General features: G+C 35.8%; 4 protein-coding genes across 5 annotated transcripts in view; 2 read left to right on the plus strand and 2 right to left on the minus strand.

The window, feature by feature from the left end:
- Window positions 1-3,174: 3,174 nt before the first annotated feature.
- Window positions 3,175-6,838, plus strand: LOC129277170 (uncharacterized). The gene is made up of 3 exons (XM_054913384.2): window positions 3,175-3,707; window positions 4,292-4,563; window positions 6,138-6,838. Exons 1-3 carry the CDS (start codon window positions 3,651-3,653, stop codon window positions 6,244-6,246), a joined length of 438 nt encoding a protein of 145 aa, XP_054769359.2. The 5' UTR covers window positions 3,175-3,650; the 3' UTR covers window positions 6,247-6,838.
- A 6,994-nt stretch (window positions 6,839-13,832) lies between these two features.
- LOC129277912 (endoplasmic reticulum mannosyl-oligosaccharide 1,2-alpha-mannosidase-like) lies at window positions 13,833-37,091 on the minus strand. Of its 2 annotated transcripts, none has more exons than XM_054914098.2 (12): window positions 36,666-37,091; window positions 30,727-30,845; window positions 28,159-28,410; window positions 27,611-27,796; window positions 26,205-26,289; window positions 24,332-24,517; window positions 23,961-24,106; window positions 23,092-23,295; window positions 19,889-20,061; window positions 19,168-19,288; window positions 17,670-17,864; window positions 13,833-16,773 (listed from the first exon to the last, which is right to left on the minus strand). In XM_054914098.2, the coding sequence occupies exons 2-12, from the start codon at window positions 30,802-30,804 to the stop codon at window positions 16,423-16,425; spliced, it is 1,977 nt and encodes a 658-aa protein (XP_054770073.2). In that variant the 5' UTR covers window positions 30,805-30,845; window positions 36,666-37,091; the 3' UTR covers window positions 13,833-16,422. The 2 variants fall into 2 exon arrangements, with proteins under 2 accessions (XP_054770073.2, XP_063966168.1); XM_064110098.1 differs by having other exon boundaries at window positions 13,836-16,773; window positions 27,491-27,796; window positions 36,666-37,077.
- Window positions 37,092-38,794: 1,703 nt separating this feature from the next.
- On the minus strand, window positions 38,795-47,568 carry LOC129277913 (death domain-associated protein 6-like). Its single transcript, XM_064110294.1, has one exon. It carries the CDS (start codon window positions 45,998-46,000, stop codon window positions 44,270-44,272), a length of 1,731 nt encoding a protein of 576 aa, XP_063966364.1. The 5' UTR covers window positions 46,001-47,568; the 3' UTR covers window positions 38,795-44,269.
- Window positions 47,569-71,746: 24,178 nt separating this feature from the next.
- Window positions 71,747-72,089, plus strand: part of LOC129277432 (uncharacterized) — a 6,305-nt gene continuing 5,962 nt past the window's right edge. The window contains exon 1 of the mRNA XM_054913611.2: window positions 71,747-72,089. This exon is cut by the window's right edge and continues 545 nt beyond it. Coding sequence (XP_054769586.2) covers window positions 71,899-72,089 — 191 coding nt within the window. The 5' untranslated portion in view covers window positions 71,747-71,898.

A 72,089-nucleotide genomic window follows, 5' to 3' on the forward strand; every position in this document is an offset into this window, starting at 1 on the left:
CATCTTTGACTTAATTTATACATTCAGTATTAATTATTTTGCATCTGTTCTATATTGTCTTGCAATTCCTCCTATGTTATTTCAATCTAAATCATTTCTCATGTAATCCATCTTTATTAAAGAATGTGCCAATAGTTCTATGCCAGATGAATTGATTCCTCAAAAATGAATTTTTTGTGTTATCAAATACAATTTAATTCCCAGTTGCACAAAGAAGGAAAATTGGTGTATAAATCCTAATATTTAAAATTAAAACTTGTTTATTGATGATAAATATGGTTAGTCCTTCTTAAAGGGACTGTTATTCCATCTATTGAATTTTAATATGATGAAAAAGTTTAATTTTCATGTAATATTGAAAGACAGTTCTCAGTTGTTTTTTTTTTGTGTTTTTTAAATTTCATTTGTGAAGAATGATGATTTTATTGGATCTTTTCTTTTATAATGCAATGAATGTTGCAATGTGTAAGTAACATCAGTGTAAGAAGTTACCATTTGTATCAAAGGCTATTGTGTGGAAAAAATATTGCATGTAATTGCATGATCATCTCTATTGCCACCTCTCTTTATCTCCCTCTCCCTCCCTTCATCTTTCCCCCTCTCTCTCTGTCCTTCTTTGTCTGTCTGCCTGTCTGTCCCTCTGTCTCTCATTGTCTATCTGATTCTCTGTCTCTTTATCTGTATCTCCCTCTTCTTTCCTCTCCTTAACTGCAATGTTTCTCAATACCAGTCATATTAGCTATCATGTTCGCTGTATAAAGTGTACATACAAATTTTATCATATAAAATGAAGAGGTCAACAAACAATGTAATATTTTGCTGAGCCTTAGATTATGTATCTTATTCATATTAGTTGAAATATTTTTTGCTAGTAACTTGCGCAAGGTATCTGATTATTGCAGACACTTGACTACTCTCAATCTCTTGATTAAAAAAAAATTAATATACAAACTTCTTTTCTGTCTACAAGTTCATTATTTAATGTTTATTTATTCCCAGTGTTCCCAGTTCAATTACATTATTTTTCAGCATTTATAACAAATATCACCTTATCATAATCCTTTAAGGGTCAAGTCCATCCAAATATGTTGATAAGAATAAGTAGAGGAAATCAAACATAGCATATGCAATATGATGTAAATTTTGTGCCATAGATTAATGATTGACAGCTTACTGTAATATAAAATACTAAATTGATTAAGAACCAATACATAACTTGGAATCATATTTACAGTATTTTAAATTTAATCCTTCATTTGTTTGGGCTATTTGCATTGTTCTTGATGGTAGCCTTGTGTTGTCATTCGATATATAAAACAGACCATAATCGTTTAGCAAACCCGAATTTGACCTTCATTTAGTGGTGTTCCAATTACAGTTTCAGTCATTTACCCCTAGCATTTTGCACAAAATCGGTACATTCTAGCTTCTAAAAAGACCAATTTTGTTACAGTACAATTTTTCTCAACCATCCATATTTTCGTAATCTCAAGTACTTTTTTAAGCAAAAAAAAATAGACAATTGCAGTATATAGGAACCTAGAAAAGAAACGCCTATCTTTTATGTATTTTCAAGCTCAAAAAACATTTTTGTTTATGTCAAGTGCAAGCTCATGAAAATAAATTTTTTTTTTCCGAAATCGTGTATATTTGATACAAATTTTGACATGAAATTTCAATCGATTATGGTCATATTTGATAGCCTGACAAAACAGGGAATTCATGCATTTCCCCATAATTGTTTGTCAAACTTTGGGAATTAAATATATGGATAAATTCACGACAGTTAATCTTGAATAAATCAAATCAAGAAGATCATAATGATTTTTATGTATGCCCGTCTGTCAAATTCTGTCAAATTTTCATTCATTTTGGGGAATTTTTGATGAAATTCCGGTATATAAATTAAACGCAATATGGGACCATGATTGTATAAGCAACAATCTCCCGTGCTAAACCCAATTTGGTCGAGAGATGGACTTAGGTTATTCTTATATTCCTATACTTAATTACAATTTTGACATCCATCTCCACATTGGTGGTGGGGGTGGCAGCCCCCCCCCCCTTGACCAAAGCACTCGAATCATTCGATGTCTTAATAAGGTCAACTTTGTTGATACCGTCCTTGTCTCACATCTGTTCTTCATTCGATGCCATTTAATGTAAATTTTTGGGACTTGTTCTTGAGCCTTGACCACCAATAGTGCTTGAAATGGGTCTACCGGTTTATGTTTTGGCTGGATTTCAAATTATATAGACTTTTAATTATAAAACAATGATCAGCTTTATCAGATCACATGCATGCTTTGGGATAAGGCCAAGGCAAATATTATCTCCGGTTCAAACGCTCCATGGTCCAAACTTGATTTAACAATCAGTAGAACAATTAATATTTATTCCCGCACACATCGTTCCTTCGAAAGAAATACTTTAAAAAGTAACACTCAAAACGTAAACAACATAATTTTATCGCCTTCAACTTTAAAAGTTTAACGTCGACGGTCACTGACTTAATTATTCACGGAATACCAATTAATCAATTTAGGTATATAAAACGGTAATCAATATATACTTCAATAAAAAATAGCAAACCTACTATACCTTTGACTTTGTCATGCTCTTCGCCTACAGGTTTCGAATATTTGTTTTTCTGAGCAAACAAGATCAGAAAATAAGACAAGCATAATACAAAAAATTAAGAATTAATATTCAAACATTTGTCTTACTGGAAAAGTGTATTGGAGTAACTTCTCAAGCGGGGGGGGGGGGGTAACTTTGTAATTATCTACAAATTCATAACAGCCTCTGTTTCATATTTGTTAATTGTTATATATTTCATCCACACTTTGGGAATCAAATGAGATAAAACATCATGGCAAAACGGGGCAGCGGCAGTTCATGAATTCCGAGGGGCGGGGGCTCAATAAAAGCATCACTGGGAAAAGATTATTTTATTGCCTACAAAATATTTGATGATCTTGAAATCGGTGGCAATGAAAACATTTGTACGACTGTGTTGAAATATATACCAATGAGAGTATTATGTTCATATCAGATGACGAATAGTAGAGAAGGTGACTTTGTGAGGGCTGAAGATATAATTCGAGGATTGCACAACATCGTAAAAACGTACTATGCCTACCAGATACTACAAAGATTTGCATACAATGCTCTGTCATTTAGCATAGAATGGCCTCAAGTGTAAACACAAGTTCGGTTTTTTCACTGTTTCTGAACTCACGATGGTTCTTTGAATGCATATGTAGCCTTTTGTAACCCCCCTTCTGTGTTTCATTCTACTCTCGGTTTGCAAGAACTTACTTATCCATTGGAGCAAAGAAATTAGATGGATTTTAAGAGAAGACAATTTACTGTCAAAGTCAAAACGTTTTGTTAAAACATGCCCTCAACACTCCCAGCTGATCTTACGCTCGAGTGCAAACCACAAGAAAACAAAGAATATTAGTGCGTTGACCGTATATACAGGGCCATCCAATCGGAAGCGCGTTTCGCCTTGATAGCGACACATTCGACCAATCAGAAGGTACGATACGTAATCGCCTTTGCTATCGATAAAAGTCCTCAGCAGACGACAGAGTGAAGTCAATCCATTTTCTCGCAAATAATCAGTTAGACTCCATCCTGCCATCATGAAGGTTTCTATGATCATCGCTTGCTTGGCCATTGTGCCTTTCATCGTAGCCCAGGTAATTATAATCTCTTTCACCCTTCTATTTCCTTTCTCGTATTAATGAAATTAATTCAGGTTTAAATACACATTCAGAACGATTTATTATATCAATTTTACCACGACAAATTATTAAAAAATTAAGTAATATTGGAATTGCGGCATTGTCTTCAACTGTAGTTTTTGTTTGTCAATATCGGACCACGTGAACAAATATCTCACGTAACCATACAAAAATGACTCCATTGTGTTCCTTATACAATGTTCTATGTATTTTGTTTCGTTTTGCTTGTAAACATTGTAATAAGATTTTTATCATTATCCATTGCATTTTTTACATTGTATTTGTATGAATATTATCAGATTATTTTCCATATTTTATCATATCAATTTATGAATTCATCTATGGGAATCCTTCACACTGTTTATCATTAAGAATCATTTTATTTCAGCGAATGTTCTGCATTATGATTAATAAATGCACCTACCTGCATGTGAAGGGACTCTCTTTAAATGCAGACCGGGTTGGCTTGGATGGGGCGGTCTTAACTTTAGAAACAAAACAACAACAACAACATCTCTAATTTCACTTTCTTGATTAAGGCTGCTCCTGTAGTCGAGGAGGAGGAGGCATACGATCCCTTTGCATATATCGCCAACTTATTCAAGGAAAAGACCCAGCAGGCCTTGGACTTAGTGCAGGAGGGCCATGCTAAAGTGAACGAATTGTTTACCAGCTTAGAGATACCAGCCATCCCGGGCGAGGACCAGTACCCATCTGCTGAACAACTCAATGCAGAGTTGGTTGCCCTAACTGAGAATATTGATGCCCTGTCTGAGCAAATCAAAGAACGCATTCAGACTGCCATTGATGGGTATGTTTTACAGCGTAAAAACGTTGTTTAAGATTTTAAGAACGTTGTTTAAACCAGTCACTGCAACAACTATTGTGTAAAGCTTTAAACAAGTTGTTTAAAGTTTGTTTAAACAATTTGTTAAGCTTTAAAAAAGTTGTTTAAAAGGTTTAAACAATTAAACAAAAGTTTAAACAATTGTTCAACAGTTTTAATTACTTTTTGTTAGAGTGACTGGTTTAAACAACGTGCTATTTCTTTTACCGTTTACAATGTATACATGTTTCAATCCGGAAAAAAAAGTTAGGCGAGCCAATGAGGGCGTGTCCCAAGTAAATGATGATTTCTTGACTATTCGAAGAAAATGAAGTGATATATTTCATAGAATGTGTTTGGATTTACAAAATAAATCCTAATAATTGATTGTTCTTGAAATTTTTTTTTCTCTCTCTCTCGCTACGATCACGCATGAATTATAAATTTGAGGAGGTTTCAGATCACAGTCACCCTTATTCTAGCAGCTAGATGTCGTTGATATTTTTGGGTATCGATATGTCCGTTTTTGCATGAGAGTTTATATTATAATTTATTTATTTTTGTTTTAGAGACAATTATATTCCGAGGAAAATAATCACTTTGTCGCTCGTTAATAGAGTTTTAAACGGTGATGTGACAAAGTGCTACCATGCAAAGAGTATAACATTCGGAAGATAATGAGCGAAAATGTATCGCTTATTAGATATCTTTGGCTTATTATATATTTTTTTTACGTATGTTTATTCCACAAAGTTCCATATTTTTATCGGTAAGATGTTTTGGGAAGCATATGAGAGGGGCAAACATGCACTAGTAGGGCATATATAACAGTGAACAAAATGTTTGATTAGACAACGGTTTGGCTCTCGTCTGTTTTGGTGACAAATTCTCACTTCCTGTACAACTCTATATCGAACAGATATATCATGATAAATCTACAATATTATCTACTTATACATTTTAAATGATATATATTTCATCACATCAGTTCATTAATCCCATTACATTTAAATTAACTTACATCATAATATACGAGCCAGCACAGCGAGTGAGAAAAATAAGCATTTCTTAATTATGGAATGGATTTTTAAATCTATTATCGAGATTAAGTTTACACTACGATAAGCATTTGTCATCAAATTAATAAAAAAGAAAAAGCTTCGTGGTCCATAGTTGAATCTTAAAGACCCAATAGAGAAATGAGACCATGACATTGGGTTACAGCGTACACTCGTTAGGTCTCTAGGGGAGAATGGGGTAGAATCAAGGTCATAAAACACACATGAAATGACAGAATGGGTTTTATTTGTCAAATTCGTTCTGCGTCTGTTTAGATTTTCTGTTAATCAATGTTGAACATTCGTTCTTAAATTTTTTTTGCTGATTCTGAATTTTTAAGATTATATATATGAGATAAGAAAGAATGAAAGAAAGAAACATTTTGAAGAAAAAACTGTAGATCTAACGTATAATCGCGACAGAAGATAATATTTGCAACAAATCCCGTAAATATAATCAATGATATTTGTTAATCTTAATTTCTTTTTCATTTTATTTAGACTCAACTTTGACCAATTTGACTTAGACGGTGAACCCGAACCCGATAGTGAGCCAGAACCAGACAGCGAGCCAGAACCAGAACAACCTAGATGGTCTTGGCCTTGGTGATTCCATCTTTAGGGATTAGGTCCTTAGATGCCACCTCTAATAATTTAATTGAATAGCATGCGCCTCATTGACAGTTTGGTCCAGATTCTCGCGGAGATAACTACAACAAACATGTTCATCGCGATCGACCCTCATGAATCACATTTTGTTGTCTGCTTGTTACAAAGAGGGAATTATACAATCACCATGCCTTATTTTGACATATTTCACAGTAAAAACGCTGTTTAAGATTTTATACAACGCTGTTTACTATATGAACCTTACAGTATTTGTTTAACCGTTTAAACAATTATGTTTAATTTATTGAAGATTAGATACTGAAAATTAAACTTTCTTGCTTAAGATTTAAACACTTGTTTAAACTGTTTAAACAATTACTGTAAGGTTCATATAGTAAACAGCGTTGTATAATTTTTTTTTACTGTGTACGTATAAAACATAAATTTGTGACGCCACAGGGTAAATGTCTTTTAATGATGATAAAAGTTTGATCGCCATGTTAGCTATTTTGGAAGAAGATTATTTATTACGGATAGTGAAATTTGATAAAATATGATAATGTATTTGGTAATAAATTTTGTTTAAATTTCCACACCCCTGTCTGAATTTGTCTGAAACTTTTAAGAGTCGGCAGTCAAACATTAAGATTCGACTTGATTCTGAGAATGAGTATAATGCTGATACAGATTTGCCGGTGGATTTGTCTTTGATTGAAATGTGGATTTCGGGTTCTTTTGCTGATACCAATACGAGAGAGCTTTAGCACCGCGACGCACAGCGCTTTCAAGAACATAGAAAATGTATTCAATGCCCTTCATTTCAAATGGCAACAAAGAAGTCTTTGTCGATAATTGGTGAATCAAATCAGCAGTTTCGTCCTGGACCCTTGACAAACGATGCAATTATTTGTCAGCTCCGAAACTCAGGATGAAACTGCTGTTCCGGTTCACCATTTTTTGACAAAGACCTACCAGCTGTCCATTGTAATTTGACAGGCATTTTCATTACATTTACTTTGTTCTTGAATGTGTCGTGTGTCGTGGAAGCAAAACCTCCCTATTCATTTGTATTAATCATCCAGGGCCCTGTCTTACAAAGAGTTACGATTGATCCGATCAATCGTGACTCCGCTATGGAAATCCATCAATGTCATAATTTTTTCTGTAGGAAATATGCACAATGTCCTTTGTAAACAAAAAGAAGCACATGTGAATTTTCAAGAAAACAATGAATGCATGAATATACATCATACTTAGGAAATATTATGAACAAACATGAATAATACATGTTGACGTTGCTGGCCGTCCATAGTTGCGATTGATCGGATCAATCGTAACTCTTTGCAAGATGAGGCCCTGATTGACTATTATGATCATGAGTGAATGTGTGGATGCATGGTGAGTGGTTATGTTGGTGGATGGAAAGTGGTGGGTGATTGGGTGTTGATAGGTGCCGGATGGTTTGGCCGAGTTGATGTTGGGTGAGGTTGGGTGGGGTCATGGGCGGAAATCCCAGGGGACAGGGGGGACGCGTCCCCCTACCATTTTGGAAAGGGGGGGGGGGACATAATATCAAATATCCCCCTACTATTTGTGGTCTTTTATTATGGAAAAAATACATAACTCAAAATCGAAATTATACACATGTATTCTAAAATTTCGAAATATATTTAAACAGATAGTTTTTGTTAAGAACTTGGATAGGAAAAGAAAAGGCATACCGGCCCGACTATTCTCGAACTCGCATCTAGCCCTATATGCCAGCCAAAGACTGATGGCATTGATGACATCGATGGCCATTGTCAATGTCATAACTAATAAAAATGAAAAAAAGAAAATCACCTCTGGATACTTATAAGTAAATTTAGTGCATAGATGGTAGACGAGAATGTTCCATACCAGTAAAAAAATACCTTTCTTTGTTAAACCAATTCATTTTCCCTTTATTCCAAATTTATTTAGAATATATCTTCATTGTTCGCATACTCAGTAAAAAGAATAGCTTTCATGAGTTATGGTTAATCCTTCACAGTGAATTTTAACTATGTTTAATCCCCCAAAATTTGTTTTTAAATACTCTATTATTGAGACTTTTATATTCCATTTTTACACAAAATTCCTACCGTGGGAGGGGTCATCATAGTTAGATCAAGGGGGCGAAGCGGCGGCCCGCCCCCTATTGGCGGCGCAAAATTAGAAGGTGAGGAGAAAAATAAAAAGAAAGATAGGACGAGGAAGAAAATTAAATGATGGAAAGGAGGGGAATAATTGGAAAAAAGAAAACTTTCAGGTCATAGTACAAAAATAAAAAAAATTCGCTCGCGCTTTGCATTAATACGCAGCCATATCTTTATTTCAAAACGTGCTTAGAAATTTTTTCACTTTTTAGATCGAAATATATAAAATCAAATAATTTATTTAGGAAGATATCCATCTTTTTCATAAGTTGTAGGTTTAAATCTTTAAAAAAATTTGCTTGCGCTTTACGCTCACATTGCTTATTGAGATAAACTGCTTTTTCTTTATTTCAAAAGTGCTTAAAAGATCCAGTTTTCAGATCTGAATATAAAAAAATAATTTCGCGCTCGCATCAGTAATATCGTTGAGTCAGATACTACCCTGTTTATTGCTATAAGGTAAAAAGAAAATGACTTTTTTGGTCGGAAAAAAAAAAAATCAGGATATATTATACGCTTCGCGCTCACATTAATTAAAATTTAGTTAAATAGCTAACCTGTCCTTCATTTTAAAATATACTAATAACACCAATCATTTAGGCCGGAAATGACATATCTTCAGCACACACTTAGCGCTTGAATCTAATATTGTTTAGTAAAATTCCTATCCTGTTCATGATTTGAAAAAGTGTTCAGATTTTCCACAGCAGTTTTAGGTTGGAAAATACAAACTTTCATATATATATATATATGTTTGAGTTATTAATTCTGTAGAACATAAACACGGAAAACTCAATTGTGTCCCCCTACCTTCAAGGAGAGATTTCCGCCCATTGGGGGTGGGGGTTGGGTATGTGAGTTGTTGATCAGTGTGTGAATGAAAGTTGAGTGGGTGGGTTAGTGTGAGTCTTGATATGATAATGGACACAGCCAATGATCTTACTCTTGCAGTCTCGCAAAATGTTTTCAAAATGCATCCCCATAATAAAAACACATAAATACCTGTCCTAAATAAAAGTTTAACTTTTATTAGAATGTATACAATGTTATAATGTAAGCAATATACACATATGTAAATGTACATAAAGTATCAATAAATTCCCCATCAACAGTACAACATAGCATTACACCAATCACCATACACATCCAAAACCACTGATAATGTTTCAGGCAGTCAAGTGTCAAATTTTCACCGAAAAATTGGACACATAAAATTTTGCTATTTCATATCCTAACTTAATTTAGGAAAAAAATCATCCAATATCAAATTGAACAATAACTAATGATCAGAAGTCTATGGCATAAAAAAAATACTTTCTGTATCTGATTAATATTTGTGTATTGAGAGGTTCAGTATTGTGTCTGTTTGGTATGAATTTAATTTACGATTTGTAAAACCGGCTTTGATTTTGAGTACTAAAATAATTTTTATACATCATTCAATATTCCATTCCAGAGTCTTGTTTTGAAACCTCAAACTGAACACAACACAATATTCAGTGACAGAATATAAACTTTGCAATAGCTTTTACAGTGTTAAAACTAATAAGATAATCCATTAATTTTGGTTAAAAAGTGATCTTTAGCACATAGGAATTCCATGTTAAATACTTTACACATATTTTAGAACCCAAAAAATGAAATAAAAAGGTGATGTTAACAAAAATGGGATAAAAAAATCTTAAGTAGATGCCTGAAGATGGTAATTACCATCAAACATCCTTCAAATGTTTTGGGTTGTTTTTTACCCCATAACATTAAGATAGCCTCTGGAATATCCAAACACACTGTTGCTAGCAAAATATGGTGTTCCAGTTGGCTTTCCATAAATCCATATTCTTTGTATAGTCATTTGTAACATATGGAAAGCTGTATACAAATAATGCATGCAGCCGAGTGCGTAAGTGGAAATGCAGAGCACGCGAGGTTTCTTTGGATAGGTGCCGCACCGTGCACGAGCCGCTGGCGGCGAGTGCCCAGTGTGCACCATCTGAAGAAACCGAGCTTTCTCTGCATTTACTTTTACGCACGACAGAGCAAGTGCATTATTTGTTTTATAAAATAGCAACACAGAAACAAATTCTTAAAAAGTTACAGTACAGTTTTGTTGGACTAATTCTCCCAGGACTTCTACCGCACTGGTTTGCTTGAGCGTGCAATGTCAATTTTCGTTGCGCACCTTTTGCACTGCCGTGCAGTGCACCAAAAAAGTTGGATGTCATTTGATGTGTATTGGCCAATCGCGATGCTTGACATAATACACCTATTTTATAATATTGAATAACTGCCATGCTTGCTATTGTGTTTGAGTCTCTTCTCAGTCATTATGTAGGTTTATTTTGATAATATATGCATTAAAGAAATACTATCATCATAATCCACAATCAGGGTAATGTAACAAAAGACCAAGTATATGGATAAGATATATGACATATCATAGTCCATGAAGTTACTTGACACACAACAAAACATCATTTTGCTGTTGGTGCTGATTATATCTATACTAGCTCAAAACTTAATCACAAAACCATTTAAAAAAAAACTTAATATTATCCAGAATCCCATCTTAACAGATAAATACAGTCAAAAGACAAAATGATGAAATTTTGGGTATGAAAAAATATAAGAAATAATTTTCATTAAAAAATCTTGCAATGTAAACCCCCAAACGTACCGATAAACTAAGTCCACATGCTATAAAAAATAACCAATTACAATTCTCAAAGAAATGATTTCCTGCTCACCCTTTTCTTCAACATGTATAGCACCTACAACTCCTGTATAATCAAGGCACATCAAAGTAAAATGGTTTCTGCTCACACAAACACTTATTTGGCAAGGATAGCTTTGAAGATCAGAGATTATCAAGTAATTGAAACTTATTCAACAATGACTAAAATCTCCTTCAGTTCATATCCAACTATGGAAATATACAGTGCGTCCCACAAAAAATGAAACCGAGAATTATCGACAATTTGTCATAACTTAATCGCAATTACAATAGACAAATGACCTACCATTTTAAAGCTTAGAATCTCCTCTTTCATCTGAAATTACTTAAATTATTTCTCATTCACGCATGAGTGGGCAAAAACAATTTGAAAAGGGGATACCAAAAAGCCACTTGGCGGGCCGTATCTGGGTTTCAAAAAGAAAACCACATTTTTAAAAAGTTCAATATCTGCTCTTTAATTTGATACCTAAATTACAGAAAATGGTCAAGAAATAACAAAGTTCTGGTTATTTGAAATAAGGCTTGAATTTCAATAATTTCATAAAATGAAGAGGTTTTACAGGCTAGCGTTCAAACTCACTCGACACTCCGTTTTATTGACGATCAGCCATGCATTAAGTCTTTTGTTACCGTGCGATAAGCTTCAGTGGGAAACCGGTGAAAACATGTTTATTTAATAAAATTATGGAAATACAAGCATTGTTTCAAGGGATCGTAACTTTTTTACTACTTGACCATTTTCTATGATTTAGGTATCAAAGAAAAGAGAAGATATTGAACTTTTTAGTCATGTGATTTTCTTTTTGAAATTCAGATACCCCCCGCCAAATGAGTATTTGGCATCCTTTCTTCGAATTGTCTTTGCTCAATCATGCGTGAATGAGGAATAATCTAAGTAATACCAGATGAAAGAGGAGATTCTAAGCTTTACATTGGTAGGTCATTTGTCTATTTTATTTATGATTAAGTTATGATAAATCATCGCTAAATCTCGGTTTTGTTTTTTCTGGGACGCACTGTATATATATTTAAAACAGTGAACAAAATAGCCAGGGAAACTTGCGTAAGTTGACTTCCTGTAAGTCCAAATTTTGCCCATGTCAAAGCAATGTTTTAGACCCAAGGCCCATTTCATAAATCTTGTAATGATAACAAATTCACAATAACAGTTTTAAGCTACTGAAATCATTCGATTTGATTGGCTGATAGTAAAATTGTTATAGAAATTGTGCATTTGTTATTATAAAAAATCTTTATGAAATGGGACCCAAATTAGAAAAAAAAGGTGATATATACCTCGTTTAAGTTGAATTTCTCCTATTCAACTAAAGCAAAGTTACCTGTTTTAAATACATACATCCAAACTAGGGTGTAGAGGGGGTCTGAATGAATATACTCCTTTAAAGATGTTCCGCTAAATCTAAAATCTAAATAAAAATGCAAATATACATATTTCAGTAATGAAAATGAACAAATATATGTGTTTTGATACCCTCAATAATGACTACCGGTACTATAACTAATTTTGTGCTACAGTTGGAGTTTAAAAGAGTAAATATCTTGCAACTAGCAGAAAGACCTGAAATTTGAAGGAAAAACAAAAGGTTTTCTTCAATAAACAAAATACATGAACTATTACTTGATGATGATGAGAGTGAGCAATATTGATATGAAATTAAATACTGAATATTAACCTAGTACAGAGCATATGTAGACATCTACCAACTCAAGTTACTTAACCACAACATAAATAGCAACAATAACTTGTTCTTTTTGAAAAATAAATTTGTTGATTATACATTATATGTAGCACAATCAATGATTATTTTCGTAAAATAAGAATCTGAAATCGTCCATTCTTTTTAAAAACAGAACAAGAAAATTTAAATCAGATGCAAGGTTATTACACAGGTGAATTAATGTCAACATCACTATTCTTGATACAACAACCCAGGAATACATAAAATGACTTACTTCAGACAGGTGTCATTGAATAATGCCTATCATTAATGGATGCTTTGTAAATCCTTAAGATGAACATATACAATGTATGTATGTTACCATAGTTTCCATCGATAACAAAGTTGAAATAAATATGATATGTATCTTCTGTGCAAAGGGGATGTTTAAAGTTATTGAATAGGGTCAGTTAACAATTATGTCAGTGAATGAAGAGCTTGGATAAAAATAATTCCATAATCATCAGTTACAAATAAATGTATGAATACAGAAAATATCAAAATGTTGGACAAATCATGCAACGAAGGGCCCAACAACATGTGATATTCATACCTTGCAACAACAACAAAAAACGTAGTCCAAATTACATGTATAGTTATGGATGATTGTTTCTATGAAGTATATAAAATATGACATAATAATGGTGGGTCATTCAGAGATACATGTATAAGATCATAAGCAATAAGCAAACCCTGAGTAATATATTTTATTACCAAAGGAACATCTAGAGAATGTGAACATATCACACACCTTGATAGCTTACGCAACACTGAAGCATTAGTTATGTCATTGGTTAAGCATGTAGTATGTAAATGGCCTTGTTCACACTTTGTCACTATGAGTTGTGTAGCATGTGAAGTTTGTCATCACTTGTGAATAGGGGCACCGCTAGGGAATTTTGATGTGGGGGGGGGGGCAATCTTTCTTTTTTTCTTTCTTCCTTATCATCCCTCTTCTTTTTCCTCCTCTTTCTTTACTAATCGAAAACTAATAAGGGTGGGTAGTTTGTGAAATAACCCCATCCCCCCATATCACTGCACTGCTTACGAATGACTCTTACATTTCATGTTTGTTGTATTTTTAAAAGTACATTGCAAACATATATTCCTAATAAGAACTGAAACATACAAAACAGTTCCAAACGTTTTTTAAACCAACAATCTTCTTTCTTTGCTTCCTATCCATCCCGCTTTTTTCCTCCTTTTTTTACTCATTGAAAAACCATAGGGGGATGGTGGTCAACACCCCTTCCCCCACCCCATGGCCCTGCCCTGCTTGCTAACGACTGAAACATTTCATGTACAAATATTGTCATATGTTTTATTTAAAGTACATTACATATATAGTTTGCTGATAAGAATTGAAACATACAACACGGTTCCAAATGTTTTTTTTCTTTGCTATTCATAAATATCTCGCTAATTGCATGATGTCAGTACATGTAGATACCCATGAACATGACCAAGCACTGTTAATTTCATCTGTTTCATGTCTCTCTAAACTGCATCGACATCTGATAACTGACAATAAGTAAATAAAACACAACTTACTATAATGGAAGCACTGCAGTAAAACAGATAAAAATTCATCTTGATATTTGTGTAATCATCATAATGTCAACCAGTTGACTAAAATATTCCCAAAATTTCATAGTCATGATATAGGGATCACCAGTGCCCCATTTCATAATGCTTATTTATCAATATTGAATCATCAGCCTGTCAACAGAACCTAGCTATTCATTGTCTGATGGCTAATTCAGCCATTGAAATTGTGTATTATGATACCAATTTATATGAAAAAGATATGGATCCCTTTAATCAACAGTTCCAATGATGTTCACACTAAAATCCTTGTTAATTGTGTATGACACATGAACACCACATCAAAAAGTATTGTATTTCAGGACTGAGCAATACAATTTCTCATATACATATTACTATTCAATATCATGTTGGCACGATTTGAAGCCTATCTATTTCCCTTTAAATTTACATTGATGCTCCATTCCCAACAATTAAATAATCATGGAACACGCATATGATCGTGAGCCAAAATCTAAAGCAATATGCAAAGTTCATGAAACAAACGAATGTTCCCCCAATCGGCAAAAACCAATGCATTTTTAGCAACAATGATCTTTTCATTAGTCCCACATACAGATCCAACATGCATTTTACAATAAAGCAATCTTTACAAATCATCAATGTAAAGGGGAATAAAAAGAAATTTCAATCATACAGAAAGCAAGTGTGATGATAGAGTAATAAGAGAAATATAATTTCTTAACCTGAATTGCAAACCTTTGGAGGGGTATAATAACTAACAATATAACAAATTAACCTTGAGCCAGATTGCAATTCTAATATAGCTCATTCATGATTTACAACATATAATTCATTCAACAAATCAAATATTCTTCATAAATAATTCGTACAAAATAATTTATACATCTGGAAACAAAATTCATCACCTTTAATACAAACATGTCTGAATCAGCAGGAAGAAGCAATAGTAAATTTGCATCAATTTGTCAAATTGTTCTCTAATTACTTTGGTGGAACCTCATTCACATTTGACTGCACTAGTGCAAGAATGCACTGAACAACAAGTTTTGTGCATAGCATAGCACAGTCAGGTACCATATGCACTAAGAGCCTCATATCCTTTCATAAATTTGGTAAGTTTGACAGAAACTATGGCTTGTGCATTGCTGAAATGATTGCACCAATTTGCTGATGTCGACCAGCGAGCAGAATAATTGGGCAAAAATCACCATTTATGTGGCAAAACATCTGTCAGCCAATCAGCTTTCATGATTTCAGTAGATTATCACCATAGTTGTGATGTGATATAAATTGGGTTCCAGAAGAAACTGATGAAACTTTACAAGGGCACTGTATAAATTCCTCTCAGTCAAAATGAACAATATTTCTTCACAGGCTAGCTTCAATAATCGTTACCAAGCACATGTTAACAATTAAGAGATAGATAGCCCTCACATGAATTGGTTTCAAAATCCAAAGGAAAAAAAAAGCAAAAGAAAGGCCAATGAAAATGAGATGAGATTAAACAAACTTCCAAGTTTATTACACATGTCCTTCACAGGCATGTGTAGTAGCTACAGGAAATTAACATCAAAATTTTAAATTTGTGCAATGCCCTTGCAAACTTTAAGCAGTTTCTTTTGGAACCCAGTTTATATTAAAACAATTTACGAAAGATTGCCTGGATGCACTTTGCCGGCGGTGGAGCTCATAATGGAAATCATCACATGTCCGATTCCCTGTCATGGCATTTGATAGGCTTATTGCACAGAGTTTGATCTTGACTAAAACAAAACCAAACGCAACTCCCAAATGCATGATTTTGATTGGTTGAAAATCAAGTACACTTGGAATTCTGGAGTTGCGTTTGTGATACTCTTTGTGATACCAGCCCTTGATTAGACATCACCATCATACCATGACATGAGCAAATAAGGCTTCAAAATCTTCTTACCAACATAATTTCATTCATACTACAATTATTGCACTTGATTACCTCGACCATCTCTCACCGGTAGCGGATGAGCCTCAGTGTTGAATACATATTTATCTAGCGGTATTAAGTTCGGGTCATCGCTGAATATAAGGAATAAATACTTTAACGTTTCACCTAAAAAGAAGCTCTCCATTTTATCCCTCATGTTGACGTTATCAGGGTTTTTGACATTACCGATGGACGAGTAGCCACCGCCTGGTATCTTGGTGTACTTCTCAAAGGCTTGGAAGATTTTCCAGGCCCACTCCCTGTAGAAGTTTTGTCCCGTGATGCGGTAGAGGTAGAAGAAGCTCTCGATGGTCTCTGGTCTGAGCAGGTTGTGTGTGTCTGCAGGCTGTTAAGGTGAAGACAAAAAGAAAGAGTAAGGATAATGAAGGGATTCTTAATCCTACATACAATGGGTGATTTCAAGTTCAGTGTTGGTGTTAAAAGCATACTTACAATTGCCTTCCATAGCTCAAACACCTAATCAAAGTTTTTAAAAATGGTCCAAAATCACATACTTGATAGTTGAATTCCACATGAGACTTGGCTGAAGACCAGTCTTCTTTTATTTTTTGTTATGTGCTGATGTAAAATCTGTCCAAAACTAACACCCAAAACGTCAACACCGCTCTTGATATCACCCATTGATGAGTATCATTAGATCTTGATAAAACATATGAATAATACTATCAACTTCAACTTTACCTTGGGGAACAATAAAATTTAATATTATCATTACTGTAGGCGATAGTTTAAACCACTGCCCTGTAAATCAGTCAATTTTGATATACTCTACTTTGGCATATAGTGTTGTAGGTATATGTCATCTATATGCCTGCCAAATTACCCAATTAAAACTACTTGATTTCAGCATGTAAAGTGCTAGCCATATCTACAGACAGAATTCACACCATTTTATTACTAGATGAGCAATAATTAATTTCCCACTACCATCATTTGGCATATTTTTCTTAGCAATAAAAAATATACATGCTTTTCACTTTTTGGGATTAATAAAAAGCACTTCAGATAACTTTTGATAAAGTTCAAAACTGGAGTTATCTTTAAACTGCACATGCATGAATCCCCCCTCTCCCTGAAGTAAAGGCATTCACTAAGAGCACTGCATTAAAGAGTTTTGTCAGTTATTCGATTTCATTGGCTGACACTAAACTTGCTGAAGTAATTGCGCATTTGTTATCATAATTAGTTTTCATGAAACAGGACCCTGATGACAGGACCTACCTTGATGATAAGATCCTCTTTGACCCCAGGCAAAGTATTAAAGTAGGTGATCTCGGGTGCCAGGAAGGTGGGCATCTGAGCATACATCTGGAAGCAGGTATGGGCAACCTCTTGGGCTAGCTCCAGGTGAGACTCTGGTAGCCCGTTGAAATGACCAAGGGCTAGTGTACCAGGAAAGAAGCAGGCCAGCTCGTCCTAAAAAGAGGAATAAAAGTGTAATGAGAGTAAAGGTAGTGAGAATTCCCTACAAAACGATCAGGGCTACATTTATTTAAGGCCATAAAAGGCCATGCGGTAGAATCCCTTATGATAAGTCTCCATGCCCCTCTCACTGGCCTCATTTTTTGCCTTTTTGAATTTTCTATCTGTGTTTTGTCATAATAATGTGCTCCATAGAAAAGTATCCTTCCCTCAAAAAAAATTACAGGCCTAAAAATCGGTAGAACATTATAAAACCTGATAAATATTCTTGCCTTGGAGCAGATAGGCGGAACAACCTATGATGTGGAATATATAACTTCAAATGAAATTAATGATAGAGCTCAATAAAAACAAAATTAAATATTACATATTCAAGGTGCTTTACATATGCTAGGACATGTCTTGTCCCGAGTCTAATTTCTGTAATGGGTAACTCCCGTAGAAACTCAGCAGGCCAAGCTGGTATTAGACCAATTACATAGAAAATATTTTAGTCTAAGTTGATCAGGCATAGTGGCTGACCTTACAGACGACAAAAATAACTCTAGGGTCTGTTTATCAATGTGGAGACAATGGCAGAGCAGGGGTTCAAACTCACAACCTTACAATCATGAGTCCAATAACCAATAGACCACACAACAAAAGTGTGTCAATTCTATAACACCTATTCTATGGGTTGTCAACTTGAGAAAATGCTCTTAAAGGGGAATGAAACCCTTGGAACACGTAGGCTTGTGTTGAAACAGAAAAATCAAAGAATAAGAACAAAGAAAGTTTGAGAAAAATCGGACTGATAATGAGAAAGTTATGAGCATTTGAATATTGCAATCGCTAATGCTATGGAGATCCTCCCATTGGCAATGCGACAAGGATGTGTGATGTCACATGTGAACAACTTTCCTTTGATGGACTATAAAATACCCCCAAAATGTCTCTTTTTGCTTTTTCTTATGGTGATACAAACTCTTAATCCATGATGTATTCTTTAAAAATCTGTATTACATGCCCTCCTATAGAAAGAACACATGATCTACTGATAGATGTGATAAAAGAGGCAGTTTAAGTGAAATATATACTAAAGTAATGGGAGAGTTGTTCACAAGTGACATCACACATCTTTGTCGCATTGCCAATGTGAGGATCTCCATAGCTTTAGTGATCGCAATATTCAAATGCTCATAACTTTCTCATTATTTGTCCGATTTTTCTCAAACTTTTGTTGTTCTGTTTCTTTGATTTTTCTGTTTTCACACAAGCCTACGTGTTCCAAGGGTTTCATTCTCCTTTAATAACTCACCATCTTAGGAGTAAATGAATCTCTATGAAGCTCTCCGATGAATGTCAGTTTGTTGGGTTCTGATTGTCCCAAGAGTTTCTTCTTGATACCTTCTACTGCTGCCGAGTACTCATCAAGGAATCTGAAATCAACACATTCATAATATACCTACTCGTCACCGAATTCAAAAAAAAAAAAAAATTACTTGAAAACCCCATATTTGTCAATATGATGTTTGAAATACAGTGTACTCAATGAAAAAGCTGTTACAACAGCCAGTTTGCTTGCAATGGACCATTATCATCATCATCTTGATAGATTGGTTGATAACCATGTACTCAAAATGATTACAAATCTCATTTAGATACAATACAGTACATTATGTTTTGATCACTTTCTTTGAAATGATATTGCAATTCACATATTCGTAAATTGACCTCTTCAGCCTGTGCTGAAGGCCAATATTTATATCAATACATAAAATAAACAAATAAAAAATATACAAATAAACACTAGCTTTCCTTGGATCTCACTTGTAGATTTAATAATTTAATCCTAATTGTTGCCTGTGCTTGGGATTAACTAATCCTTCAAATTTTCAAGTTACTATCACTCGCGGTGTGTGCTCTTCAGGAAAAAGCTGTAAACCACCTTAGGAAAAGTAGGCATCTCGTAGTAATGAGAATTGTTGGTGAATATGAAACATACAAATTATTCATATACTCTCCTCAAACGAACTTACATTTTTTCTGATTTGCTCGTCTGTAACCACTGTTTGAGTAAATATTCATAGTAGCTATCAGCTCGTGCACCCAGGGTCAAGATAGAGTTGGGCCGGAATTGACCAGAGTTGGCATTTATAAAGATTGGTACCAGACCTTCTTTCTTTGGCAAATTGTGTAGGTGCATCATTACCTGTTTAAGAAAAGGATATAGAACTGAAATACATGTATTTATCTAAGTGCTCTAATCTCATCAATGCGTATTCTGAACTCAGGTTCAATTCAAACTCTGGGCCCCGTCTTTCAAAGAGATTGTAACTCTATGTTTATCCATCAGTGTCATAAATTATTCAACAGGAAACTTGCAAAATGTCCTATGTAATCAAAGGAGAACACACCAGATTGTCCAGAAATCAATGAATTTATGGATATACATTCATATCTGACTTTGAGACAGAGGGTCGTGGGTTCGAATTCCAGCCATGGCGTAATTTCCTTCAGCAAGAAATTTATCCACACTGTGCTGCACTCAACCCAGGTGAGGTGAATGGGTACCCGGTAGCAGGGTGCAACATAAGCGCTTGCCCGATTGCCCGGGGCAAGTAAAAGTTAGAGTCGGGCAAGTGTTTTGAAGCAAAGACAAAAACTGCTTGCCCGAATCAGGCAAGCAAAATTCTCCTATGGAAATTATATTTTAGAAAGATTCCCCATATTTCACCATCAAAATATAGAAAAGAAAAAGAGACAAAAAAAGCAATATCATTAATTTCTTCTTTCGAATTGCAAAACACACAGCTCAGAGACGTACACACACACACAGAATCAATGGCAGTCTAGCATACCTAGCTAGCGCCTAGTCCACGCAGCCGATGCATGCAGTTAAGTTTATGGTTTCTACAGAGTACGGTGCTGCAAGAACGAAGTTTGCTCTGGAAGAAATCTCCCACAGAACTGTCAAAATTCACATTTCTTACCAATGAAAATTCTTGTAGTGTCCATATTTGATATTGGTGAATTTTCTTCTTTATTTATGACTGGATAGTTTGAGCTTTCTTCCTCTCTATTTTCTTTCTTTCTGCCTATCTTTCCTTCTTTTGAATCTCTCTTTATTTCTTTAAATTTCCTTCCTTCTTCTGTTAATTTTTCTGTTACTATAGCTGTCTTTCTTTTTGTCATTCTTTTCTTTCTATCTTTTTTTCTTTCTTCCTTCCATCCAACCTTTGTTTACCTATTTCTTTAATCCTTCCTTCTTTTTCCCCTTCCTTTCATTCTTTCTTACTGTCTTCCTTCCTTCCGTCCATCCATTCTTTACCTTTTCTTCCTGTCTTTTTTTCTTCCTTACTTTCTTCATCCCTTTCATTCTTTCCTTTCTTTATTTCTTTCCTTCATTCCTTCCTTTCTTTTTGTCTTTCATTCTTTCTTTCTCCTTCCTTCCTTTCTTTCCTTCTTTCTTTATTTCTGTCTTTCGTTCTTTTGATCTTTCTTTTTTCCATCCATCCTTTCTTTTCTTCCTTATTTTTTCTTTCTGCCTTCCTTCATTCTTTCTGTCTTGTATCTATCTTTTCTTTTTTTCTTTTTTTCCCTTCCTTCCATCTATCCTTATACCTTTTCTTTCTTCCTTCTTTCCTTTCTCTCATTTTCTTTCTTTCCCTTTTTTCTTTCTTTTTTTCCTTTTATTCATTCCTTTCTTTCCTTCCTTTCTCTTCCTCTCAGTTTTTTTCTATTTTTTTTTTCTCTCTTTTTTCTTTCCATCCTCCTTTCCCTTCTTTCTTCCTTTCTTTCCATCTTTCTCTTTCCCGCAGCCATTCTCTCTCTTTCTTTATTTATTCATTTTTTCTTTCTTCCTTCCTTTATTTCTTCGTCCTTTCTGTCTTTCTTCTTACTTTTTTCTTTCATTCTCTCCCCCTCTCTTATTTTTTTTCTCTGGTTATTTTCAGTGATTTCCCCTTTTTTATTGTGTGTCCTAGTCCCCTCCAAAATATATGGAAAATATATGAGATTAGGAAATTAACTAAAGAGCATATTTACCATATATGTTGTCATGATGTTCAAGATAAATGAAAATCATTAAAAAAAAGATATACAACTACAAGGTACATCAGTAGTCATGTTGAAAAATGTTTTTTTTAAGCCGTCAATGGTATGGTATGTAAAACTACAGTATAAGGCTATAACTTGTTTTGAAGCAATAAAACTTTGTTTTGAAGGATTTTTTCGGGCAAGTGAAATCTATATTCGGGCAAGTATTTTCCAACTTTTTGAAAATTTACTTGCCCGACTGGGCAAGTGCTTCAAAAAAGTTATGTAGCACCCTGCCCGGTAGGAAGAAATTCTTTGAATGCTTTGAGCACCTAGGCAGCCCAGCTAAAGCCGGGGTAATAATAATAGCAGGGCCCGCTGGGAGAACAGTTTTCAGAACTGATGTGGCTTCCCTGGGTAAATATACCTATATTATTATTATTATCTAGAAATAGTTTTGAACAAACATGCATTTTATATGTTGACTTTGCTGGCTTTCCATAGTTGTGATTGATCGGATCAATCGCAACTCTGGTCTGAAGTTGTGGTTTCACTATGGATAGCCAAGTGTGACACAAATATCTAACAGTAGAGGTTCAACATCTCAGCTCATTCGACAGTCAAATCATTAATAATTTCTGGCATTGATAGTAAAATAATTTTCTTCAACTATCAAAGTATAAGAAAGGGGCAAAGTTAAACTGAGAAACATACAATATACTTTTAACATTTTTGTCCCAAGTTAAATGAGACTTCAGAATACAGGATATTTAATTCAGATTTGTGAATTATCATTACATTTCCAGTTGGGTAGAATCAAAGTGTTTGTACAGCGTTTAAACCATTAAAAGGCATAAACGCTTTCCAATATCGACATCATTTGACTGTATAGGGGGGGGGAACCTTCACCAAAAGATGCCAAAAATTCACATTTCACATCCTTACATTCATGAAAAAGTCATTTATTTTCCATATTTCATTGAAATTCTTTTGATTCGGGAACTGACAAAATAAAAGATATTCCCCTCTTTCTTGACTGTGAAAGATCAACGTCTCTAAGCACTTTACAGACATTTTATTAACCTGGTCATCGGATCCTGGTATGCCCGACACACACTTTATGCAATTTTGCTCACTCCCTGGGGAGCATTCCAGCAAGACTTTTCAAACTCAATTTCATTTCGTTAGTGTCAAATCATCTGACCTTATCAACAGCTTGCTTGTACTTTGGATCACCAGTAGTAAATGAGAGATCACGGAACTCAAGTTGAATAGTACTGACTTCAGAGACGGAGCTGTCAGGTCCCCATCGCGGTGCGTGTGCATTACCTGTATGCAAGTTGACATCTGAGAAGGGTACAGCTGATTTACTCTGGAAACAACGCAGCAGGCTGTCGCCTAGTCCTACCTGTTAGACAACGACACAATATATTTAAGTCTTAGCAAAATAAAATTACAACTCTTTTTTTTTAGTTTTGTGTTACATTGTGCCAATTGGCAACTTTGGCATATAAAGAATTAAATGCAAAAGACATTGAAAGATTTCTTCTTCTACGACGACATTCAACCATTAAAAGAGTTCAAAATATTTAGGATACATAACTATAAAACATAATTCATCATTTGAACCAAGCCTGTTTGGGGGTTCGACTAAACCCCCTAAAATTTTCAAAAGCTAGAAAAAAAACTAGGGGTGGGAAAGGACAAGAGAAGGGAAGAGAAAGGATAAAGCCCCTAATTGAAAACCCTGACTATGGGGCTGTGAACTGATATGATTTGATTTATCATGGTGGTAAAATTAGTTATATTATCTTAGAGAAGTAGACCCTTCACAAAAACACAAATTTTTCAGTGAAACTTTTTACTGAAAGATTTCTTTTACTAAAGAATAATCATAGAATAGAGAAGACATGACATAATAATTCAATTCTTCTGACCTTCAAACAATTGATCATAAATTAATAAATGATATAATCAACACCAATTGTAAGTATATTGTACAAGTGTTAACAAGAATTACAATTGATTGCAGCGATTGACTGTATCTTTGATGTAACATGATCCTATACTTACAGCTTTTTGAAGAAACATATCATCACCAGTGAGATGGTAGGTACTGAGAAAGCTCCCTAAAACTCGGATTGTTGTCTCAAATAAATTAACATCTTTGTTAGGAGTTACGCTCATCTGTGCTATATGATCCCTAGCCTCTTGAAACTCTGGAAACAAAAATAAATGTACACCTTGATTAGAAATCTGGACTGGACTATTGCACTCATTGTTTCCCAACTGTCAGCCATGGTCAAGAAACATTAAGTTCTAAGAGAGTGGGTTACAGGTTGTACTCACCATCGGTCAAACCCATGATGACCATTGTATCCAAACCAACAACCATGGTCAAGAAACATTAATTTCTAAGAGAGTGGGTTACAGGTTGTACTCACCATCGGTCAAACCCATGATGACCATTGTATCCAGACTGTCCACCATGGTCAAGCTAAGAGTGAACCATTCACTCCATTTTTTGCTGATTGGTTTGAGTTCATCATGCCCCCAAGCATGAGCCTTGTAAGCTTTCCAGGCATGTTTGAAGGCATCCACCACGGCACGCTGACGATCATTCTTTGCACCTACAAGGAAAGACAAGCTTCAAATCTTTATCTTGTACTGATTTATAATTTCTCCAGGGATAATATGTGTGGCAATTCTGTAAAATGTTTTTTTTTGTGTGTTCAACTCCCATTTCTGTCCATACTTCCTTTATCTCATGTACCTCTTCTACAGGGTTCCCAGCTTTTCCAGAAAATAAAATTCCCTGATGAAGTTTAGAAATTCCCTGACGATAATAATGATTTAAACCCATTCTCAGTTTTGCATGTTTCCTAAGTTGTTGCAGTGAATTACAAGAAAAAAACCCACTAAAATAACACCATATTCATTCAATGGATGCTGTTTTGATATGCAACAAAATACAACAGAGTCTGACTGACTAACGTGCTTTCGACTTTTGGGCCGATCAAAATTCCCTGATTTTTCCGTCATTTGAGGCATTTTCCCCTGATTTGAGGTATTTTAAAAATCAAATTCCCTGATTTTTCCTTGACTGGAAAAAAGTATAATAATTTTTCCTGATTTCCCTGATTGGCTGGGAACCCTGTTCTACCTTTTTTACAATAATGATGATAACATATGCAATTGGTAAGGCGCCATATCCATCTTGCTATCCCAGATCTCTCATGGGAGGGAATTCCAGAAAAACATGACACCTTTCCAAATGAATTGTAGAACAGGGACAAATCATTTTAAGAAGCTCCCTCACATTAAATTTTTCTTGCATTGCCTCTGAGTGCACAGCTAATGAGAACAAAGATCATGAATCAATAAGATGGTTCCATTAGAGGAAAATAGCAAAATAAAAAATAACAAAGATCATGATTCAATAAGATGGCTCCCTAAGAGGAAAATAGCAATTAAACCAACATATTCATAAGTTTTCATAGGAAGAAATTCAACACAATTTGGATGCTTCTGTAACAGCTGGGCCCGTCTTACAAAGAGTTGCGATTGATCCAATCAACCACAACTACGGAAAGCCAGCAACTTCAACATTTAAAATACATGTTTGTTTAAAAATATTTTCTAGATATGATGTATATTCATACATTCACATTTTTGATTAAAATTCAGTGTGCTTCTCTTTGTTTACAAATTACATTTTGCCACTTTCCTGAAGAAAAAATTGATGGATTTCCATATACTTGAGGTTGATTGGATCAATCATAACTCTTTGTAAGACGGGGCCCTGGTGTCAGTCACACAGAGTAGAACAAGATTTATGACACCTCCCTCCTCCCAAAAAAAAATAATTAAAATGAAATCCTGAATAAAACGAGGTTATCAAATAACTAGCAAATATAAATTACGATGGAAAATGGAACAAAAATAGAGTAGAAGATTTATGACCAGCAGAAGTTATGTAATGCCACTGGAAATTCCACATATTGCCTAACATCTCACTTTCCCCCACCAGACAAGTTGCTTGGGTTAAGCAGGCATGGCTGCAGAATTGCTTGCTGGTACATCAAGTTTACTTTCCCCAAAAGAAGTCTCTATTGCTGGTAATTCCAATGCTTTTTACAAAGTATGGGGTCCCCAAGAATGCCGACACATATGAATTTAATTGCAAATGTGCAATTGCAAATTTCCTGTTGCATGTCACATTTGCTCAAAGCAACCTGTATTAACCAATCAGAATTTATGTTTCAATAATATCACTGTATTACATGACGGTGGAGAGATTTAAAAGCATCTACTTACCATACATTGAATGAGGATCATTATTGCCAAGGTTTCTTTCCTCATTGTCTGGAAAAGGTATCACTACTTCTTTCTCATCATTCTCCTACACAGGTAAAACACAACAGTAAACAAATACATAATGAATATCAGTTTACTATCATGCAAATACTTTTACATTTTTTGAATAAAAAAAAGGTTATGAATTATTTGTTAATACATATGTTCATGTTTGTTGGTGTCAAAATATTAACTAATGGTTTCAAATCTACTATTGCAACCTTATTGCATCTAATTTACTTTTAAAACATTAATTCCACCTCTTTGTTGTTTTTTAAAATAGTCTTGGGGTGAAAATATGATATTATGTTGGTTTTAAAAGAAACAGAATTAAAAACTGTTTGAACAGTTTCTGCAAAAACCCACAAGAATTTCAATAGTACTGAAATGTAAGCCTTTAAAATCACTAGAAACTGAAATATTTGCTGTCAAACTTATACTCCCAATAATTCATCCTTATGGTTAAATCATTTTGAAAAGAAATGTGAAATACAAGATAAGAGAAAGTCTGGTCGATATGATTTTAAAAATTTTGTTTGATAAAAATGTCTGAGATTTAACCTTAAAGAAATCACACTATTGTTCTGTTTGTTAATCTTATTTTGAAAATTGTATGGTGCCATAATTTAATAAATATCAATAATACTGTTAATGAGTTACCACACAACACCAAATAAAGGAAACAATAACAATGATTATATCAACTAACTTGCCTTGCAAAAGCTACAAAATCAAATAAGATTTTGGCTAGGAAAGCTCAAATCATTTGTACCTGTCATTTATGACCTAATTCATAACTAATTAAAAAAGCAAATAAGATCCAAATGTGATAGCTTCAGAAACATATTCCATGCACAAATGAAGAAAAATATATGCCAGGTACCACTACGGAAGTACTTCCTCCAAATAAAATCAAAATCTTGAATAATTTAAACTAAACACATGCTACCAAATCGAAGAAAGGCCCGTCCTTTAGTTAATGGGAGAGCAATCAATGAAGTGATTTGTGAGTGACTTTCACCATTAACTGCCATGAGCTATTGGAATTCTCATATTTGATTGGCTAAGAGCAAATCAGTGAAAATCAGTGACAAATCTGTTCATGAAACCCATCCCTGAATGCATGCACTACTTTACCTACACCGCCCCCATCATGCTAAAATAAGCAGATTCAGCCAAACGATAAAAGATGGACAAAGAGCCACAGATGGACACCAATTTTTTTTTATCCAACAATTTTGTGTTACCCCTAGGGCACCCTCGGCGGCGCCCACGTCCGAACGATCTATATCATATTCTTCTCCATCATCATTGTTGTCATCGCTGATGTTGTCTGCTATGTACACATCATCCTCATTATTCCTCACCCCTTCCTTGACTACGTCCGGTGGGACTTGGATACCGAGATGGGGCAAGACCCTCTCTCCGTCTGCAATATCTGTGTCCTCGTCTCTGATTGGTTGGTTCATCTCTGCGGGGTCTCCATCATCTGTATCCCGATCTCTGATTGGCTGGCCTCCCAATTTGGGTGGACCCCTCTTCCCTGGCCTACCCTGTAATGTTAACCATAGTAATATAATTAAATAGGTAATCAATTATTTAATTAATTCAAGAATTGATCAATTAATTCAATGATTTATTCTTTTTAATTCAATTGTATTGTATTATTTCCCACTCTCAATCTTTTATATTTACAATAATGATACAGTAGCACGAATGCACGATATAATCACTTTTCAAGTAACATGTAAAAAGATACACAATACAATAAACAATAATAAAAACAAAATAAGAATTATGTACATGTATGTACAAATGAATGAATGAACGAACAAACGAATGAATGATTTGACCCAAAAAGGATAACAGAACACTATTACCTTCGAGATACAACTGACCAAAAAGTAATACTCACCTTGAAACCTTTGTCCTTCTCCAGCTCATCTCCTACTCCTGGGTTGAAATCATCATTGACAGGATCATGCCCCTCCTGCCCCCCTCCTCCGATTCCTAGCCAATCTTTCCTTGCAAGGGTATTGTTGTCTAATCCTCTGTCCTTGGTTTCATCAAGCACAAAATGTCTGAAAACAACAAAGCTGGCAAGAACACCGATAAGAAGTATCACCATGACAACCTTCCTCTGGAGACGAGATAACCTCCTCCATATCTACAGAGAAAAATATGAAGATGCAGGAATCAATAGATTTTACAACAAAAAGATTTATAAATCAATCATTAAAGTTGAATTAAGAAGGGGGTGAGTTTCCATAAATATAGGTTCTACATACAATATATAGTATATATAAGTTGTTCAAACACATAGCATGTCACAATAATCCTCTGCCATCTCGATATTTTGCTTTGAAAGTCTATGAAATTAGCCACCTGTCAGAGCCCGAGAGACGAGTGTACAGAAAAGTCACTCGGAGTGTGACGTCACCGGGGGGAATTTAGTATAAGAGGTGCCTGAATGTCATACAGAAATGCTATGCAGAGAGAGAAATATATTTTACAATTTTTTTTCAAAGCAACTCAAATCAAACAAATAGGACTGATATGTACAAATCTTTACTTTCCCTGTATAAAAAACAGTATGAATAACCACCATGAACTCTTCAATCATGATGTAAGATAGCAAACAGTGAGTTATTGAATGATATTTTCACTATTTCTCATTTATTTTTATCACGATGTTCAATCAAGTGAGTAGCTGGAAAGTAATTCCGGCGGCTAGCTCAGCGCGCGCTGAACGCATAATACTAGTACACACAACACCCGTACCCAGGCATTGAGTGTACTGTTATGGTCTGGTATGTCGACTTTAATAGTTCATGGCCGTGCAGCGATCCCCTGGCGTTTTTTCTTCTTTTCTTTTGTCTTTGACTCCACTTTTATATCCTCTGGATCATTTCCACTCATAGCTCATTCCACATAACAATCTTGAACCAAACGTATAGTATTCTTTCTCGGCCTTCTGAGTTGTTTTCTATATTTAATTACGCTAGGGGTCACCGTCACACATACAAACGCAATTCGGAAGTGAGTTGAAGACAGAAAGATATATAGTAATTAGTATACATCTCTATGGTTGAAGACAACAAGAACGGTACGGTAGCTCGACAGCTAGCTGCGCCGGAGCGGGCGGCCGGTCGGCACAAAGCAATTCCGCAACCAACTGTGTTTTTTTGCAAGAGCCGCGTCACACGCGGATAAATATGTCATAATAACACGTCTGCTACGTTATCGACTGGTGAGAAGATCTCGATCAAATTTCATATTATTCACCTTGAAATTATTCCTCTAGGGTCTATGGTATCATTCTGAGGGAATTCACATATTTGGAATAATAGTACGGCCACAAATATTTTAATCATTTCCTCTTTGCAAGTTCTATGGCTCGCAGATACAACTTCAACTGCAGTTATTCCATATGAAGGAGTACGTGCATAGTACACAAAACGGCACTGCCTTGATTACTACACCGGGACCGAATACCCCCCGGTGACGTCACACTCAAAGAACACCCGTCTCGGTAGGCATTGCAGGAGCGAACTCAGGGAAAATGGGTAGGGATAAATCGTTCAAATTCACTATTTTGAAAAAAGAAAATGGGGGGTCGAATCACCTATTAGTGTTTGGGGGGTTGTAAGGTTGCTATTAATGTAAATATCTCAATATTTGGAATCGTCTTCTTAATTCAACTTTAACTGTTCAATAAAAAATTAACACTGTCAACATCATTGCTTTGATAGGTTACAGCATCCATCTCTATTAAAACTGTTTATCTTTTCTCCAAATTATTGATTAAAAAAAGATAAAGTATTAATAACCCAGCATTCAGAATTGTGATCTTGATTACAAAAAAAACACCACATGTCTATTTTTATAGAGAAAACACTGTTCAAATGACATTTTGAAGACTATACTTTTTGTCTGTTTAATCAAAATTCAACCAAAGAAGAATGTATGATATAATCATGACATCTCTTCTTGGAGAATGAATGGTGGCATGTAATAACATATTTGTACAATGTCATATCGCTCTTCATGCCTCATACTCGATGTACTGTAGGCAATGCTTTAATGTATTTTCACATGATTTATAAAATGCAACACAAAACCAGCAGAATTTGATAATTCAATACAAACAATATTACCTTTTACTTTACAAATATCATGGTAGTTTTTCATAAGACTAAATCACCTACATATCAATGTTCAACATTTATTCAGTCTCTCTGTTTTCTTTTATCAAATGACAGGGTACATATCCTGGCAATCGAGTTTTATTTGGTGGCACAGCCGCAAAGACTCCCTTTTTCAAGTCCTAACTGTATGAGATATCCAGGTTACTGCGCAGTGCGCACTGCAATAAAATTCAATGGCTTCTTTAATTGCATTTAATTTATGACTGACATGCTGCTGGTACTATGTTCAGTATTTTTAGTTTTATTTTAATTTAAGAGACAAAATGAAAACTTACCCTCCAGCAAGACTGTGTTCTCCTGGCTTTGTTGTTATCATAATCTCCTATCGTTGCTTTGTTTGTGAATGGCAGCATGATGATGCCTTCTATTGGTCAAGCCTATTCTAATAGTGAAACTGTACAAACATGAATTAAGAACAAAGAGATTGAAAGTTTGGAACTCACTGAACAGACAGATTTCCATCTTAAAACTCTTATCTTGATCTGTCTGTAATTACTTTGTCTATTTCATTAGATTTGAAATAACGAAACAGATAGAAAATGTTGGTCTATAACAAAATAATGACTGCTGGAATCCACAGCACTCTTTCATAGCCATCATGCACCAGAAGATACTCCTTTCACAGTAGAGGCACAAGGATGGTATGGGAGACCATCTCTTATACAGGCGATAACTCCAATAATAAGACTTGAAGGACCAATTTTCTTTGTTTACATTTGCTAAAAAATGATTACCTAGCTTGACAGCATATAAAAAGTGATTATGGCCATGTGTCATGAGGTCGCCTACTTTTGCGTTACATGGTGATTTTTGCTTTGCGTCACGTTTTTAAAGGTCAAGTCCACCCCAGCAAAATGTTGATTTGAATAAATAGAGACAAATCAAACTAGCATAACACTGAAAATTTCATCAAAATTGGATGTAAAATAAGAAAGTTATGACATTTTAAAGTTTTGCTTATTTTTCACAAAACAGTGATATGCACAACTCAGTAACATGCAAATGAGTCAGTCGATGATGTCCATCACTCACTATTTCTTTTGTTTTTTATTGTTTGAATTATACAATATTTCATCATTTACAGATTTGACCATATGGACCAACTTTACTGAATCATATAGTATTAAACAATGCTAATTCCACATGTTCAGGGAGGAATTAAGCACTGTTTCACTTGACAATGAGGAGATAATAAGAATATTTCATATTTCGTATAATAAAATACAAAAGAAAAAGTGAGTGGATGACGTCATCACTCTCCTCATTTGCATACCAACCAGGATGTGCTTATAACTGTTTTGTGAAATTAAGCAAACTTTAAAATGTCATAACTTTCTTATTTTACATCCGATTTTGATGAAATTTTCAGTGCTGTGCTTGTTGGATTTTTCTCTTTTTATTCAAATCAAATTTTTGTTGGGGTGGACTTGTCCTTCAACTTCAAAAGTCTCTATCTCAATAACTTTACACCCCATGATAGTAAAAGTATATATTTTCTGAAAGGACATTTCTCAATGAACCTAAATATGCACTCAACTAACATTGGGTGTTAGGCATTAGTGTTATATGGCGTTGAATAGAAGAATATCAATAATTTGTTAAATCTAAAATTTGTGATTATAATAATTTGTATAGTCCCCCATGACCAAAATAATCATATTTCTGTACAGTACAGTCGGATCTAACAATGTACATGTATAATTTTATTGGGTTTATGGTCAAGAAATTATTTTATAATCAACCAGAACATATATGCAATTTTTTTCAAAAAAATTAAAGAAATGTATATATCGTGTGTGCTATTTTTGCCTGCAATAACATTACATGGTGGCCTGGTGGGTATATACTGTATTCATCTTATTTAAGGTATAAAACAATTTAAAATAAATTATCATAATATTATACGAAATAATACCTCTAAGATTCTTCACATATTGTAAGTCTGAATATCTCTGACCTGTGTCATTTGACCTTTAAGATCTGTAACAAAACCAAGTATGTGTAACTCAAGTTCTATTTATCCCAGAGCAATAAAACTTTCTAGATAATTAGCCAATGAATTCAGCTTTAAAATGATACCAAACTTGTTGGCATAGCTACTTTGCTTTTGAAAATATTAATGAATAACTCAACAAATTAACCAAAATATATACCTGCACCACCCTTTTTGGTGGGCGACCTCAAGACACATGGCATTATAGATTTATTATAATTTATCCTTTTCATTATCTACTCAAAATCATAGATCTACATTTTTTTCACATAATTTTTGTCACCATTTAAACAAAACAGATGAGCTTCTAACCTCAGTAAGACAAACAAATTTATTGGGAAAAAAATTGACTTGTTGTTCATGTTGTTTCTTTCATGCATGGTCATAACATGAAGTTAAGATACTTGTTTACTCTAGCTTTTCAAGGATAGAATGTTTAGGTGCAGGTCAAGCTACATTTTAATACACTAAACTTTAATTGAAATGAATTTTTTTTTTTTAGTTTGGGCATGTAGTCTAAGTAATACTGCCATGTTAGACAATCTACCCCAGAAATCTTGGGCAAATACATAGGTAAAGATGTACTCCAGTCTAGCCTAGAGGACTCTGTGATGATATTTTTTAATGATTTAGATATTGTCACATCATAGAGCCTAGACACGCTTATGGGACTGTGCCTAGCAAACTATCTACACAAGAAGGAAATTGTTCTTCAAAACGGCGCTTCGTAACATCGCTCATTGAAGCTATGTCATAACGAAGCGGTTCAAAGTTCAAACCTATTGTATTTGCAGTGTTTACGAATATACACAAGATCGGTCTGGTAAGAAACCTCTAATTTTTCTGATTTTTATTTGCGAAATGGTCATACCTATACACATTAGGTGTATAAAGGTACCGGTATGTAATTTAATAAAATTTTAGTTAAAAATGTGATAGGTAGTTCCAATGTTAAATATGAAGGGAATTCCCTTCTTGTGTAGATAGTTCGCTAGGCACAGTCCCATATGCGTGTCTAGGCTTCATGATGAAATGACATTATCAAAATCATAAAAAATATCATCACAGAGTCTTCTACGAGTCTATCTAACGTTAGGCTACTCCAGTCAGTGTTTCCACAGATCCAAAGCAAATTTCCTGAAAATGAATCACAAATTTCTCGATATTCATAGACATTTCCTAGATATTTTCAAGTTTGATTTTTAACAAAAATCGGGCAATGGTGGTGTGACCTTAATTCCTGCGTTACCTAATTTTGCGCACGGTCGAATATCTCTTATCTAATGAATATCTAGAATAACACCAACAGAAAAAGCGACCCTAAATTACTCAGTATGGTAATTTTCTTGAAGGCAAGGTCTCAAATTGTGAAAATATTGGCAAAACATCAGCAAATTTTGTTACCATAAATTGCGACCGCTCCGAGAAAATCTGATCTTCTCGATAAGCATCAAGAAATCGCCAGTTTGCAAGCAAAGGTCTCCCAATAAGTAAGTCAAACGCGCACTAGTTGATCGCCATGGAATTTTGAGATCGATATACGAGCGAAACCTGTGACCTACTTAATAATTCTGTCAAGCGAATTTGACTTTGGGATCTTGCCTTCCGTCTGTACGTGTGAACTGAGAAATTTTTTATTGAAAATCAACTTCATGATAATTTTTAAAATGTGCGCAAATTATTGTCACCCCATCATACAGCAAGCCTATATTTGGTCAAACTGTGACCAAAATCAAGGAATTAACATTTTTTTGTTCATGCCCTCTTTAGAAATAGAAACAAAATAATGAAATGCGAGTGCAAGCAGACAATTTTGAGCTACATATCGAGGTAAACAATTCTTTAAATGTAACATTAATATTAAAAGTTGCTACGTGTAATTGTTTTTAATTGTAATTTTCTGAATTCCCAGAATTTCCTAGATTATTTTTTCATTCTTCTTCTTCTTCCTGTAAAGTAGGACTGCCGTTGGCATATTATCGTACTAGTTGTGCTTGTCAAGTGCCCAGATGAGTAGTGAGAGTAAAAATCTCTACAAAACTATGTGCGGCTAAAAACAGAAGAGGACTTAACAAAGCCTCCTTTGCTACACCTCCTGCTTGAAAGACGCGAGGGAGGTGCTGTGGACTATCTTTGCTGGGAGTGAGTTCCATATTCTGATAGCATCAGGAAAGAATGTCTTTTAATATATTTGCAAGGCTCGACATTAGCGGTGGCCCGGTGCCAACAGAAATTCACCTCGGGCAACCATTATTGAAAACATGCTAAGTTTTGGTGGCCCGAATCGGGCAACCAAAAATTGTCAAAGTAGCGCAATTTTTCTGCCGATTTTGCACGCATTTATCAACTTTCTACAGTTCAAATTGCAAGCCAGATCGTTATGCAACATTTTTTCTGATCTACACACACACAAAGTTTGCATAGTCATGACAGTACTACCGCTATAGCATACAGTAGCTATTATCCAGCCGGCCACACCGGCCGGCTGGCATGCATGAGCATAGTACAGCAGCCTATACAGACTCAGGGAGCTGCGATACGAATCTACATGTAAATGTTGCTGCTAAGAAATCTTCCACAGAACTTTGAAAATCAAACTCAAAGTCACATTTTACACCAATGTAATGCCCTTCTACAGTCCATTTTGCTAAAATCTGGTGTACCCTGATTATTTGAAAGCATTAAAAAGAGGAATTATGACCTCTCTTTTGACTCAAAAAGACCGATTTTCAAATGAATTAATATGAATAAAACACATAGGTGAGTACATTGGTTTCTTTCGAAGCTGTGTCTTTTCTAGCCGCATAAAACAGACAGTTTCTTTCTTTCTTTTTATAAATGACTTCTTAAACCACTCTTGAGAAAGAAAATACTTTGAGAAGGCATTTCATTGATATAAAATGCGAATTTTTCCAACATTTTGGCGAATAAAGGGAAGGACTTTTCTCACACTGTTTTTTAGAGGTATAACTTTTGCTGTTTTTTTTTTTTTTTTTTGAGTGGTTAAAGTTTGTGTTCTGATTTCCCAAATCTTTCCTGGACAAAAATCCTCAAAATTTCCTGAAATTCTGGAAACTTTGGGAAGAGTGGCCATTGCAGATCTACTCATAGACCAAAAGCTTCGGTCTCTATTTAATTGGTTGTTCCGCTGAACTCCATTGGCTCCACTCACCAATTACAGAGACCGAAGTTCTATCTCGATCTGTACAGGGACTCAATGGCCATATGTTTACCGGTATGTATTAAAGGTAAATGAAACCTTTGGAACAAGATAGCTTGTGTGAAAACAGAAAAATCAAAGAAACAGATCGACGAAAGTTTGAGAAAAATCGGACAAATAATGAGAAAGTTATGAGCATTTGAATATTGCGATCACTAATGCTATGGTGATCCTCAAATTGGCAATGCGACAAAGATGTGTGATGTCTTTCTCCATAGCATTAGTGATTGCAATATTCAAATGCTCATAACTTTCTCATTATTTGTCCGATTTTTCCTTAACTTTCTTTCTTAATCTTATTCTTTGATTTTTCAGTTTCGACACAAGTCTATTCAAAGGTTTCATTCCCCTTTAAGTTCAGATAAAACAGGGACGTGGGAGTTGCGCGACAGCCGAAGTAAGTCAGTTTTTTCCCCTTTTAAGTTTATTTTTACAGTTAAATTTGGTGCATTTCAGGCTACAATGGAATAATATAATAATCGTTATTTTGGCCTAGTTATTTTTTATATATTTTTATGAAATAAAGACAAAAATCGATGAGCCCCGTCGGGGGATTTTGTATTGTTTACCCCCTAATGGAGAAGAAAGAAGAAGAATGGCGGCTGCATGATAGCGAGCCGTATACCCAGTGGTTGGGTGTCCGGACACATGACTTTTACTCTCAATTTTGAAAAAATGAAAGGTTTACAAGCAGTCTTTAATTCTTTTTAGCACAGAATATAAGAAAATATTATAAAGAACAAATATTGATGGTGAAAAAAAAACTATTCAACCTATATTTTTGGTTTATTCCTGAGATAAAAACAAGGCTTCATTTCTGTTACGTGTCCGGACACCCAATCCCCCCATGGTGCCCATCCTTTTGTGACTCGACTGTGACCTGGTGACTGTGAGTCTGTGTACGAAAATTACAAATGACAATGTTAAAAAACTCGAAACAGACGGAGCATGCATGGCTGCCAGCTGTCTAATTTACTCAAAACAAAACCAAATACCCTTACCCAGAAAAATAATATAACTTTCCACACACTGAGAAGTAGAGTTCATGAGTCGGACTCAGTCAGGGACATTTAATGCGAGTGCCCTGGAGCTGGCTGGCGGCCTTCGACAGCGGAATGAGCAGCGTACCTCTCCCGCCTTCTAGGCCGAGCTCTCCGGGTAGGTTTCCGTTAGAAATCTGATCACGCTTGAGTCTGTAGCGAGTCGATGATGATAATCGAGTGAGGTCCAAAATAAATACTCCAACCTCGCTTCAGCTTTTCAACGACCTCTAGAATCTTAATCAGCTATCGGACAAATATACAGATATCCTTCATCGTTGCAATGTCAATAATCTAATTATGTCTCTGGCTCTGTTGGTTTCAAGCTCATCGATCCGACGTGTAATTTTCTGTCTTACAAAATTGGAACCTCAAGGGGGCGCTCATACAGTCAGAAAACTGCAGCTCTTGCATGGCCAATAAAAAAATTATGATTTGGAAATATAAATTATCAAACAAGAAAGTAAACAAAACAGGGGGCCGCTTCATAAAGCTGTTCGTAACTTTAAGAACGACTGGTGATTCTTTCTTACGCGCTAAACCATCCCCACTGAATCTACCGTTTACAAGAAAGGATCACCAGTCGCTCTTAACTTATGAACAGCTTTATGAAACATCCACCAGATTTGTTAGACTGAATTGCCAAACAGTTCCAGGCAACAGCTTAATGGTCATCATCACCACTGATTTGTGCAATAGGTGAAAATGAACCTCCATTAGGCCTATCTCTCTTTATTTTAAACCTCCATGAAGAATTTCACATCCATCCTCGGGGGAAAAGCGAGGAAGTTATTTGAACCAGATGGGGTGAAAGAAGAAGAAAGTGTGAAGCAGGAGCTGCAGAGGAGGAACAAAAAGGAAGAAGACTAAAAGGGAAAAAATAAAATTAAAGATGATAAAGAGGCCCGTAAAGAGGACAGGGAGAAGACAAAGGGAAACAATTGCATTCTTTTTATTTGCTTCATTTCTTTCAGTGTTCCTCAAATTAAGGTAAAAAGGAGAAAAGGACATTAAAAAAAAATTCCGGTAATTGAGTTGGGCACCGTATTTGTCATTTGCCTTCACCACCTTAGATGGGTTAATGCAAGCCTGAAGCATGGCAAGTTCATCCTCCTCTTTCCCTTTCTTTCTCCTCCCATCACTCCTACTTATTCTTCTCTCCTTCCTTCTTCGGCCTCTCCATATCCCCTCCCTTTTCTACTATTTCTTTTAATCCCCATACAGTTTCAATATGAAAGTACTTTCACCCATCAAATATTATTCTTCTTTCTAATTCTCTTCCCTTACTCCCCCTCCTTCGCCTTCTCACTTCAAGTGCTATCAACTGCTATCAAGTCATCATTTGAGGGTCATTCTCAGGTAAAAAAGGTCTCAATTCATGAAAATCACTACTAAACCACCTTTCAACCCATGGTCCCACACCCTCACAAAATCAAAAAATCTGAACACTGCATCCATTTTCAGTGACCAGCAACTCCCAGATCTGAAAAAAAAATGTAGATTTATGTTACGGGTGTTAATGTTATTGATGTTACCAAATTGGTTCAGATTTTCAAGCCAAAGCAACTCTATCCACAAAGCACATCAGTGTTTTAATGGCTACCTGTAACTTCATATCAATATTCAAATATTGATGAAAATTACAAAAGATGTTGTAATCGCTTGTATTTTCAATTATTATCATATTAGTATTTATCACTGGCCATCAATCATCTATGTGGAGCAATGACTATTAATCCATGTTTTGTTTTAATCAACAGAAACAATGCAACAAATATCAGAATATGAATGAAAATCAAATCATTTTGTTCCGAATGTGGATAGTTATTTGTTTATATTTCCAAGCTAAAGCATCACTGATTCACTGGCCATCAGAAATCAAGTAAGATTGCCAATACAGGCCAATACATGGTTGGGACATTGAATTGTGACTTTTTTTTATTCTTAGAATGACCCTTGAATGGAGAGACTAAATTATTTATCTAAACATCACCCCCCCCCCCCCATAAAAGGCATGTTTAAGTTTCTTATGTATTAAAAAATTGATAATACTGAATAAACAGAAAAGCACACAATATATTATTCATAAGTGTAAAAGTGTATTTTTCAATATTTTGTATTTGAGATGTTTTAAATTTATATAATGTACAAATATTTACAGAGTTGAAAAAAGAGAAATAGAGAGAAAAGACAGGCCAAATAGAGTACTCCATACATACAAATATGCAAATAATAAAACTATGCTCACACATATAGTAATATTCTGATAGAAAATTCACATGTGCAATCATATGAAATCGTAAGTCTAAAACTAAAATCAATTACCCTCAGAAAACGAAATACTCACTTCTATTTGCTTAATCTAAAACTTAAAGTATGCAGTAACCACCTTATAAAATTACACAAGAGAATAAAAAATATTTAATTTTTTTTGTTATAGAATAACATTATACATATAAATTAATCATAAAACTTTCAAACTGAATCTTGAACCCCTCTTTGACTTTCTCTGGCAGCATGAGAATAAACTATAATCCACATTCAGTAATTCCGAGTACAGTGTTAAAAACTGAGGTTGGTGTTATCATGATACTAACACAAGCTATAACATTGTCCCTGGAATCACCCATTGAGTGGTACAATATATAATAATCTTCTTCAAAGAATACAAGATGATGATAATGCACTGCATTTGCTAGCAGGGAGATGAAACATTAGATTATCAATGCGAAGTTTTTTTGTTCTCAAACCATAAATATGTCAGCCATAATACTGGATGAATTGGGGTAGTCTTCTTTCTGACCAAGGGTAGTGGCGTAATTTAGAGCTGAAATTTGGAAAGAATATCATGTTATCATCTCTATCCATAATATTGAAATCAAAACTTAAAAGTGATCCCCCCCCAAAAAAAAAAAAAAATTAGTTACAGGGCAAATTCACCACAGGGCCACTATTACTCTTTTATTTCATACTGAATTTGTTACTACCAGGGCCCTGTCTTACAAAGAGTTATGATTAATCCAATTAATCGTAACTATATAGAAATCCATCACTGTCATAATTTTCATACAGGAAATTTGCAAAATGTCCTTTGTAAACAATGGAGAATGCACCAAATTATCAAGAAATCAATGAATTTATGGATATACATTCATATCTCTATTTTTTTTAACAAACATACATTTTATATGTAGACTTTGCTGGCTTTCCATAGTTGTATTTGATCAGATCAATCGCAACTCTTTGTTAGACAGGGCCCTGGAAACATAATCATACAATCTAACACAAATATTGCTAAATAACTCATGATGTGCTATGGTACAGAGTAAGATGATAGGAGTTGGTACAGAGTAAGATGATAGGAGTTGGGCCAAGATTTTAAAATGATCTCTTTGTTCGCATACATCATCACTGGGAAGCATTCCACGAAAGGACTTGTCAGACGTTTCCTCCGACAAGTCCCGTTTTATCTGCCAATTACCATAGTAACAGTGCCTCTCGGCCAATCAAAATCAAGGAAAGTTGTCAGATCTGACAACTTGTGGGAAGAAAAAGTTGATGAAACGATCTTATATAGGCAACTTCATATATCTGTTTTAAATGTACAAATTTAAAAAAAGCAAATAACTGATAGGCAATGCTGATTAATATACATATTAGAGTATATAGGCATGATCACTTTCCTTCTAAAATAACTTATTTCATATGCCATCAAAGTGATGGTCATGTTGTGAGGAAGTGAACATAATTATTTGTTAGCTTTATCATGTATTTTACAAACGGAAGATTTCATTAGTAAAGAAGACCAACAAAATTGATTGTCCTTATGAGCCCCCACAAAGTCTCACAATCAAAGTTATGACTCTACAAAATTACATTGATATACAGGCTACTGTGCCCTATTCAAATCCTTTGGGTTCACATAAATCGGTTAGGAGCAATTTGACTTTAAGAGGTAATGAACACGCTATGCATCTGGTATAAAAGCGTTTCTAATTGGGTGTATATTCGGCTTGTGGAAGGTTGACTATTGCAAATTTACAGTACTCTGATAAAATTCATAAAACATTAAACTTTGTTAGTTTGTTTGCCTAATTAATACCCACCAATCAAAGAACAGTTTGCAACAAAAAGTAAATTGCACCCTCAAAGCAGATTACATGTAGCACTATTGGAGTATTGCATTGTAGTTTACTTTTAATATAAAAAAATTTCTATGGACTCTCAATAAGTTAGACTTTACAAGAACTTCTTGTTTAATGTCTTTCTAAAAAAAAAACAATACACTTGAATTAACATGTTTCAATAAGTGGGGTCATAGTAAAGTTTGCTCTGATTATTGTAATGCTGCATCAATAATATTAATAAAAAAATTCCAGCAAACATGCTGCTATTTGCATATTGCAATGACACAAAGGCAATACTAATTACTAATGCTGTTTCGTTTGACCAAAATATAACTCTCACCATTATTATGATGCATAAGATACCCAGACGTCAAGTTACAAGAACTTACATAATACAGACCTTGCAAAGATAAAGTACTCAAAGCTTTATAAGTTATGCCAAATGTTTCAGTAGATGTGTTTTTACTGTTTCTATTTGTGCACATGTAAGACTCATTTCAATCGAACAGACATTTGGAAAATCCCATAGAATCTGAGCACAAAATAACACAAACCCCACTATACAGTGCGTCCCAGAAAAAACGAAACAGAGATTAAGCGATGATTTATCATAACTTAATCACAAATACAATAGACAAATGACCTACCAATGTAAAGTTTAGAATCTCTTCTTTCATCTGATATTACTTAGATTATTTCTCATTCACGCATGAATGAGCAAAAAAAAATTAAAGAAAGGATACCAAAAACTCATTTCAAAAAGAAAATCACATGCCTAAAAAGTTCAATATCTGCCTTTTTATTTGATACCTTAATCACAAAAAATGGTCAAGAAGTAACAAAATTATGTTCCCTCGAAACAATGCTTGTACTTCCATAATTTCATTAAATAAACGTGTTTTCACCGGTTTCCCACAGAAGCTATCGCATGGTTAACAAAAGACTTAATGCATGGCTGATCGTCAACAAAACGGAGTGTCAAGTGAGTTCGTACGCTCGCCTGTAGAACCTCTTCGTTTTATGAAATTATTGAAATTCAAGCCTTATTTCAAATAACCAGAACTTTATTTCTTGACCATTTTCTGTAATTGAGGTATCAAATTAAAGAGCAGATTTTTAAATTTTTTTTAAATGTGGTTTTCTTTTTGAAACCCAGATACAGCCCGCCAAATAACTTTTTGGTATCCCCTCTTCAAATTGTTTTTGCTCACTCATGCGTGAATGAGAAATATTCAAAGTAATTTCAGATGAAAGAAGAGATTCTAAGCTTTACAATGGTAGGTCATTTGTCTATTGTATTTGTGATTAAGTTATGATATATCATCGATAAATCTCGGTTTCGTTTTTTGTGGGACGCACTGTATAATGCTTCTTATTTCTTTACACCTCAATACATACTCATTCTAGAACTTAATGGAACTTGGGAGTGTCTGTGTTACATAATGCTCTTGTTGATGTGTTAAGTTATACATGACTTTATGAACAACTAGAATATACATGCAAATTCTCCAAATGTTAGCTTATGAACTTTACATGCCATAATATCATAGTTTGAGTGATATTTCATTTAATGTAATGATAATAGTAATCATAGGACAATTCCATAAAATGATCAACCTTTTTGTACGTCCGACCCCCATTTTTCTAAGTCTTATTTCACTTCATAAATTGACCAGGGGGGTGTTTCACAAAGATTTAAGTATGACTTAAGTCGTACTTAAATGCCTACACGTACATGATATGGAACGCGCGATCTTATTGATAGACACACAGTAGTGCGCGTCCTCATGACACGATCTGACCAATGCGGTCAAGCCTTTCATACCGTACGCAACTTGGTATTTAAGTGCGACTCTAAGTCATACTTAAATCTTTGTGAAACACCCCCCTGGTCATGGTCCTTTGAGAATATTACACACTGTCAAAAGAACAATCAGAGAAAGAAAATTTCATGAAGGCCACACATATAGGGGGTTGGACGTATGTATTTCATTGAATTGCCCAATAATCATATATATATATATATATTGCTTACTACATATTTTCTCAGTGCATTATTACCATTTTAACAACAATATGTGATCAGGCGTTTGTTAATTCAAGGAATTTTCACCTAGCAAATGTGTGGAGAGTGGTCACGGAGAAAAAGAACGCAAGAGCTAGGTTGGATTTGAACCCAAGACCTCAAATCAACTCAAAGTATATATCACAAGATCAGTTAGAAGATGATCGCATTAATCATTTAGTCAAAGATCCCATTTCATAAAGACTTATTATAGATAACAAATGCAGCATTTCTGTATCAAGTATATTTAAGCCGGTCAAATTGATGGATTTCAGTAGCCTTAAACTGTTATTGCAAATTTGTTATCAAACAAGTTTATAAAATGGGCCCAAGGTCTTCTTTGATCCCTGGTGTATTCACCTTAAAGTTACAAGTCAGTCAGATCACTGAAATTAAATGGTGGTACAAAATCATTTGTTAGATTGACCAACTAATATAATAATTAAACACTCTTTGTACTTATAAAAAGGGTTATTTATTCTGCTGCATAAAATGTAAAAATATAACACATAAATTAAGTTCTCCCTGTATCAAAAAGGCATATTTATTGAAAGTTTTTGATAAAAATTCAGTTGGTAGTTGTTCCTTTACTTTGAACTCTCGAGTGGAAATGGGTTTGAGCCTTGTATTTGCTGTTATGCTAAACATACATGTAAGCAACACGCCTGATGTGAAAAGGCTACTATCAGTGGCTGTAAAGCAACCATTGCCTTTACAGTCCCCAACTGAACTCACACCTTGGTTCAGTAATTGTTTTATTTTTATTGACCAGGATTCAGTATGGGTTTTTCATGCGAAAAGCTGCCACCAGACATTAGCCGATAAACCCCCCCCCCCCCCACTAAACCAAGACGGGAGTGTAGGCGGTGCCTTCTTTGCAGCCACTGTTTGTAGTCTTCCTCATATACTGCTTAATACGTTTTGTGTAAGCAGAATCAGACTCATTAAAGCAGACAATAGCTGCAGTCGCCGCTGAGATTATACGCATGATTAGACGTGAATGGGTCTTATAATTAATGACGAACAAACAATCATACTGATTCAAATGTAACCCCCCCCAAAAAAAAAAAAATGATGAATCAAATTCTGAAAATGCCTCTACATGTATGTGACAATTTTGCCTTTTACTCATGCATGTAGTTTTGCTCATAAGTCAAATCATTTTAGCTGAAAAGTTAAATTTATGGGGAACTTAGTTTTTAGAGTTATAATTTTTTTTCATTATTGTTAAGGAAACAGACATTAAAAGTAACAATCTCCAATATTGCTTTGTTCACATTAATATATCTCCATTATCCCCTATAGCCTTTAATACACGCTTTATAATATCATGATGGCCTTCTAAAATGCTTGGACTGCCATTACGGTAGTCACTACTCTATAACAATACAGCCATCCTCATCTTCCTTGTAAATTGCTTTAGGTCCATTTAATTGCTTATTTTGAGTCTTTCCTGAAATTGAACGACTGAAGGAAGGACCAACTTTTTGAGTGGCACTAATAGCAGCATTTGTTTTACGCATTGGTAAGTCAATTCGAGCGGGTGTCACTACAGTGCCATTAGTATGCACCTTACTAGGAGGCAGTGATCTGGAAAGTGAAATCGGCTGTGATCTTGAGTCTAGCGAGGTCAGCTGAATTCTACGGGGTGGACCATTGTTGGACAAACTTGCACTTCTTGAAGAACCCACACCTACTGGTGTCCTTTTGATCATTGCTATTTCTTGTTTCACTTCAGCTACTGGAATCGCAATCTTTCTTACTTGTGTTCTTACAATGTTGTTTGAGCTCCATGCCAGAGTCTTTGAGCCACTTGCAAAGGATACTGGTTGTGGTTGGTTGGGAGCAGGTTTACTCCTGGAAGTACAAAGTTGCACTGGCTGTGTCTTCACAGGCTTAAAAAGGCTTGAGCCAGTTGGTGGGATACTGCTATTTGCGCTTTCAGGCTTGGAGGGAGAATTCTGAAAGGCTTGAAGAGTGTTTATTTTTGGGTTGCAAAGTTGCACAGGATTTTTCTTCACTAGCCTAACCCGACAAGTGCTAATCGATGGGATACCGTTCTTGGTGGGATCAAAACGAGGCTTTGAAGGACTAGGTTTCACTGCTTCTGCTTTCACATTTCCCTGAGGATGCATGGTTTCTGGAGCCTTAGATACATGGGCCACTTTTACCTCTGTATTGCTTTGAGGTGTTCTATTTGAAATTACATCTGTCTTTCCTGTTACGTGAGCGTCATTGCTGGAAAGTTTTACCTTTTTTGAATTATTGTCATCTGAGAGCGATTCCCCTTCAATGGGACGTTTCTTAGAATCTTCAATTTGGTTTTCATCTGCTTTGTTCCTGTCTGGACACGTTTCCATCCCTTTTGATTCCATCTCTGGACTTTTAACTGCTCCGGATTCAGATTGGCTTTCATCTGAATCAGAAACATACTCAACCCAATCACCATCTTCAAAGTCATCTTCACTTTCATCTGGAGCAACCTCTGGTTCACTTGTTCTATCAAACTCTGGTTCAACACCTGGTTTGTGCACCTCTCTTGCCTTAATTGTATACTTCTCCAGGACGCTGTCCATCATCTTCCTCCCCTTGATGGCATTATCTTCCAACCTTGTCCTCAATTCTGGATTCTCATTTGCAGGATCATCGGGCGCATCAATGAACGATGCATACCCAGCATTGCACATGTAGTCATTGATCCTACGTTTACTCAGCATTTCACCAACATCTTTGAAGACTTCAGTAGCCAATGGGCGCAGATCAAATTCATGGATCCCTAATTTCTCCCTTGTATTTGTCTTCCTGATAACATGGTATACATCGTGGAAATCTGGAAACTTATTACCCTTTACTAATTTACAGATTCTCTTGTTGATTTCTGGGTACCTTGTACCCAGAAATTTTACTTTCTTTTCTACACCACGCCCAGTTTTTGCCTCATAGCCCTTCAGCTTACAACACTTCTGCCATGCTTCTACAAATCTCTTTCTAAGTTTATGCTCGATCATATGAGATGAATCGTCTCTGCCCATTTCCTCGAGGCTCAATTCTTTCTCACTGTACCTCTGGATCTCTCTATTTAGCCGTCCCATCAGTTTTTCCATTCTCCTGATTTTGCGTTTCTTTCCTTTATCCACATCACCTTTTTCCTCCTCTTCACTTCTATCTTTGCTGCATGATGGTTGCTCCAGGTTAGAAGTGTTTGATGCTTTATTAGCATCATTAGATTTTGCTACCTCACTTGAACCCCCAGCTATGCTGCCAGGGTCAACATCTCCGCTGGTAGAAGCTACTTCTTTCTTGATATCTCCTGATAGAATGCCAGAATTCACATCTTTTGTCCCCTGTGGATCAGATTCATCTGGGCCATTAGTCCTTGGATCTGTCCCAGCCGTCTTTGCATCACCCGCATCCGTCTCAATGCCCCCATTACTCAAAAGTTTATATTCATGTTTCCCTGAATCCCCCACTCCCGTTTTGCTCTCTTTTGACTTTTTAGGCTTATTGGAAGCATTTTTTAAATGGATCACTACATCATGCACAACAGAGAAGATGGCCTGGTCTTTTATGTCTGGATTCTGAAGTTCTGCAAGATGCTGTCTAACTGCATTTGTGAACTCCTCCGATGAGAGGTAGTCTTCTCTGGCAGCCTTGAACCCTTTTATCAGATGTTTCCTGATCTTCTCTGTTGTAGCTTTGTCTCTGATCTTCGTCAGAAGGTTGTTTGAGCAGGTTACAAACTGGAAAGAAAAGAAAATCAGTGTTTAAAGATCTGGTAAAGTGGATGCTGGATCTTATTTAGTCAGGATAATTTAAATAAAGAAATTTCTCTTGACGTTTCCCATATTACCCAGGACAATTGAGGCACAGAGCAAATCATTGCCATCATTAACCCTTTGAACCCGAAAAGCCGGAATTCCGGCTTGAAGTCATGTGATTCGAAAAGCAATGGTTTTAGATATTAGGTGACCTTTAAAAGTGACATCATTTTAGAGATATTCAGTCGATAACTTCAGTTTATAAATTCATTGGCATAAAAAAATGACCAAAATATACTACACTACCAAAGAGGCTTGTGTGATAATAAATGGCGAGGCATATACGGACCATGCCGTAAGCTATTTTGAATTTTACTCCCGTCAAAGCAGTGACTTTGAGACAAAATTTGAGATGATCGTTAGTATGGCTCAGCTGGGCCAGGCTAGGTACCAGTGGAGTGAGGTGCCGCTGACATGGCTGGGCTTGGATCATCTATTTTGAATGTTGTATGTTCTTTCACTTTGCAGATAATGCCCAAATAATTCAGGGTGAGAGTCACGACCGTCCCAATTAATTCAGGGTTTAAACGATTAATATAAAAAAGTTTTGAGTAAGATTTGTAGCTTGACTTTGGAGGCAGTCTCCCATTTGCAGAAGCACAAAATTTTGGAAAGGAGATGCAAAATAGAGATATGACAAGCAGGTTCCTCATGAAATAACCTCTACCTTCAATAACTTCAGTCAACTCTATGATCTTATCACTCAAGTCTGCGGGCATCCTTGACCCTTGTCAGTGCAATATTTTTAGCAGAACATGAGATCTATGATTTTAAGTCAGAAACATGAATTAACCTCAATCAGAGTCAGAGGATATTCAAAATGAAAATCTGAGTAAAAACAAGGACATTTTTAATTTGGGCATTTCAATCAGTCTCCCTCATCAAAATTCCTGATGTGCGTACAAAACATCATTGGCAATTTTTTTTTTTTAATTGAAAAAAAAAATCGGATTTATTTGATTTAAATCAGATTTTCCCCATAAAATCATATCTATTAGTAATTTTTTTTAAACAAAGTGCACACACTGAAAATATAGTCCTTTACATAAATTTCAAAATCATACATTTCACTACTAAAATACTTATTATCTTTTCATAATTAAATCAAGTCAAAATAGAATTTATAAAAAATATTAATGTCATGAAGATGCGGACATTTTCTGCTGTGTCTTCATCCTCTGATGTAGACTGTAGATAGCTCCTACTGACCGGTTCAAACCAAGTTTAACTATTTTGGTACAGCTAATGCTGCATAGTTCGTGTTCCTATTCAAAGCTTTTATAAAATGAGGATCAGTTACTTTGGAAGAATTCCATGACTTTGAGTCTCACAGTCACCAGATCAGCTCCACCATACAGGCATACCATGCATTTGTTTGTCCTGTACTGGAATATGCCTCCTGTGTATGGGATCCCTTCACCCAAAAGCATATTGACAGGATAGTGTCTATACAGACACAGCCTGCTCATTTTGTGCTAAACAAGTAACATAAGACATCAAGTGTAAGCCGAATGATTAAGAACTTAGTTTAGCAGTCCCTGGAGCAACAAAGGAAAATATCTAATCTATCAAGTGTCAATGCTGTAGTATTAGTTTGACAAAAGCCTAGCTCACTGTCCCGCTAAAACGTCAAAACTCATCCCATTACCATCTCGCCCAAGACGTTCTCACTGCAGGCAACTCCAGCTCATGACAACTGCAGAACAAATTACAGGGAGTCATTGTTTCTGCCACACACCATAAAGAAGCGACTCCCAGAGGATGCTGTGATGGCAACAACTCTTGACACATTTGTGTTAGCAAGTAGTGGCAAGTCCTTACTATTTGCTATCTTACTATTCTTTTTAAAAGACAAGGAGACATTTTCTTGGCCCGTTTCTTGACATGAGTGATGAGGGAGGTCCTTACTATTTACCAGTAAAAAATGTTTTAGGTTAATTTTTAATCAAATGATTGTTGGGTCATGTCAGGCTCGATTTATGTGATTGATGCATTCTAAATATTAATAATAAATGAGTAGAAACATATACATGTATATTCAATTAATTGGAAATCTATGGAAAATGTATTATGAAATAAAATCTATTGATGTATTACTGATGTATACCATTACCACTCCCAGAGCTGTATTATTGTAAAACAAAATGTTCATGTCAAGTGAATGATTTAAACATTTTTCTACAAATACATGTCATTTTTATTACCATGGAGCCATGTTCAGTTTTCCAGAGCCAATCTCTTTTTCAGCTCTGGCAGTCTGGGCATGGTGTCGCATTGCAGTTTGTCTAGTTGCCTGTATATTATTCGTTTACATAATGTTTAATACTGTTAGAAGGAATGCCACTCCCGGGCCAAGAAATTCCTGCCAATGCGCACTGCCGATGGTTATCCTCACAAATTCTTGGCAGGAATGATGAAAGTTCTTCAAAAAATGCAAAAAAAGTACACATATAACAACAAAAACAATGATACTCACATTAACCTGAAGAAAAACTCTTTCAAGTTCTTAAATTTTTAACACCCATTGCTGACACACATTTCAACTACGACTTCGATGAAATCCTAGCATAATCAACCCATTCATGCGTAAGATCAGCTGATTCCTATTGATCAAGATTTCCGGACCGAAGAATTTTATCTTAAGCGGGGGGGGGGGGGGGGGGGGGGGGGATTGGGATGTGAAGGGTATTGCGACATTATCATATTGCCCAATTTCATTTTTTATACCCCCATGTCAAAGTGGAAGATTCCGAGTTCACTTCCTTGACAACTGGAATATCCCCAGGGCAGGCAATTTGAGTATGGAAGACCAGAACAACGTCTAACGTTGGTAAGTTGATTACAAGAAGTAAGATTTCTGAACGTCTAAAGAAACTTTCGTCGAACTAGCTTGTAATTGAACAATCCTTATTTCTCACACTTTATATCTAGCCATTTTCATGATGATCTGATAACGTTATCACTCCGTGATTGGAGATAGAAACCAGGTATGCCGATTTCACTTTCTCAGTAACCGAGTCGGCACATTCTCTAGTATGAGCCCGTGTGTTATAGTGAATGACTTCCGGGAAAAAATGGCGACCCGCATTGGCTCGCGGAAGTGTCAATTTTTTTGCGACGACATGTTTCCAAAATTCATTAACATCGCAAAATCGCTGAAAAATCCACTTTTTTAGACCCCGTTTTTCTTAATCATGATGTTAAGGAAATGCGATTGTGACATTTTTAGTGCGAGATGCGGTCATTTAGATAAGAAAATTTCACTTCTGTTCGAGATTTTGCCCATGTCATTGGATGATTTTGTTGTGTTAGGGAGCTTGTGAATGCATGGGGTGCATGTATTGTATTGAGTTTGTGGCTGTGTTCAGCGGTATTTTGCGAAGTATGCTGAACGTTTTATTTTGTATACGACAATTACGAGTGTTGAGCTGTGTTTTCTTGAGTTAATTTATCGATTTTATTTTATTCTTATTTGAGGAAAAGTAGTTAACGTTCCAAGTCCAACTTCCAAGGCAAACGGCAAGGGTGACGCCAGGGGCATGTGTGAAGTACATTGCACTGTATATACCACGTATCCCGGCTCAATGATTTTTCTACTGCGCGTGCACACTTACGTTAATCTGCCGATCCATTTATTGTATTTACACCCAAGTAGTGTGAAATGTTATTGAATTTTTTTTAATGAAGTATTCAATAATGAGTGATATAAAAAAGTTTTAGTATGGATTGGAAGTTACATCAATATGAGATTAATATTAAATTTCCTAGTCTTAAGGACCTCTTAATAAATATTATTTTGTATTAAACATTGGCTTTTGCCATTTTAATCAGTTATAACTTTAATTAGGCAATTTTTCCATTCGTTATGTACAAATGAATAATTCATTTATTACCTCATTTGCATATTATTGTATATATGCTCAAAAGAACAACATATATGAATCAAAATTACAAACACTACATCTCTGTGAAATTTTGTGATTAATTGCCCATCCACTTTCAAATTAAGCCATTTTTGCATATTAATTAGCTGGACTTTTTCCTCTGGTGCCATAGGCGGAAATTTGTGTTTTCACCATTTTTTTAACTCCGTTAATATGAAAAACATGCTAGGTGTCCTAAGTAAAAGCAACCTCTGTACTTCATCAAGTTTTAAAATACCGGGTAGGTAGCTTTAAAAATGGCAAAAAACACAATTTTGCCATTTTGGCCACTTTTTGGCAGGAAATCTGCCTTTTTTCAAAATTTGAATTGGCCGTATCTCGGCAACCCCTGATCCAATTTTGATGATCTTGGTGTCATTTTACTCGTGCTTCAAAGCTTATTCCATTTAAACTATTTAAAACTAGATTTACACCATTTCAATTTTTGATGTGGCATCCTTTAGTGAATTGTTAAAGCCTAAGTCCACCCCAACAAAAAGTTGATTTGAATAAAAAGAGAAAAATCCAACAAGCATAGCACTGAAAATTTCATCAAAATCAGATGTAAAATGAGAAAGTTTTGACATTTTAACACAGTGACAGATACGACAGTGTCGTAATCTCGAAGTCGAACCGGCTGTGATAGCTACTGAATAGGCGTGTTGTTTTTTCACTGGACGTAGGTCCTGACGTGACTCCCGATCGGATCAATTTTTTGAGAAAATTTCATCTTTTTGACAGAAAATTTTTACTTTTCTTCTGGAAGTTGATTTCATGTGCATATACTCTTGTAATTGAGATTCAGAGACTGCATGGGTGAGTTGGATTTTACGAGATAAGGTAGCATTTAAGATTTGGGCTTTAACTGCACTCTACTAGTACTAATACACGCACACACGTAGCGGAATTTATAATTCCCGCCTCTCCCACCGCACCCAATAATGGCGTCGACTTCCGCTCCGGAAGTCGACTTTTTTGACATGGACGAGGATGTCCGGACTGTCACATATAAAAAAACGCCAAAACAAATGCAAACGTGAAGGAAGTCTGGCGGTAGAATCTATCTCGCTCAGAGCGGACTCCTCTTCCAGCGATTCTGAATCACGAAATACTGATTATAAACCCCCTCTCCTAACCGCAGCACTTTCATTCATAGCACCAATCATCTGAAAACTAATTGTCCCAATCGACAAGAAAAAATCATTGAAGAATGTAAACCCAAAAGATATTGCGAAGTCAATTAAAGAATGTGCTGGTTTGTCTCCTATTGAGCGGATCAACCATGTGTACGCTGGAATTCTAGTCCAATGTAAAAACGAAAAACAACATCGAAGCCTACAGCAAATCCAGTCAATTGGTAACATTCCGGTAAAAGTCCAAGAGAAAGCTGTTGGCACTAGAGGAATAATCTCAGGAATCCCTATAGATATGACAGATAAAGAAATAGAAGAAGAATTGAAACACCAAAATGTTATAGCAGCAAAAAGAAAGATGTCAAAAAGAACTGGAAATACTGAAAACGATTACCAACCTGTTTTCGTCCCAACTAGGAGTGTTACTTTAACATTCAATAAGCAACTTCCAGAAAATATTACAATGTATTTTCAATCATTTAAAGTTGCACTTTATATTCCGCCAGTATCTAGGTGTTACAGATGCCAAATGTTTGGGCACAGTTGTTCAATGTAGATCTAAATTGAGATGTGTAAGATGTGGAGAACCACACTCTTTCAATAAATGTCCCAGAAAAGACAATCCGGGCTGCCCAAACTGTGGAGAGGCACACCCCGCATGCCTACAACGGATGTAAAGAAGCAAAACAGGCGAAACAAGTTCAGAGAATTAAATATGAAAGTAAATTAACATACGCCCAAGCTACGAAAGTTTGGGGCGAAAGGCAAAACCAATCTGTTCCTAACTCAAATCCAATCCCAGAACAGGTTCACCAAGATCCCCCACAACAGGGCTCTCATCGGCCTCATCAACCCATTGGCATTAGGCCTTCCGAACTCCCATCCAATAGAGCTCCCCCACCCAACAGCGCTCCCCCAACCCAAACTTCAAGAAGATCTATCCCATCTAGCACATACTTGAACCCCCAGAGTCTAAATATTGAAGATGATGTGAACAAAAAGTCAACCCCCCAACAGAGATGTTACCAACAACAGAAGCATGTCACGTGAGAGATTGATAATTTCCATAGTTGAATTATTGAAATTTTTTACAAAGATATAAGTGAAAAGAATATCATTCACCTAATCAAGAAAGACTTTTACTCAGGGGCTCATGCCCAGTTCAGCCTGACGACCAGAGCTAGTTCTATTACATCATTGTTAGCTGTGCTTTCCATTATTCAGTGGAACGCACAAGGTCTGTCAGCTCATGGAGCTGAGCTCATTAAATTTATCAATAGCAAAAATAAAGCAAATGAAATAGTCCATCTTATTTGTGTACAAGAAACGTGGTTTAATGACAATATTAATTTATACTTTCCAGGAATATACCTGTATCCCCAAAAATAGACAATCCCAACATCGAGGTGGATGTGCAATATACATTCATGATTCAATTCAATATGCCTACCCCTCAATAGAAACGGATCTAGAACTACACATTTTAGATATACATATTGAAGGTCTCACTTGTAGAATTTTTAATTGTTATAATCCATGTAAACAACTAAACGATGATACAGTTAAAGAAATCAAAGTGAGTATACTAGACCACCGCAATTATATAATAGTAGGAGATTTTAATTCTCACAACACCCTGTGGGGAGGTGAAAGAACAGACCATAATATATAATATTGAAAATCTTATTAATGACACACATATGGTTCTTTTGAATGATGGATCTGCCACAAAAATGGACCCGAATAACGCCGAAACATCGGCTTCAGACCTCTCAATAACTTCACCTTCTTTAGCTGGCAAATGCGAGTGGTTTACATCGCCAACCCAGTTCGGTAGCGATCATTATCCAATTTTTATTGATATAACTCTCAACAAATTATTGAATAATACATTTATGCAAAAAGAGAAAGAGGATATCAGATGGCCTTTTCGAACTATGAACTGGGCACTTTTTTCAGTTGAATGTGAAAAGGTTTTTAAGCAAAACAATGCAGAAAACACTGAAGAAAATCCAACTGAATTATATGGTAAGTTTGTAGACAAAATCACTGGGGTGTTAAATAATATTTCCCCCCAAAAGAAAAAACAACAGCGTAAGCCGATCCCTTGGTGGAATAAAGAATGTTTGGATAAAATTAAGGAGAGAAATAAAGCCATAAGGAAATTAAACCGAACAATATCTATTGAAAATTTGAATAGTTTTTTTTAAAAGAAGGCGGAAGCGCAGAAAATTCTCCGTCGAAGTGAACAGCAATACTGGAATAATTTTTGTAAGAACCTTAATCGATTTGTCCCAGAATCCACTGTTTGGATGTGCATTAAAAGACTTAACGGTATACAATCCCATCCCAAGAGAATCCCAATATTGAAAAACAAAGACACAATTGTCCAATCTGACCAAGACAAGGCAGATTTGTTTGGGAGATTCTTTCACACGATTTTTACCAAAAAAGCAACGGATTTCATTGAAAACAAGCAGAAATTTATTTTTGAACACCATAAACAGAGGGAAAATACTAGACCAGAGGAAATAAACTTGCATGTCCTGAATGAGGAATTAAGTATTACCGAACTTAATAGAGCTATCGAAAAGAAAGGAAATTCTGCTCCGGGAAAGGACAAATACCTTACATTGTATACCAAAACCTTCCCCTCGTAGCAAAAGAGTACTTACTTTTGCTCTTCAATTCGATTTTGGAATCTCAACAAATCCCATCCCAGCTTAAGCACTCAATAATGATCCCAATTTTAAAACATAATGGAAACGCAAGTGATACCTCATCATATCGGCCCATAGCCTTATCATCATGCTTGTTAAAATTATGGAAACCATGATCAAGTCAAGGCTCGATTGGTTCCTCGAAAAACATGAAATATTACCATCCTTCATGAACGGTTTCAGAAGAAACCGGAGTGTCATAGATAGTATAGTGAACCTTGAGAACGACGTTCAAGAGAGTATAAATAACAAGGAACATACATTAGCTATCTTTTTGGACATAAATAAAGCATATGATACGATATGGATACAAGGTCTAATTCGTAAATTGAATGAAATAGGTACCGTAAGTAACGGTGTATTAACCGCACCTTTTTCTCGGCGGGACAGAATCAAAAGTCGGGGGTGCGGTTTATACACGGTGACAGGTCCGAGCCAAGCCAATCTCAGCCCGATACCACTACCAGTTTTCAACTCGCGTCGGGTGGCCGAGCGTAGCCGCTTGGGGCAATCCCGTTTAGAGGGGTATGAGCCGCGGGTATAAAAGGGAAGCAACTATGACTACCGGTATCTGCCGTAAATGTCCCTCAAAGTTATATCACGGTAACAAACGCACCTACCTTCATGAAACTGACTTTTTTTAATGGTGTGCCTCTGTCTTTGTTGTCATTTTTTAGTCATCGCGGCAAAGTTCAGACGCCAATCGATCGCACAGCGCGGTGCAGCTAGCCGAATAAGACATGCATGTGTAATGTTTATCGCAACGTCAACGTAAGCTGGCGCTTTACCTTTCCGTTATTTTGTTTTGTTTGACAAATTATTGGTATTATTTGACAATTAATTTCTTTCATTTGCCTTTCCTTCATTTCTCTCTATCATCCATCATCTCAAAATCAATCTTCAATCCCCATCTTCACTCCTTCCGACTTTTTATTTTTAATTATTATTCACTTTATTCCCGCCCAGAGCTCCCATTGAAAATACGGTATACCGGTACTAGCATTTTTTTTCCTATTTTGCTGTCTGTAAGATACCGCCACACACGTACTGAGAACTACCAGTGGTGGTTCAAAGCAGACAAGAAAAACACCTGAACAAAATCGCAAATTTCTCGTATCTTGAACCTTCCCGTATTCCCTTGTCTAAAATTCATGTCAAGACATTGAATGCTAGACAGAATTCTGAAAGCAAAAGTGGGGCTGTGATGCAGGAAATATGATATGAACGATCTTCTCGTATGGGTGAGCCCCCATGTTGATGCTGGTATCGGTACTTGCAATGAACACCGGTACCATATGTGTGTGTGTGAGGTGACTCGGAGTGTGGAAGTGGCCAATAATATCGGCAACTTGCAGATAAGTGACGAAGCGCTGATTTCCCATCATTTTTTACCAGTAATTCTTCGATATTTTTTGGTTCTTGACTCTTTCTTAAATACGCATATTAGAGATAGAAAGTAAGTTTGATTAAAATTTTTTTAATGATTTTTTTTTTTTTCTTTTCCATCCGAAAATGGGGGGTGCGGTTAATACACGGGTGCGGTTAATACACCGTTACTTACGGTATACAAGGTAACCTGCTTAGTTTTCTCCACAACTTTTGAAAGGCCGCACTTATGAAGTACGAGTTGATAAGCAATTTTCAAAAGAATTCATGATGGATAGATGTCTCCCCCAAGGTAGTATCCTCAGTCCCACACTTTTTAACATTATGTTACATGATATCCCTACAGATCCCTCAATTAAAATTTCACTGTATGCCGATGACTGTGCAATATGGATCTCTGGCAGAGACATCCCTTTCATTACCAAGAAAATACAAAATTATCTGAATGTTCTATTTGATTGATTCTCCTCATGGGGCCTCCAGCTTTCCCAAAAGAAGACTGTCCCCATACTTTTTACTAAGAGCAGAAAATTATCTGAGATAAATGTAACTTTAAACAGCATACCTCTAAAATGTGAAGATTCGCATCGCTTTTTAGGAATAATTTTTGATAAACTTACCTGGACTCAACATATAGAGAACATTGTACCAGATGTAAGAAAAAAATGAATATCCTCAGATGTTTAACTGGTACGTCATGGGGAAGCTCTTCTAAGTCTCTAATGATATATAGATCCTATATCCGATCCCTCCTGGACTACGGATGTGAGGCATATGATAGTGCTTCAGAAAGTGTTAAGAAAACTTTAGACTCAATACAACACCAATCTTTAAGGATATGTGCAGGTGCACTTCCACTTACCTCTTTAGCATCTCTACAAGTAGAAATGGGAGAAACTCCACTAGATCTCAGAAGACAACAGTTAGCTCATAAATTCAAACATAGTATAGAACTTCAACCTAAGCATCCTCTTTTCTCAAGCTTACAACCTTGCTGGCAATATCAGTATATGGAAGGTAAGAATTGCAATAAACCTTTCGGGTATCGAAGAGCAAATTCGAATAATTACTTATGTATAAAAAAATTTAAACCCACAAATTTTCCCCCTTGGCTACTAACGGAACCAGTTATATCAACGGAACTGACAAACCAGGTAAGTAAATCAGATAATCCATTATTTTTGCTACAGACAAGCTTAGAATTCATTAATACGAAATGGAATAATCAGCTCCACATTTTGACTGATGAATCCAAAATACCCAAGGAAGGGCGCAGTTCTGCAGCATTTTGCGTTCCAGCATTCTCTTATCAACAATCAAAGAGATTGTCAGATGGTACTTCTATTTACAGAACCGAACTGGCAGGTATCATGCTGGCCCTTGATTGGCTACACCAGTTAGATAACATCTATGTAGGTACTGTTATTTTCACAGACTCCTTAAGTGCTTTACTGGCATTAAAGAATAACAAAGAAGAAAATTTCATTTCGGAAATACTATTAAGTTTGTCCCATCTAAAATTGAAAAATATTGATGTTAGTTTTGAATGGATCCCCTCCCACTGTGGAATAATGGGTAATGAACGTGCCGATTTTCATGCTAAAGCAGCTATCAATAAACCCATAGAAATAACAAATTACTTATGTACTTCCGAAGTGAATAATATTTTAAAGATAATTTCTTTTAATCAATGGCAGACCAGATGGCAAAACTCCCCTAACACCCACTATAAAGTAATCCAAAAGTCGGTCTTACGAACACCGGCTTGCTCATTAGAACGAGCAAGAGAAAAGATATTCCGTCGGCTCCGATTAGGTCATATAGGACTATATGAAGATCTCTGGCGAATGAAAATACACCCCACGGGACATTGCAATTCATGTACGGAGAAAGAAACAGTTGAACACTACATGGTAAAATGCCTTAAGTATATAATTGAAAGGTCAATGCTTCTTGTCGAGGCAGACATCGCCGATCCTGAGGAAATCCTTAGGCTCCTGAATTCGCGGGACCCTGGTGTCCAAAATGCATTGTTTCGTTTCGTTCAGAGAACGAAACGCTTTCAAAAAGAATAATTCGATAGCAGGAAAGAGTTTATTTTTTACTCCGTGAAGGAAAGAGAAAAATATCTATTTGATTAGTATCTAATTACTTATTTGTTCACATAGATACATATGTGTGTAATTGTTTATATATATGTCATTTATATGAGTATGATGACCACATAAGACAATGGTCATTGTTCTGTCTGTTTTAGAATAAGATTTATCTCTCTTCTCTCTAGGTTATATTCCTTGTATTTAGTAGAGCTTATTATCCATTTTGGGGGAAAAAAAGAGAAAAAGAAAGGGAAAAGAAAGGAAAAGGAAGAAATGAAAGGAAAAGACTAAAGATGAAGAAATTGAAGAAAAATGTATATGTGTGTATATATATATCTTGTTTACTAGCAGTAACACCATCTCCATGTCCATTTGTTTTTACTTGCACGCTGTAAGCAATTTTTTATCGAATAATGTACATACACTTGCACGCTGCACTTCACCAGTACGACAATACACCAGACGGTGGACTGTACTGTTTCCAGACGAAGAAGAAGAAGATCTAACTTACAACCTTGATTTAACAATGCACCATTTCATTTATTAAAGCCCTCATTTTGGATGCCCCCATAACTTTCGAATCTTCCGAAAATCCCCATATCAAATTTATCTTTTTTCTTCACAAAACGAAACGGCTATAAATGTATTTGATTGGTATGCGAGATCCTTTTTTTTTCACGAGAAAAGATTCTTTAACAGTTTATTTCTCTATTTCTTTTTCGAGTTTCAAGACTATATAGAGTAACCCAAAGGCACTCATGGGATCAATGCATCTCGCGTGCGAAGGATTCATATGCACATGGTGCACGCAAATTTTTCACACCCTTTTTACTAAAATAACTATGCCATTCCTCTTAAAATAATGTTTCTAATTGTGCTATGACACTTACCGAATCATATGGATCATTTCTTGTCTTCTCTTTGGTGTGTTTTTAAGAAGAAAAAAAGCATTTTCTCGTGATCTTCACGTAGATACCGCAGGGTCATTGTGGTTGTAAACTTTTGCCTAAAGAGGGCGCGCGATATTATTCACAAGATGTTTGTTTACGGTTCTGCAGCTTGTACTGCTAGCTGCATTTTAGACGCTCAGCATTATTTTCCTCTTTCTGTTTTTTTTTTGCTGTCAAGCGGTATTTTCTATTGTAGCGCCATCAGCGATGATGAAATGTAAAGAGTCGCCTTGAAATGAAGAAAAATTATGTCACATTAATTCGTTAGTTTGTTTCCTATTTTTTTGCACTTTTTTCTTCTTCCTCATCTATGATCAAAGGTGAATACCTTTTTTTGATATCTGTTCTAAAAGCTGGACATTTTAAATATTTTGTTCAAGTAAATAAATCAACAGGATAGTAATCAAAATGCGATAGAGCTGCCCGAGCTGAAAATTCTGATACAAGGACTTGAAAATAAAACATTCTGAGCACTTTTTATAACCATGATGAGGAGACCTATATATATTTTATGGCCTCCTTTTCCCTCTCTCTCCTCTACTTTTCCCCCTCCCCTGATCTGTCTTTTATTGTCTCTCCTTTCCTTTTCCGCCCCCTCCATTCCCTTTCTCCCTTTTTCCTTTCCCTTCTTTTCTTTCCTTTCTCCCTCCCCTACTCTTTTCTCGCTCTTTCCATTTTTCTTTCTCTCTCCCTTCCCCTCTTCCTTTCCTTTGTTTTCTTTCTATTTTATGGTCTCCTTTTCCCCCTCTCTCCTCTACCTTTCCCCCTCTCTCCTCTACCTTTCCCCCTCCCCTTTTCCTTTCCCTTTCCCTCTCCTTTTTTGTGCAAACATTAACACGAATATCTTGCTTCCTACACACACACACAAACGCCCGCAATCTAACACACGTAATGCGAAACAATCGGGACATTATCATTTTGTTCATATATATATATGTATATTTTCTCAATGAACATTTTCATCTATTTAAAGCTTTGAAAATTATTAAACAATGATTCCATAGGCGAAATCTCAATGATCATTAGGAAGGTACTTTACCCATTTTCATTTTATGTCATTGTGATTATTCCATACTAAGGCAACATATTTTGGATATAAAAATACGTGAAGGATATGTTCCTCTTCTGTTTTATACTTTAACAGAAAACATTTTGTTCAACCAAATTATGATTTGTATTTCCAAGTTCCATGTAATATTTTCATTGGAAAATCTCTTAAAGGTCAAGTGCACCCCAGAAAAAATTGTTTGAATAAATAGAGAACTATGTTGATTTTTGGTACAATTTCCTATTATGCGCCGACGACTTGAATCGAGAATGTTCGATAGGAAAATTTCGCATTTCGATTGTTGTTTGCGTAATTTCCACCGCAGTACGACAATACGCCAGACGGTGGCCTGTACTTATAGAGAAGAAGAAGAAGAAGATGACTAAGGACGGACCGAGCGAAGTATCCTGGTTGAGATTTGGAGGTAAGCGATAAAAACACTTTAATAATTAAATTTTTTTTTTTTTTCAAATAAACTTAGACCATACGATCAAGATTAACATAGTGGACAAATATTGAAAGGTTTGGCGTAGTTTAGTCCCTCACATTCGTGTGATGAAAGAAAACGTCAAAATGCACTATGAAATCACATGTGTTGTGCGAGGTTAGTAGTATACTAACCTCGCATGTTGTGTGAGTGACCCAAAGGGAGCCCCCTGTCTACACCGGAGAGACAGGACGATGTCTGGACGGTGTCGTAAGAAGGGACGGGGTCATGCGGTACGTAACCTGTAAGGTACGATAGTCTTTATACAGTTATAATAATATTAATAATTAGGCTCCTATAAAAACAAAAACAAAATACAAATAAAATAAACATTTTAGAAAAAAAAGAAAGGAGAGGAACGATTTTAATTAAAGGACACGTCGAACAAAAGAAAGAAAATAATAGTAAGCCTAACGAGTTGGCGGTAATAGTCAAATATGACTGGTCGCCATTAATATCCAACAAACAACAACGCCCGAGCCGAGGTAAGATCCGGTGGCAAAATTTACATTGCATTGCCCCATACATTGAGTTTTGTGTGTGTTTTTTTCATCCTTTGCTTTGTTTAAAACAAAATGTATCAGTCAATTAATAGAAAACCAATAGGCTTACCTCATCAAATAAGAATTTATGATATGGCTGCTGAGAATTCTTTGCGCTTGGTTTGGTAGGTTCTTCGTCACTATCGCTCAATACGAAGATGACTTCCCCCGTAGTATCATTTGCTTCCCGTCCTTCTGACTCTGAGTGAATTGCCGCCATTTTACCACTTACCGGTACTGAATTACAATAGAGAGCGGCGCGGCGCGAGCTTGCCGACCGCGCTGCGCTGGCACATATACCAGCGCGCTAGTCGAGTCGGTCGGACGGTCGTCGACATACAGCGGATTACCCCGGGATTACCCCAGAAGTACCTGAAATATTTTCTTTCAAAATCATTTTGCTTTTAAATGAGGGTTTTCAAATGAGCTTTTGGTGTTTACCGAGTCGAATTACCCAGTGGTGGCAGTATAAGTAGAGGGCAAATTATTTTGTCTTATTTACCGTATTTATTATTATTCTTATTATATTCTTTTCTTTTTTTTTTTGGGCCGGGGGGGGGGGGGGGTGGGGAATTTTGATTGGGGTAAGTTATAGGGGACAACACATCAGGCCTAACTATTTTTTGCTCTTTTTCTTTCTTTGATTTGATTTGATCACTGATTAATTCCGTTTCATAACATAAATATGATAAACGTACATAACTAAGGTCGCGATATACCCCCCGGGGGGGGGGCACTCAGTATATAATGCATAGTGGGTATGTGCCGCGGAGGGGACCCCCATTTTTACACTCAAATTTCCGTTCCAAGGCATAGCATTTTTGTCTTTTTGAGAAAAAGAACAAAGAAAGCCGCTCCAAGGCATAGCATTTCCTTCTTATCGAGAAAAAAGAAGAAAGAAATCCGTTCCAAAGCTTCGCATATTTTTCGTTACGCCGTTCCGGTCGCATTGATTTGCTACAAGGAGCTGCAATTTGGTGAAAAGCGGCCGTAGAGCGCTTTTCGACCATCGCCTAAGCAAGAGCGCACCCGGCGGAGGCCGCGCTAGCTGCGTCATGCACGATTGCCCGTTCCATAGGGATGCATACGCACTCACAGAGATACGGAGATCCGTTCCGAGGACCCCCGTTTTCACAAACATTTGTAGTTCCGAAGCCCGTTCCGAGGACCCTCCTTTTTACAATAAGCCCGCTCCAAGGCCCCCGTTTTTTGCCTCGCCCGCGGCACACCCCTACCACTTTTTTGGTCGAGTGCCCCCCCCGGGATATACCCTAACATAATCATATATTTTAGGAACACAATTCAATAAATAAAGTTACCTCAGATGACATTTGTCTTGTTTAAAAGTAAAGGGTCTTGTCGCGAAACAAGGAATGCTTAATAATGGCAAACCCCTAACTTAGTTGGGTCGTTAATGTATAGAATTTTTGTTTCAAGGTCAAGTCCACCCCGAAAAACTGTTGATTTGAATAAATAGAGAAAAATCAAGCTAGCATATAACGCTGAAAATTTCATCAAAATCTAATGTAAAATAAGAAAGTTATGACATTTTAAAGTTTTGCTTATTTTTCACAAAACAGTCATATGCACAACTCAGTAACATGCAAATGAGACAGTCGATGATGTCCCTCACTCACTAGCTGTTTGTTTTGTTTTTTCTTGTTTAAATTATTTCATTTTTTACAGATTTGACAATAAAAGGACCAACTTTACTGAACCATATTAAACAATGTTAGTTCCACATGTTCAGGGAGGAATTAATCATTGTTTCACTTGACAATGAGGAGAAAATTAGAATATATTATATTTCATATAATAAAACAGAAAAGAAGTGAGTGTATGATGTCATCAGTCTCCTCATGACCAGGATGTGCATATAACTGTTTTGTGAAATTAAGCGAAACTTTAAAGTGTCATAACTTTCTTATTTTACATCCGATTTCGATGAAATTTCTAGTGTTATGCTTGTTGGATTTTTCTCTTTTAGTATAATTCAAATCAAATTTTTGTTGGGGTGGACTTGTCCTTTAAAAAATGAATACAAACAATTTGTGTGCACTTTACAAAAACTTAACTGATGGATCGTGTGACGGAAAGTTGTTTTAGAGAGAGAGAGTGACAGAGGGAGAGGGACTAGAGAGGGGGAGATGGGGAGGGGGAGGAGGAACCGTATAGGAGTGTATATTGTGCACTAAGTATAGAAAGAGGCCCGGGGGGCACTAACATTGACGAGTGGATACCATGCGCGACCAAAAACACGTAAAAAGGATGTCTTTTTCAAGATAGGGCACGTTACCGTACGTAACGTGATAAATTAAGGGTGTCAAAAACACAAAAATAGTGAAAAAGGGGTATCTATTTCGCTAGGAAAGCTACGTGTTTAGGGTCATATTTGCGGGAATGATAAAACAAAATTAATGTTCAGTATAAAGGATGTCCTTTTTGCCCCAGCACTACGTGTTTAGAGTCCGATTTGCGCGAGGTGTAGAAGGTGCATGGATCGAGTGAGCCGTACTTAAACCAAATGGTGTGTAAAGGTAAAACCGACGACTGACGCGGACCCATCACTGTACTTGTTTAGGGGTTCATTTCAGGGAATACTGTCAAGAGTATCGGTTTTTTTTCCAATACTTGAGGGTAGGGTTCAGACGCCAATACTTATTAAGGGGTGCATTTTCAGAATTAGGAAAATACGTGTTGGCCCCCCCCCCCCCCGGGGAAAGAGGGCGGGCAGCAGGAGCAGGTACTTTGGCTAATTACAATTTTAAGAAAAAATAATAATGAAACAAATTATACATGTATAATATGAGAGCATAATACGCAAACGCCGTTTGCCGACAACGGGGCCTAAATGTGTAAATGACGAAGCCCACGAAAAACTTGTTTAACTTAGGGGGTTATTTTGCACATAGAGAAAAATTCGTTTAGGGGGTGTTTGGAAATAATTTGGTCACATATGTGTTCAGCCATACATTTGACTGCCCCCCCCCCCCCATGGACAAGTATACTCTGTTTTAATTAACAACCCAGAAGGAAAAAACAGTAAGACCAGAAAGAATTTTTACTGGTTTCCAGTATAATTTTACTGGGCCAGTTGATTTTTAACTGGACCAGTAAAAATCAACTGGAGACCAGTTCCAACAAATGCATTCCAGTTGAAGCAATTATAGTAATACCATTTAAATTGTTTTTCATCAAACTGGTGTTACTGGTCCGATAAATGGTTTCCAGTAGAATTTTACTGGTTTCCAGTATATTTTTACTGGACCAGTTGATTTTTAACTGGACCAGTAAAAATCAACTGGAGACCATGCAGTTCCAACAATTGCATTCCAGTTGAAGCAAAGTAGTAATACCAGTTAAATTGTTTTTTTCATCAAACTGGTGTTACTGGTCCAATAAATAATGACTTTAATTATTTCAAGTCAGATCATTTGATGAATTATGGAAAATGAATCTTGCAATTCAGAGAAAGTTATTATCGTTATGATTAATTTATCATTGTTATCATCATTCTTCTTATAATTTTTATCATAATTACTATTATTATGATTATTATGTTCATTGTTTTCATTCTTGTTACTGTTATCATTGTTATTGATATTGTAATTATTATTATTATTATCATAATTATCAAGTATTAACATTATCATTAAAATAATTATTTCCTTTAATTATGATTAAGATCAAAGCAATATATATTCCTCTGATATAGTCAACTGGTCTAAGTAATTAATTGTTTGAAATTGAACTGGTCAAGACCAGTAATACCAGTAATTCTGATGATGCTGATCACGTGGTTTATACCTCATTTGCATATTTCCTGTTTTAAAAGAAAAATCAGGATTGAATGGAATATCCTTGCAATGGCACTCATTGTTGTTTAAAAACTTTCTAAATAAGTGTGTGAACTAATTCACAATGAAAATGTGTAATTTCATATATCACATTTAAAATAACAGCAGAAAGATTAATTTAGTAACCATCTTTTCCATCACATTTCACTGACCATGGTATATAACAAACCAAATGCAAGTAATAAATTGATCCAGTAAGACCAGTACGAGGACCAGTCAGACCAGTAGAAAATACCAGTGTAAAGACCAGCTTAAATTGGATACCAGTATGAAGACCAGTGAGACCAGTAACAACTACCAGAAACAAGACCAGCCGCGGTATAAAATTCCAGTAATTCAAGAGTTTAATTTTTATCTGGACCAGTAAAATTTTAACTGGACCAGTATATGACCAGTTAGACCAGTAAACCGATGTTTTCAATTTCCAGAGTGACCATGCAGTTAAAATTCTACTGGTAAAACTGGTCTATATATAGTGGAACTGGTTTTTCCTTCTTGGAATCGATGTAACTAACGGAAGAAATATTACCTCGGTCACAGGTCATGACCTACGGCGAGTCGAAAACAGCCGTTTTATTCATTTTTATTCAAACCACATATTATGTAGCTGGTACAACAAAATGTAAAAACGGCTGTTTTCGACTCGCCGTCACTGAGCTGGAAATACGTATTTCCAGTTCAGTGCTCGCCGTACGGCCGCCGCGGCACAGTGGGCCGGGGCGAAACAAAAGTGCACCAAAAGTCATTTTGGGCAATTTCAGATTTTTAATTTTTGTCATGTACAGCTGAAAGACAACACTTACACTTAAAAGAATACTTCAGCAAAATATTTCATTCGGGAATTTGCATAAAGGTTGTTAATTTCCTACCTCAAATCGTAAAATGAGACATTACTTAAAGACCCTGACCGGTGTAAAAACAATCATATATCAAAATAAAGGTAATGATTCATACAATACGAATATACCAAAAATATTACATATATATCCTTCCAATAGTTAAAAATATTAAATAAAAATCAAAGAAACTGCTCCTCCAAAGTACGCTACGATTGAGCACCCCCACGTCGCCTGGAAATGATGACGTCACGTTGTGTCAGGAGGGTTGTGATTCCATAGGTTTGTGTACAAAAGCATTGGGTATTTTCTTCCATTTCCATGTTATGAATCCATTTTTTTTTTCGTTTTCAGATGAAAATGGCACTCAAAATTATTCACTGTTCAAATTGTTCTAAACCTACAACTATTCACTACCTTTTTTGTGATTTCTTTGTTTGGCTCTTATTGGGCCTAAATTGCTATGTCAGGAAAAGTTGTTATACATAATCTAAATGCAGATAGAATTGAAATCTGCGCCAAATAAGCAGGAAATAAAATATGGCAAAAACTAGTTCAAAACTGCAGATTTCATAAATTCAAGCTTGTGGGTAAAAATATATGTGATATCCCTCTGTGATAGAAGTGAAGAGAATGAAATGCGTTATCTGGAAAGCAAAAAAATCACCCAGTTTTTCTGTGTACAAACCTATGGAATCACGACGCTTCTTACACAACGTGACGTCACGGTCTCGAGGCAGGTGAAAAGCACAATAAAGCCTATTTTCTAAGCGGGGTTCGAAACCCGATAATTGGAATATTCTTAAGCAAAATACTCAGCTGGGAAGCGGTGAAAAAGGATAAAGCATACCTTGGTGTATTTAGTAGCTTATAAGTTTTCGATTGGTATATAATTTATCAATTTCATTTTCGGGTCCGGTCTGGATCTTTAACGGTTATTGCGAAATGCCGCGTATATGACAACTTAGTTGAAAAACAAGCCATTTCACAGGAGGTTTTTCATGTAGGAATCTGAAATGGCACCTACATAATCCTGATAATTATATTCTTTTTTCGTGTGAAAGGGTTCAAAGTAGATAAAAGACACATTTCAGGAGGTTTATAGGATAATTATATTCCTCGAAGTAGGCGGATAAGCATATGTTTATTGCATTTACATTAGAAACGTTTAGATTTCCGTGGATTTCCGTTTAGATTCTATCGATATATCATCATCATTTTGCCAGATGTCTAAGCTTTAAGTCGATACCAAATTTAGCTGCCGTTTTTGCCCGTTTTTATGTTAGAGCCGATTTTACTTGACACAACACCCCCAAAACCTGTCCAAAAACGGTCATTTTTATACCGCGCAGTCATCGCATGCATGCAGCGCACCGTCATGACCGTGTGGGGGTGTGCATTGCCGTTCATTTTTGCACGGCGAGGATCGAGGACTCCCCTTCCATTCCATGAAAATGACATGAATTCCGGGCATAATGCAAACAAAATAAAGATTGATAACGCATATAAAATTATGGGCTACCCGCCCCTCTTCCAGAGATAACAGTTACTTGTAGACCGGGCTTGTAGAATAATTTCAGCCAAAAACCCTCCTCATAATAAAACATTCGTGGTGTTATGCGTTTTACCCAAGTCTACACCGCTTAATAAAGCACGGTTAATATTTTTCAGATTTTTAAGTATTTTTTAAAATCTAATGATAATTTTGAGGCCATAAAATTATTTTCAGGATCTCATACACACTTTTTAGGCATGTGAGAAGCATAAACCAACATTCACTCTGGTCAATCTTAAAGTAACACATAACACAAAGTTTATATACTGCAAATTGTTTAGCGTAATTTGTCTTTTCACAGATAGGTTTTAAGTAGCCAATCAAAATTTGGTATCAAAGTGACGTCATATCGGCTTTAACTTATATCCAGTCGATTCTACGCTCAAAATTACCCTTAAACAATATGTTAAAGTAAAAATATAACACGGAATATAATTTTGGCGCACTTTCAACTCATTCTGGCCCACTGTGCGCCGTAGAGCAAATGTGACCATGCAAGGTATTAGTACCAGTTTCACAATGTCGCCAGCTACTGTCCAATACATGCATGGCATGCAGTCAGTAATAAATCATCTTCTGCAAGCAGTTGTTTTAAAATTTAAAGGGATGGTCCGGGCTGAAAATATTTATATTTTAATACATAGAGTAGAATTCACTGAGCAATATGCCGAAAATTTCATCAAAATCGGATAACAAATAATAAAGTTATTGAAGTTTAAAGTTTAGCAATATTTGGTGAAAAGAGTCATCATGAATATTCATTAGGTGGGCTGATGATGTCACATCTCCACTTTCCGTTTTCTTATGTTATTACATAAAATCATAATTTTTTCATTATTTCATACTTGTGTGAATAATATGTCTCCCTTATAATGAAATAAGTTGCAGCAATACATATCTAATGCACTAAATCAGTTGTCATTCCAATTTTTCTACTTTTTGGAGGAAAAAATTTGAATAAACCTCATTTCATATAATAAAATACAAAAGAACAAGTGGAGATGTGACATCATCAGCCCACCTAATGAATATTCATGACGACTGTTTCCCCCAAATATTGCTAAACTTTAAAATTCAATAACTTTGTTATTTGTTATCCGATTTTGATGAAATTTTTGGCATTCTGCTCAGTGAATTCTACTCTATTTATTAAGCTATAAATACTTTCAGCCCGGACCATCCCTTTAAGCAGTAGTTGTTTAGAGTGACAGGCTTAAACAAGTAACGTGCTTAAAATCTTAAAGGACAAGTCCACCCCAACAGAAAGTTGATTTGAATAAAAAGAGAAAAATCCAACAAGCATAAGGGTGAAAATTTCATTAAAATCGGATGTAAAATAAGAAAGTTATGACATTTTAAACTTTCGCTTAATTTCACAAAATGGTTATATGCACATCCTGGTCGGTATGCAAATGAGGGAACTGATGACATCACTCACTCACTATTTCTTTTGTATTTTATTATGTGAAATATTTTAATTTTCTCTTCATTGTCCTGTGAAACAGAGTTTTATTTCTCTATGAACATATGTGGAATTACCATTGTTTAACATGTTATGGTTCAGTCAAGTTGGTTCTTATTGTCAAATCTACAAATATTGTATAATTCAAACAATAAAAAACGATTATCTTATTTGCATGTGAATGAATTGTGCATATAACTATTTTGTGAAAAATAAGCGAAACTTAAAAGTCATAACTTTCTTATTTTACACCCGATTTTGATGAAATTTTCAGCTCTTTGTTTGTCTGATTTTTCTCTATTGATTCAAATCAACATGTTTCTGAGATGGACTTGACCTTTAAACAGCGTTTACAGTGTAGAAGACCGACGGGGACTGACCTATCATTTCCCAATCTAAAAGCTCAGATTTTATTGTTGATAAGCTGAGTAAAATCACTTTGAAGCAATATAGCCTAGACTGATTGCAGGCCTACTTTGTACTCTGGATTTAAATTTAGGCTGCAGTAAAAAACAGATTTACAAATTTGATCGTTCACTCGTTCACTTTCTCAACTGAGCACATAATATTTTCAATAAACTTGACTTTTTCCAGGGACGTTTTCATAGCACATAAAAGTCAATAATGCACAAAGCAATTGATATTCAATGTTAAACATTAAATGAATTTGTAAACAAGCAGGACAAGGAGGATTTTGTTGTTAACTTTCCACTGTTACGTTCCTCCTCTCTATAGTTCTCTCGTTACCCCCAAAGTTTCCAAAACCTGGGGGGGGGGGGAGATCATTTTGTTCACTGATCACGTACCCTCCAAGTTATACGTACGGTGTGCGTGCGCGCGCGTGCTTGCACTTTTTATGCGTTATTTTGCCATTTAAGGACGTTCCACAGTTAAAGTGAAATCCATGTCATTTTCACCAAACTTTGCACATAGATACTTTAGAACCTCAATATTCGAAATATGCAAAAATTAACATAGGTCCATGTGCTTGATTTTTTGCTATAGAACTTCAAAGTTCACCCAAATTGATGTTCTTAAGAATTGCGCATTCAAAAGAATTTGGCATTTTTAGACCGCCCAAGATTACTACAATGAGTTTAAACCTGTATTACTCAGTCAAAATACATGAAAAAGTCATCAAATTTCGCAAGAGAGTTGATAATTGTATCGTTAGAATGGAGAATATATTTATAGTGCTATTTGTTTGCAATTTTAAGTTTAACAGCACTGTCAGTTCTTAAAAATGGCGTAAAAGATAACAAAATCCCAATCTAAAAAATGTGAAATTTCAGTAACAAACTACAAAAGTACAATAAATGCTGCACTTTATTCAAAATCCATGTCATTTTCACCAAAATTTGTAGAGTTGTAGAGGAAGGTATACCTAAGAGGAACAAACATTAAAAAATAGGGGTTCATGTGCTTGTTTTTAAACTATCAGTATTTTTATTAGAGCAAATGTGCTTTTTAAAACACCAAAAATGCGCCGAATGCTTTGTATCTATGTGAAGAAAAAATCAAAACCACTCTACCATTTATTCAAACTCGGGGTAATATTCGTACTTCTTGGCAGCACTGCAGAGTAAAGTATTTTGAAATTGTAGAGAATCTTTTTTTGAATGGTCCATGGAATAATTCCATTTTTTAGCTTCATGAAATAACGCATCGGATCTGCAGTTAAAGTGCAGAAGATGAGAAAAATCAGCACATACCCGCAGCTAATTAATCACCTGTTCATCCATTGTGACGTCAGCGCGCAGAGTGTAAACTATGCGCAGATCATAATGCGCACAAACATAACTGTGGAACGTCCTTAACAACGAACGTAGAGGGCAGCAACACACAAGCGTGTTGCTCTAAGGAAGGTCAACTCGATACGCGCATGCAGCTGAGCTGCGCGCGTATTTTATTGTTCATGCCAACGAAATCAAATACCGATCTAATACAACAACAAATTAGTAGCGATCAAAAAACGAATATGAAAGAATATGACTACAACAATATCAAAGATAACTTTAAAAATATGTTGAGGAATATACATACATATAAAAACATACTTTGATATTTAAAACTTTACAAATATAAGTTTCAGGACACTAAAATCATTACCAAATCGGTGATTGTTGTTATCAGCGATTTCACCAGACGGCTGTATTAGGTGATTTGCGTCGAGACGATTTTGTGACCACTCGCAAAGCATTTCGGGATAGAATATAACCACCTTATTTTCTCTGAGCTCTTCGCTGAACCCATCATCACAGTGCAGCTGCAGCGCAGCGCGCAGCTAATGCAATGCATCCGATGCATGGGTTGTTTTTTCGCCGTCCATGCCATGGTCTCGGACTCAGAGTTGAAATTTAGACCCGGATTTCGGGGATACAGCGCCTTTATTTCAGATTTATAGACTTAAAAGTCAAATGACATTTAAAATTTGAAATCTAACCTTGAACAATCATCGTTGATAAACATCAGCCCTGAAGCCATTACACTTCAAATCAGGCCAGGCAAATTATACGTCATTGTCTAAGTTGCTAGATCTATGACGAGTCGCCTGAAGCCCCAGCGCATCATCAACGTCACTAGCTAGCTGCGCGACCGGCCCAGACTCGGCGCACCCAGGCCAGAAAAATGACCTCGATTATTACGGTGGTTGTCTATGCATTTATTAGTGGTGCAGCGAAATTCAGCAGAAGAAAATAAGAGATATGAGGTATCCTCGTCACAAGTTTAATATTCCAAAATGAGGAAAAATGTCAAAATCATGATTATTTAAGCTAAATATTTTCTTTAAAAATAAAAGTAATATTTTTAATATTTATACTCAGAATAACCGATCTAATAATTGTTCATTAAAAAATATTTGAAATTAACAAATGAAAAAAAATCAACTCGACAAATTTCCCAAAACCCCACCTTATTTTTTAAAGTGGTCACAAAATTCGAGCGGAGTTGACCTTCCTTAGAGCAACCACTGAACTAGAGATACGTATTTCTAGTTCAGTGAGAGCAACACGCTTGTGTGTTGCTGCCCTCTACGTTCGTTGGTCCTTAATATGTTGACTGTACTCGACTCTGCGCTGCGGGCCGGATTCACACGTTTTCTGCTGGATTTAAACAAATTTTTCTGTAATACCGGTATCATCTTTACCATGCTATGGCAATGTTGAGGAGTTAAAACATTCAAAGATGGAAGAATTGCCAAAAGCTTTCGTTAGTTCCCTGAGAGTGCTCTTTGAGATTTTAGACGAGGACTCCGACGGTTACGTGGAACTTGCGGAGATTGAGAAGAGATGGCAGGGGAATTCCGTCACCGGACTCCCCGCCGGAGTTGTGGACTCGCTGAGAGGCATCGCACCGAAGGGCGGGCGGCTGTCATT

This window comes from Lytechinus pictus, chromosome 15, assembly GCF_037042905.1.
Source record: "Lytechinus pictus isolate F3 Inbred chromosome 15, Lp3.0, whole genome shotgun sequence".
Classification (NCBI taxonomy): Eukaryota; Metazoa; Echinodermata; class Echinoidea; order Temnopleuroida; family Toxopneustidae; genus Lytechinus; species Lytechinus pictus.

Bases quoted from the DNA above. Each gene is read 5' to 3' on its own strand.
- LOC129277170 (XM_054913384.2), top strand. From the start codon at position 3,651: ATGAAGGTTTCTATGATCATCGCTTGCTTGGCCATTGTGCCTTTCATC. The intron at 3,708-4,291 runs GTAATTATAATC...TTCTTGATTAAG, and splicing joins TGCCTTTCATCGTAGCCCAG to GCTGCTCCTGTAGTCGAGGA. The intron at 4,564-6,137 runs GTATGTTTTACA...CATTTTATTTAG, and splicing joins ATTCAGACTGCCATTGATGG to ACTCAACTTTGACCAATTTG.
- LOC129277912 (XM_064110098.1), bottom strand. From the start codon at position 30,804: ATGCTGCCATTCACAAACAAAGCAACGATAGGAGATTATGATAACAAC. The intron at 24,107-24,331 runs GTGAGTACAACC...TTTTGTTTCCAG, and splicing joins CATCATGGGTTTGACCGATG to AGTTTCAAGAGGCTAGGGAT. The intron at 20,062-23,091 runs GTCAGATGATTT...TTTCTTAAACAG, and splicing joins ACAAGCAAGCTGTTGATAAG to GTAATGATGCACCTACACAA.
- LOC129277913 (XM_064110294.1), bottom strand. From the start codon at position 46,000: ATGGAAAAACTGATGGGACGGCTAAATAGAGAGATCCAGAGGTACAGT.